Here is a 71,059-nt window from a genome sequence, read left to right as displayed (position 1 = left end):
TACAGCATGCAGTGCTATCATCTGCTGGGCTTTTTCCTGTTTTAAAACAAATGTCAGTCACTTGTGGTCCTTTTCCAGGCTCATGTGTGTGGATGCAAATATACAATAAACAAATATACACCTTCCTGGAGGTGTTCCACATCAGGTTAGATGAGGCCCTGAGCAACCTGATCTAGTGGGTGGCAGGGCAGGGGAGTTGGAGCTAGATGATCTTTAATGCCCCTTTCAACTGATGCTGTTCTATGATTCCATGATTTTGTGATCATTCAGGTTTCATGTGTGATGGGACACTTCTTACTACTTTGTAGACAATTTCTGGTTTCCTTGCTTTACTAACCACAGATCTTTTTTTATAGGGATTCCAAAACTCAATTCAAAGAACATTGAGAATTGTATCTACTCTAGGCCAAAATAATTTGGACACTGAGAAATTTTCGGAGAAAGCCAACTGTAAAGAAAGGAACCAAATAGTTAAATCCCTTAAACACTTCCAGGGATGGGGCATGCACAACTTCCCTGGGCAACCTGTTCCAGTGCCTCACCACCTCTGAGAGAAGAATTTCCTCTTAACCTCTAATTTAAACCTTCCCTCTTTTAGTTTAAGGCCATTACTCCCAGTCCCATTGCTACACGCTTTGATGAATAGTCCCTCCCCAGTTTTCCTCTTTCCTTTAAGTATTGGAAAGCCCCTATAAGGTTTCCCCTGGTCCCTCTTAAACTAGGCATAGTATAAATATAGAATAAAAATGGTGATTCCAAAATAAACAATCATTTTAAAACGTTCTTAGAAGGGATTCTTACTTACCTGACTTGTGGAAAATGGAGTCCACAATCAGTAAGATTGTAAAGTAGGTATATTTATTGAGTGCTGGGCAGCATAGGGGGTAGTCTCACCAATGTCGTGCACACCCAATGCGGCAATTTGCCATGGTTATATGCAGCAAAGTGTTACATATGAATGAAGTCTCACAGTGCACCTATACATATCCTGTCCCCACTTCATGTTAAAATTAGTTCCAAGGAGTCATTTCCATAAGCTCATCCCATCTGCGCTTCCGCAGTGTCTCCTGGGTCACCGAGGGTTATGGGGATGAAGGTTGGTGACTCTTCCTCATCACCGCTAGTAGACCTCTTGTCTTTGCGCAGACTCAGTTGCTCCTTGGCTCTTGTCCATCCGCAGTACCAGTTTCTGCCAGTTTCTTAAGACAGGTTCACACCCTTATCAAGAGACTAACCTTGGTAAGGGGCCAAGGCTTCTTTATTTAGTTTGCACAGTGCACAATAATTAGCAAAGACATTAAGCATCATCCATTAGTTTAATATTGTCAGTGCTCTATTTCTACTTGATAAGATTCTCCTAAGTGTCTCTTTTGTATCCACAGTAAAGTACAATAGACATTTGAACAGAATTCTGAATGAGGAAAGCTTGTAACCTGTGTTATTCTAGAAAGAGATATCTAGAGAGGGTTCAAACAGGATATACATCACTAAGAAGTGATACACAAACAGGCTGAACATTTTTGTGCTTAATTAGAAATGTCTGCAGAGCAAGTTCAGACATGTTTGTCTGATCAGAATGTGATACATGGAGTAATAATTCATGTCAAGAAGACGGTTGATATTAATAAAGAAGGGGGAGATGTGGGAGTGTGGCCATGGGGGTCGACAAGCCCCATGTTTGGTGATAACATCAGACTCTTAACGATGAGGCCATCAGGAATGGAAAGAGTTTAGAGGGAATAAAGAAGGGTGATTAAGGTGAAGCCTTGCCGTCTGGGGTTGCTTGTTTTCCTGCTGTTAAGGCATGGAAGTTGCAGCGGGGTTTGCTGGTTGGAACTGTTAAAATTTGTTGTTTAATCATATTTTTAGTGTGGTTTCAAGGGTTAATGAAACGCGGGAAAAGCAATCAGGTTTTGTTGCTTTCGGGAACCTTGTGGAGGGCAGAGCATGTGCAGAAGAAGAGGGAGGCAGTCGAAGCCGCCCCTGCAGTCTAGACAAGAGCCAGGAACAAAAGGTTGCTAGTGGTGATGGGGGGAAACATGAGCCTTCATCCCCACGACCCCCAGCGACTGCCACAAAGAGAATTATAATACAAAGTGGGGATAGGATATACATATGTATAGGCGTACTCGGGTTTCTTGTGAATATGTAAAAGCAGTGTTGTATAAATATTTGGGAAGTTCGATGGTTGGGTGTGCATGTTGGTAGAGTATAGACTCCCCATGCACTCAGTGCTGTTTACTTGCCTTTTATAAATATTACTAAATTCAGATTGAGTTGTATTGTCATTTGTAACAAATTGGTGACCCCGACGTGATCTTCTTGGACTTTGAATCTGCGACTGGTAAAGGGAGGCACCCCACCTAGTGGCCCTTGCTGATAGCGGCGCTAGAGTCCAACAAGATTTCGAACATAAGAGGCAAGTAAAGAACTGAGAGCTCTCCCTTTGTGACCCATAATTCTGCATGCGAAGACCTGAACTAAGAGGATTTGTGAGTATACCGTTCAGTTGGGTGGGATTCAGCTGTGTGACTGTGTGTAAGGGTGTGACTGAGATGGAACTTAGTTCTGAAGCGAGTGCGGAGGTCTTCTAACTGTGGTTCTGATCTCCCATGAGGGACTCGGCTGGTGAAGGACTGAAGCGATTGGTCTAGGAATTCATGGGTGGGTTAACCACTTGCAAGACACCTCCAGACACAGGCACAGCCAGGGACTCAGAATCTCTTTGAGGGTTCTAGGGATTCAGAACCTCTTTAAGGGTTCCAGGGATTTGGAACTTGTTTGAAGCTTCCAGGGATTTGGCCAGGGATTCAGAACCTCTTTGAGGGTTCTAGGGATTCAGAACCTCTTTGAGGGTGATTTAAAGATCAAAGCCAAAATTTCTTTAAGTGGTATATTCTTTATTGCAGCGCTGGATGCACGGGGGATCCTTCCGCCTATCGTGCATGTTCAAAGTGACAAAATATCTCATATTTATACAGCGAAACAATGAATATTCAATTAGCACGCATACATATTCATTACCTAACCCCGCCTACCCTCGCATCGTATGCTAATTAGCTTATCAGTCCTTGCGCTTGCGCAAAGCCTTCCAAGAATTTTGGGCCGGGGTCTCCAGGATGTGGGCAGTGGTCTTTGGGAGGAAGGCCGTAGGTCTTCCTCGTAATGCACTTTTCACCTTTGCTTAATCAGTTGTTTTCCAAGCTGTAAAAATGCTGAGTTGGCTTTCAGTTTAACTGAGGGTCGGCAGATAACAGGAAGTCTCAGTTAACAAGACAAGACAATTGACTCAAGTTATCTCAAGTCTCAGCCTGACTAACGGTTAACAGATACTGGGATGTTTTCAAATAACAAGATGCTTAAACATAACAAAAGGTCTACAGATAACAAGATGTCATTTACTTTGTCCTTGCTAACTTTTAACCACAAGTTTTATTCTATCCTAAAGTGAGTTTATACTATATCAAGGGTTCCAGGAATTCGGAACTTGTTTGAAGGTTCCATGATGGGTCAGGAGGAAAGTAGATTCTCAGACCTGAGAGGCTCAAAGAGCCCAGACATTCCACCAGAAAGCCCATTAGGGATAATGTTAAAATATTGAGATGACTGGGAATCAAGGAAAGGAAAAAATAAAGAGAAAATGGCTCAATTTTGTATGATAAAATGGTCAAAGGAACCTTTAAGGCCACATGTTTTTTGGCCAGTTTTCAAATCCTTTGAGGATTGGGTATGTCAGGCATTGAACCTCTATGTTAACTCTAAGGAGCCTTTTAACCAAGAAAAAGTGATTACATGGCTCTATGGATAGGAGCCTCAAACTCATTTCCCCCAAACCAAACATTCACTTTAAATATGAGAACTGACAGGGGAAAGGAAGAATGGGAGCCTCTGGATAATATCCCCCCTCCCTATTCATGGCAACCAAAACCACCACCTATTGAAAGTTGATTGCCCACGGCCCCTGTTCCCTCTCCCTCTCCTCCTGCATGAAGGACTAGAAATAAGATAAGAGCCACAGAAAGGGAGGAAAGTGAAACATGAGGTTGGACTGGCGATTCAGAAGGTCTTTACCCTTCGAGGGAGGTACCCCTTGGGGGGAACCAGGGGAATAGGGTTTGTAGCGGTTCCTTTGAACATGTCAGATGTAAGAAATTTTAAGAAGGAAATGGGAAGCCTTTTAGTAGATGACTCTTTAGGAGCTGCTGAAAGATTGGACCCGTTCTTAGGTCTGAACATGTATACCTCAGAAGAAATGTAGTCCATATTGGGGATCCTCTTCACTACAGAAGAAAGAGGAATGATCAGGCAAGCAGGAATGAGACTGTGGGAAAGACAAAATCAGGGAGGTCCTCCAGCGGATGTGAAATGGCCAAATATTAACCCTAACTCAGGCTTAATGATACAGGGGATAAAGGAATCAGTTCCAAGGGGACAAAATATAAAGAAAGCTTTTAACGAGTATCAGTGTAGAGACAAATCTCCAACTGAATGGTTAGAAAGGCTGAGAAAAAGCCTTCAGATGTACTCAGGGATAGATCCTGATTCCCCTACAGGTGGGGCACTGTTGAGAACCCAGTTTGTAGCAAAATCCTGGGAAGACATCCGAAAGAAATTGGAGAAACTTGATGATTGGCATGAAAAAGGATTAGAAGAATTATTGAGGGAAGTGCAAAAAGTCTATGTGAGGAGAGATGGGGAAAAACAGAAGGCAAAAGCAAAGATTTTTGTGGCAGCAATAAGGGAAAGTCAAAAACCAAGTGGACAGGAAAGCAGGAAAGGATCAGGGAGAAAACAGGGTGAAAGAGAACTGAAGGATAAATGGAAAGGACAACAAGATGAAATCCCTATCTGTTACTATTGTGGCAAAAAGGGGTATCTTCAGAGGAATTGTAGAAAAAAACAAAACAACACAACAGGATGAAGAAATGTTTAAGGAAGACTAGGGGTGTCAGGGGCTATATCTTTTGGGGACCTGAACATCAAATGAGCCCTTGATAAAATTATTAATAGGTCCTGAGGGAAGAGGTGTATTTTTTGGTAGATTCTGGGGAGGAGAAATCAACTAGAAAAGTACCAAAAGGGGTTAAGGAAGGAAAGAGGAATACCATGGTAGTAGAAGCACAAAGGGACCCTTATAGGAACCCTATAAGGTTCCTATATTGGAAAATACAGAAATAGAATCAGAAAAGAACCTATGTCTCAATGACCTATTGCTGGTGCCTGAGGCTGAGCACAATCTATTAGGAAGGGACTTAATAATAAGATTAGGGTTGGAAATCAAGAGCCAGATGGGAGAATTAAAAATTCAGCTATATACCCTAACCCAAGAAGATGAGGGAGAAATAGACGCTCAGGTATGGTTTCAAGAGGGAGATTCAGGAAAATTAGATATGGAACCCTTGGTAGTAGAAATAGTGGATCCACAACAGCCAATAAGGATTAGGCATATCCTATCCTGTTGGAGGGGAGAAGAGGACTCAAACCAGTTATAGACAGGTTGCTCCAAAAGGAGATGCTGGAACCGTGTATGTCCCCCCATAATACCCGCATTTTGCCAGTAAAAAAGGCTGATGGATCATGTAGGTTGGTTCAGGATCTTAGGGCTGTGAATCAACAAACCATAACCAAATTCCTAGTGGTGGCAAACCCATATACTTTATTAAACCACCTAACACCTCAGCATAAATGGTATAGTGTTATAGATTTGAAGGATGCTTTCCGGGCCTGCCCATTAAGTGAAGGGTCTCGAAATTACTTTGCCTTTGAATGGGAAGACCCCGAAACAGGAAGGCGACAACAGCTCAGATGGACCTGTCTTCCTCAGGGATTTACTGAATCCCCAAATTTATTTGGCCAAACCTTAGAAAAATTATTACAACTTTTTGAGGTAAAGGGGGAAATGAAATTGTTGCAATATGTAGACGACCTATTAATAGCTGGGGAGACTGAAAAATAGACACAGAGAACCACTATTGAATTACTTAATTTCTTAGGGAAAAAAGGGTTGAAGGTCTCAAAATCTAAATTACAATTTGTGGAAAAGGAAGTAAAGTACTTAGCACATTGGCTTAGCCAAGGAAAGAAAAAAATGGATCCTGACAGGGTATCTGGGATTTTAGCCCTATCATCACCCAAAATGAAGAAGGAAGTGAGGCAACTGCTCTGCCCCTTGGGATATTGTAGACCCTGGATTAAAGGGTTTAGTGAAAAGGCAAAGTTTTTATATGAAAAATTGACCAGAGAAAAGGTTAAGTGGAACAAGGAAGATGAGGAAAAGTTGAGGTTGATATAGAAAACATTAATAGAAGCTCCAGTGCTGAGCCTCTCAGATTTAGAAAGACCCTTTTATTTATTTGTAAATGTTTCTAATCAAACCGCATATGGAGTACTAACTCAGGAATGAGCAGGAATCAAGAAACCTGTGGGATATAGTTCCAAAGTATTAGACCCTGTGAGTAGAGGGTGGTCGGTGTGCTTACAGGCAATTGTGGCTACTGCCTTACTGATTGAGGAAGCTAGAGAAGTCACTTTTAGGGCACCTCTGAAGATATATACTCCACATAATGTTAGGGGAGTACTCCAGCAAAAAGCTGAAAAGTGGTTCACTGATAGTAGGACGCTGAAGTATGAGGCCATCCTGATCGACTCCCCTGATTTAGAACTAAAAGTAACTGCTGCACAGAACCCTGCACAATTTCTATATGGGGAACCCCTAACAGAACAACAACATAACTTTGTAGAAGTGATTGAATTGCAAACCAAAATCTGACCCGATCTCGAGGAGACAGAATTAGAGACGGGGTAAAATTATTTATTGATGGATCGTCCAGAGTAGTAGATGAAAAAAGAAGAGCAGGGTATGCCATCGTAAATGGGGGTATGGTCCTAATAGAATCAGGACCACTCGGTGCTGCTTGGTCCACTCAAGCATGTGAACTTTATGCATTATTATGAGCCCTAGACCTATTGAAAGGGAAAAGTGGCACTATTTATACAGACTCTAAATATGCTTATGGAATAGTCCACACATTTGGGAAAATTTGGGAAGAAAGGGGACTCATAGGGTTTGACTGTGTCCCTGGGCATTAAATGGGAATATCATACGCCATGGCATCCTCAAAGTTCTGGACGAATTGAGAGAATGAATCAGACAATTAAACACCAATTGGCCAAACTGATGATTGAGACTCAATTATTATGGGTAAAATGCTTACCATTGGCATTGCTAAACATAAGAACCAAGGCACATGGTGAGACTGGAGTATCACCTTATGAGATGCTTTACGGTATGCCGTATTCCCAAGGAATGCCCTTAGATCATTAGTTGATAGAAGACTATGAGACACGGAAATATGTGATAACTCTGGGAAAACAATTGAAAGAACTTTGGGAGAAGGGGGTGTTGGCTCAAAATGTGCCCTTGGGGTTCACAATTCATAAAATACAGCCCAGAGATAAAGTGATGACAAAAACTTGGAAAGAAGAATCGTTGTCTCCACATTGGGAAGGTCCTTGTCTTGCTTACTACAGAGACAGCTATAAGAACAGCGGAAAAGGGGTGGACACATGCATCGGGAATAAAGGAACCTGTAACAAGAACCTGGAAGGCTGAGTCTACTCCTGGAGATCTGAAAATTAAGCTGAAAAGAACTTAAAGTATATCAGGGCATAGCTACCCTTTGGATGCTAATTGTATGTATGTTAAAACTTGTATTGATTAGAATATTAGCTATCATTGGAAATTCATATAAAGGCCCTAATAGAAGGGTTTGGGGACCCCAAAACCCCACAGGGGGAGTGCCACCTCCGGTAGAGATACCCGCAACATCTTGAATTACTCTTGTCCTGAACATTTAAAAGAATAGGGGGGAAAATTTACCTAGAGGATTGGTTATCTGCTTTGAATCAAGCCTCCGCTAACTTGTGGAAAAGTTGAACGCAAATAGGAGAACCATCAGGTGTGTAAGCCTGGACCATTTCCTAAGAAGTATCAGGGAGAGGGCAAGACCGGAGAAAGGACGGGTACTGAGGTTCAAGAGGTTTACCAAGGGCTGCAACACCTTAGGGTAATAACTGTCAGATAACATGGCCTTTACCGGACTTCTGTTATATATGTAGTGGTAATTCATGTTGAGAAAATAGTTGATATTAATAAAGAAGGGGGAGATTTGGGAGTGTGGCCATGGGGGTCGGAAAGCCCCATGGTTGATGATAACATTAGACTCTTAACGATGAGGCCATCAGGAATGTAAAAGTGTTTAGAGGGAACAAAGAAGGGTGATTCTGGAGACTCCATGCCGTCTCCAGTTTCTTGTTCTCCAGCCGTTAAAGCAGGGAAGTTTCTGGTTGTTTGCTGTTGCTGTTATATGCAAAGTTGTTTGACCAATGAAAAGTTGTTTTGAAAAGAACTGCTGTGGGGTGAAGGGCATAAGAGGGGAGCCTGTCCTCAAGATAATAAAAAAGGGCAACACGATGATATTATGTCATCAATAAAGAAGCGGGAAAGAAGAATGAAAAAGAACAGGCTAGCAGAACGAAGACCAGGACGGGAAAAGGCACATTGATTGCCTCGTGGAGATAGGTTTGGCCAAACTCAGCAAACCGCTCAGAGAAGCTCATACAGAAAGTCGCTGAAAATGGGCACACCGGAGCTGGGAAGAAGCTCAAGCTCAGAGAAGCGAACCCGTGCGCACAACTGCCCCTCACTGGTAAGCAGTTGGGCATTATGGGGAATCATATGTCCTTAGGAACAACGACTGTCCTGGTAACCTTACAGCTTATTCTCCTTATTAACAATCAGACAGTTTATGAGCCTGAAACATGGGACCAAACTGAGGTCAAGGTGTGGGACTCTGCAACTAAAAACAACAAGGTTGCAGTGGGATTGCTCGGCACCTGGCGAGCAGTCTCTGAGGCCTTAAAGAGCTATGTGGGACCACAGTCAGAAACGTGTGGTTTGCCAGACAATGAGGGAGCTGCGGGCTCGTTTAGTGATCCGACTGCTACGCATGCCATGGGCCCCTCTGCTGCTACAGCCATCGAAGGATTTTGCTGTTACGCCCCCTGGTGACCTGGATGTTCCTTTTGACCCAGGCCTATTGGCCTTGGAAAGGAGATGGATATGCTTTTCTTCGATCCGGGAGGAACGGGATACATAAGGCCTGAAGGCTGAGTTGCTTGACAACTTAAAGCGAGTGCAATGATCTAATCCTAGTGCAATGATCGGGTGGATAACATAAACTGTGGCATTACGTATAGTAAGCATGAAGGCAGTAGCCATGTTAACAATGGGATCATAGGTAAAATTTATCAGAGACCACCAAGACTGTAACTTCTTCTCAGAATCATTGGCATTGTCCCAAACAGTCTTTCATACTTCAGCTGGAAAAATGCCTTCACTTCCTTATCTAATGATCAAGGCAGCTGTTGCCTGCAGCCATAACTGTGCTTGCATACAAGTAAGAGCTAAAGATACATTATCTTGAACCATACTAAGTGCATCTATTATTAGTTTGTGGTCTTAGTCTTCAGCATTTTCCCATCTCGGTAACGCCTTTGAAACTTGCCATTGGCTAGTTCCCAATGCTAATAAGGATGATTGTAAGGGTTGTTTTAGTTTTGTCACATCACTAGTTGCTGAGGCTAGCTTATTCATTAATATTTCTGAATCAATTCCATTGAAAACTCCTAACCCTGTTCCTAGCATTCCAGTTAAGTCTCTTTGTGTCCTGCCCCTGAGGTGTGCTTGCTTTTGTGACCATATTGTCCAGTCTTCAAATGATGTCTTTAGGAAAGGAGAGGAGGCTGGTTGAACTGCCGAGACGTTAATTTGTATTAGCAATTCAATGTGCTTGAGAGACCATTCTGGATTAAATAATAATTGTTGTTGGTCTGTGTTCCTTACTATGTATGGGCCTGTTTCATAAATTTTGGATTCCAGTTTGGTTGGGGGTGGGGCATAGGTAATATGAGGCCCTCACCCTCCTTGATTTTGAGCTTTTGGCCCTTATATATTTGGCCAAAAACAGCTGATTACTACATTCTGTGTTAATATAAAATTATACCAGCAATCTAATTTACCTGGGTGGATACAACTTTCTCGTTGGCCATTTCTGGAAATCGATTTCACTAAAATCCCTATTACTTTTTTTGTGGGTCGTTCCATTAATCATTCAGCATCCTATTTTAATTTTGTCCCCTATGGTTCTTTGGTGTGTCCACTCTTCCCCTAATTTTTGCCATTCTGATGGTGTATATAAATGGTTACCATTTGTTTGCCAGATGACCATAACGGCTAACTTTCCATTAATGCTCTTATCCTCTGTTGTTACGGCTTCGGTCCAAGGCCACTCACCATTCTCTGTTATCATAGAGGCACCTTCTTGAATCACAATTACAACTATAAGCCATAGAAACAAAACAATTCTATCAACAAAATTTCTGCCAACTATATTACTAAATACTCCCGACTGTAATGTCCTCATTTTGTTTGACTAAGTTTTAGTTTCAGTTCATTGTCACCTGGCATTACTTTCCAGGGGGCTTCTGGAGCTTTCTTCACTCAGGAATGGTGGATCCAAGCGGCTTGTTCTCTAATCTTGATAGCAGCATGAGTTGTCAGCAACACTTGATACGGTCCATTCCATTTTTCCTCTAGAGGTTGTCCTGAAAAAGTCTTTATATATACATAATCCCCTGGCTTAAAGGGGTGGATTGGTTGATCCAACCCTCTAGCCCTGGTCCCTTAAACAAATTTATGTACTTTATTTAATTGTTTCTGAAGTTCCGTTATATATCCTAACTGTGTTAGGTCCTCTCCACTAAATAGAAATTGATACGGCCTTCCATATAAGATTTAAAAGGGACTCAAATTCTCTTTTGTTGTAGGTTTAACTCTTATTCTAAATAATGCTAAAAGGAGGGATTGAGGACATGACAAATTAGCTTCTTGTCCAATTTTAGCTATTTGTTGTTTAATTAAATGGTTCATTTTTTCTACCTGTCCACTTGCCTGTGGTCTATAAGGAGTATGCAGTTGCCAATCTATCTTTAGAATCTTACTTATCTGTTGTACCACTTGCGCACAAAAATGTGAACCCTCTATCAGAAGACATTGCTACTGGAATCCCAAAGCACGGTATAATTTCATTTAACAAGTCTTTAACCACTTCTCATGCTTTGTTTGTTCGACAGGGAAAGGTTTCGGGCCATCCTGAAAACATGTCAGTCAGAACCAGTAAATAACGATACCCCCCTTTTCTAGGGAGTTCTGAAAAATCAACTTGCCACTGTTGCCCCGGGTAATTTCCTTTACCGATTATTCCAAATTTTATTCTATTCTTGGTATTGGGGTTATTGTGTAAACAAATGCTACATTGTTGAGTTACTTGTTTTATCGTTGTATATAAATTTCGTCCCACTGATGTCTGACTCAGGCTCTTATGCAGTGTGTCAGCTCCCCAATGTGTTTTATTGTGTTCTGTAAGAACTATGGTCCATGTCAAATTAAAGGGTATTATTAAGCAGTTATCTTTTAAATATATCCATCCATCTGGTTTCATTTTACCTTTCAAATCTTCAATTAATTGTAAGTCTTCTTTTGTATAATTGGGCTTTTAGTTCATGTATATAGCTTGGGTTTTACCGTCTGGTATCAAAGACAATGCCTTCACCTCAGTTATTTAAGCTGCCCGCTTAGTCTCCTGATCTGCAAATCGATTTCCAATTTCAAAATCGGCGTTCCCCCTTTGGTGTCCCCGACAATGCATGATAGCTACCTTTTCTGGTTGTTTTACAGCCTCTAACAATTTTAAAATTTCTTCAGCATGTTTTATCTGTTTTCCCCGAGCAGTCAGCAATCCATGTTCTTTCCAAATTGTTCCATGAGCATGTACCATGCCGAATGCATATTTAGAATCTGTCCAAATATTTATTTTCCTTCCTGCTGCTAGTTCCAGTGCTTGTGTAAGAGCAATTATCTCTGCCTTCTGGGCAGATGTTCCGGGGGGTAATGGTTTGGACTTGATTACCTGTTGAGTGGTTGTAACGGCATACCCTGCCTTACGTTGTCCTTGTTTCACAAAGCTGCTTCCATCAGTATACCAAGATTTGTCAGCATCTTCTAAAGGTTCTTCCTTAAGATCGGGTCGACTAGAATACACAGTCTCCATTGTTTCTATACAATCATGGGTTATGGGTTCATCCAGAGTTCTGCTAGGGAAAGAAGCTGGATTTACAATGTTAGTGACCACAATTTCCACATCATCTTGTCCTACTAATATTGCTTAATATTTTAAAAATCTCTGTGGTGAAAGCCAATGGTTTCCTTTTTGTTCCAAAACTGTTGAGACTGTATGGGAGACTAACACTGTCATTTTCTGTCCCATTGTAAACTTCCGAGCCTCTTGTATATTGATAACAACAGCTGCAACAGCCCAAAGGCATCCAGGCCATCCTTTACTTACTTCATCTAATTGTTTAGAGAAGTAAGCTACTGCTCAATTATAGGGACTCAATCTTAGTACTCTCATAGTACTCCCAAAGCTATCCCTTGTCTCTTATGAGAGAACAACCAAAAGGGTTTTGAGAGATCTGGTAATCCCAAAGCCAGAGCTTGCACCAGTTCTCATTTAAGTTGTTTAAAGGCTTTTCGTGCTTCTCCAGTCCAGACTAACTTTGATTGATTACTCTTTATCAATTCATATAGAGGCTTTACTGCTATTATATCCTTTCCCTTTTCTTGAGCTGCTGATCATTGTTATGATTCTGGGTTTTCTTGAGTTACAGCACTCTGATCTCTCATTTTGCATCCCAGGCTCCTCCTGCTTTTGTCTGTGAGTGCTGTGTCTTTTCAGTTCTGGAGGGGCCCGGAGCCACCCTTCTCTAGAAGAATGAATGCTCTAGGATTAGTAGTTTGAGGAAGGAGTCATGGAAAGAGCTTAAGGGCAAGCGTATAGTGGATACTGTTGTCCAGGAACGTGTGCTTAAAGGCTACCTGATGTAGAAGTTACATACTTCTGATGTTTGTTTAACAGCCTTTGGTGAATTTATTCTGTCTCTTCAGGTTTTAAACCAGCTGGTGGTTTTGGTCTCTCCAAAGCACTGTGGGTGCACAGAAGAATGGTGTTTAGATATGCAAAGTATTTTATTTTGTTTTAAGACTGTTACCTCTTGAGGTCCCCTACTTCTAGGACTGTGTGACATGGCAAATAATTGGTCGTGGGGTCAACCTCCAGTTGTTTTATCGATCTTTTCACTGCCTTCTTTAGCGTCTCCTTTCTAAATAGGATGGCGCTAGTACAGCCCATATCTCTCCAGGGGGAGCCCTTTCCCCAGCTCTGTACCCTGTGCTTCTGTGTCTTTTCACTTTTACGGTATTATTTCTAATATCCTACATGTCGCAACTTGCTTCAAGGGCTCAGAGCACAAACACCGTGCCTCTTTCTTGTCTGAGTCAGACTCAGATCCTCAAAAATCTTTTGGCAGGCAAGGTCGTTGCTGTGGAAGAACAGAAAGCAGAGCAGTGCTCCCCCACCTGCAGCAAAAGAGATGGGCCAGCACGACAGGACCCTTCGTCAGAGCAGACTTTGGCAGCTTCCCCGTATCTCTCGTTTGCCTAGGCATGTGTTTCACTGCTCCCACAGCAGATAAGGAGAGAACCTTTTGCCCATCACCATTTTGCCTAGTGTAGCAAAACTTTGGTATTTTCTGATGCTTTTAGATGCCTGATTTCAGACATCTGGAACCTTAGAACTCAGAACTCTGGCCATGACTTTAGGAAGAGTTGTAGTTAAGTGATCTCCTGAAAATCTGATGCTGAACAGATAGTTTTTTAACTCTTTTTTGATTGTTTGTTTTCCTGCTGTATTTCTTAAGCAGAAGTGACACCTAGCGTTGACTCGAGGACAGGTCCTTGTCTGTCATGTTTTTTGCTTGGACCAGGGCAATAAACTTTAGGAGCACAACCTGATGATAAAAGTTGTGGGAGGAACAAAATGCTGGATGCCTTTTCTGCATGCAAGCCTTTTGTGAACAGGAGAGTCTTTTTTTAGCCAAATGTGCTTTGTGGTTTGTTTCCTGATATTGAGCATCAGATTAGCCTAAGCCTTCATGTTTGTGGATTACAAGTTAGCAACCATGTTATGGAAACCCAGTTGAACGTTTAATAAATGCAGGGACAGAAAGCGATCTTGTTCTCTGCCGTTTTGAACTGAAGCAATTATTTATTGCATCTATTGCCTTTTTCTTTATCTGGGAAGGGAACATTCTGGGAAGGAAATAACTAGAAAAGCTCTTCCCTTTCCTTGCTGCCTTCTGTATCTTGTCAAGCAGGACTCATGAGGCTTTTGTCAGTCTGTATTTGCTTTGCCTCTTTGCAGTGCATCTTTTGTGGAGCTTACTCCCCATGCAGTGAGTGGATATATGCAGCACATGTTCAATAGGGTGCTATTGTCCCTCCTCCAGTCTTTGCTGTAAAAGTAGTGTTTTTCAGTCCACATTAGTGAGCACTGGCAAAGGGGGAATACAGCAAACACAGTAGCAAGAAAGAGGAAAAAAAAGAGGGGTCTGTGTAAGATACAAGGCAAAGAAAAAAAGGTATCTTTTTCCTCAAGAGCTTAGCAGCAAATGTAGATTTTTCTTCTGATGAGTGGGCTGGAGTTCTGTGTTTCGGTCATATTTTGCATTTTCAGGGATGTTTTTTTAATTTTATTTTTGAGGAGTCTGAGGCAAAAGTGTGAAGGAGACTTTTTGGTGAAGAACTACCTGATGGCTACTAACAAGTGCGAAAAAGAATAATTCATCAGGGGACCTCTCTTAATTATATTTCAATGATCTTGGGAATCTGGAGAGGTCCTAGTAGACTGGAAGCTGTCAAATGTTGTGCCAATTTTCAAGAAGGGTAAGAAAGAAGACCCTTGCAATTACAGGCCTGTCATTCTCACCTCAGTTCCTGGTAAAATTATGGAGAAGATGATCCTTGAAGTTATTGAAGCACACCTGGGGAACAATGCTATCATTGGTCCCGGCTAACATGGGATCATGAGGGGTAAGTCCTGCCTAACAAATTTGATTTCCCTTTATGACAAGATCAACCGTCTAATCAATCCAAGGAAACCAGCTGATGCGATCTTTTTGGACTTCAGCAAGGCTTTTGACATGGTTTCCCATAGGATCCTACTGGACAAAATGTCCAGCGTACAATATAACAAAAACATCATACGATTCTTGAGCAATTGGCTGACGGGCAGGGCTCAAAGGGCTGTGGTAAATGGGGCCACAACTGGCTGTCAGATGGTCACTAGTGGGGTCCCTCAAGGCTCCATGTAAGGGCCAGTCCTCTTCAATGTTTTTATAAATGATTTAGATGGAGGACTAGAAGGTGTTTTGAGCAAATTTGCTGACCACATGAAAAATTGGAGGAGCTGTGGACTCTGATGAAGGTCGAAAGGCCTTGCAGAGAGACTGGGACAGATTGGAGAGCTGGGCGATCACCACCCACGTGAAGTTTAACAAGAGCAAGTGCCGGGTCCTGCATCTAGGATGGGGTAACCCTGGCTATACGTACAGACTGGGTGACAAGACAGTGGAGAGCAGCCCCACAGAGAGGGATCTGGGGCTTGTGGTTGACAGCAAGTTGAACGTGAGCCAGCAGTGTGCAGCCAGGAGGGCCAACTGTATCCTGGGGTGCATCAAGCACGGCATTGCTAATCGGTCAAGGGAGGTGATTGTCCCGCTCTGCTCTGCGCTGGTGCGGCCTCACCGCAAGTACTGTGTGCAGTTCTGGGCACCACAATCCAAGAAGGACATGAAACAGTTGGAGAGTGGCCAGAGCAGGGCGACAAAGATGGTGAAGGGCCTGGAGGGGAAGACGTATGAGGAGTGGCTGAGGGCACTGGGCCTGTTCAGCCTGCAGAAGAGGAGGCTGAGGGGGGACCTCATAGCGGTCTACAACTTCCTTGCAAGGGGGAGTGGAGAGGCAGGTGACCTATTATCTGTAAACACCAGCGATAAGACCCACGGGAATGGTGTTAAGCTGAGTCAGGGGAAGATTAGGCTGGACATCAGGAAGAGGTTCCTCACTGAGAGAGTGGTTGCACACTGGAACAGGCTCCCCAGGGAAGTAGTCACTGCACCAAGCCTGTCTGAATTTAAAAAGCAATTGGAGTGTGCACTTAGTAACATGGTCTAAACTTTTGGATAGACCTGTGCGGTGCCAGGAGTTGGACTTGATGATCCTTAGGAGTCCCTTCCAACTCGGGGTATTCTCTGATACTATGATTTCTTATGACTTGATGTATACTGGGGTATTAGACAGTCTTTTTGCAGGCTCTGTGACTGAAATGAATTTACAATTAGACTTCTGTAAAAGAAAACCAGACAACCAGTGGACAGGCTGTGGAGACATACCCCTGAAAATGTGAACCAGCTATGCTCCAATGCTGGCAGTCTAATGGGAAGAATCATGTAATGAATATCTTAAAATCACTTGCTTTTCAGTGCAATACTGAAAGTTAAAAGGGTAGCATCTCAGCTACGATTATGTAGTGTTTGGTTGCTTGTTTTTAAAACAGTGTACGGGTTGGATGAAGTGGAAAAATACTGGGGTTGTTAATGGTCATGACTGGTGTTGTCTTTTGTCTATAGTAGTAAATCTAGATAATTGGGGCTGGCGGTTATGTCTGGACCACTTTCAAGCTGTATGTGTGAAATTCTCCAATGCTACTCTATTCATATGCCAAGATTATTGGCCCAGAAGCATTTTTCCTATTATGCAAAACGTTTTTAGTGAGGCAGATGTATCTGCCACTCAAAAATGCAATGATTACACGTTCCACAGGTAGCTGGTAAGGACTCCCTCTTCCTGGAAATGGCTTGCATGATGTTGCTCAGTTCAAGTTCAGCAAGTATCAGGCATTGGTCTGTCTTGTGTCTTCTGTTTATTTTTGATCATTGTATTTTTGTTTTTACTTTTTTTTTTTTTTTACTTTTTTTTTTTTTTTTAAATTTTAAGTTATTTTATTTTAACCAAGATCTCCCTGATCTGCCTATGGGCTTTTTTTTTTAGCAGGGTCTAGCAGGGCTGAGAAGGAAGAGCAGGTTTGAAGGTGGAAGAAGCTTAATTCAATTTTTCTACCATTTAATAAACAATCTCCAACTCTTAGCTTCCTTCATGGTATTCTGCTACGTTCAGTGACTTTTAAATTCCTTGTGCAATAAGCACAGTGTAAATGAGTTGACAGATTTGAAAATCCATTTTGTTTTTATCCTCATAACAATGGAGAATATGGTCATGGAAACAAGGACCTTCTTTATTTATGGGCTTGTGAGTGTGTACGCAGAGATCCTTTGCCAAGCTTTTCTGTCAGCACATTTCATATGTAACATGTTTTGATTTTCCTCATTGCCACAAGATTATCCACTGCCAGCTTTGGTGCCCTGCAAAGCGAATGTGGAGGACCTAGGAGCTCCCTGTTGCCTGCATCACTCAAAAAACAACATACTGGCATGCTAACAAGAAGATGTGTACTTTTTCTGACAGCATAAATTCATCCTAGTCTGAGCTATTTCAGTCCTTTTTGTTCTGAACTTTCCTCCCTTCTGAGTGCTCGTAGGTGTTCTGGGCAGTGGGGGAGTGGTGAGGGGAAACCTCAGGGGCAGAGTGGTCAACCTTGATGCTCTCAAGTAACCAGCACATGATTTCACAGAGGGTCTCTCCAACGTATACTCGTGTCAGGTGAGGTGGGAGACCTCATGGTGGCCTTTCATGTCTCCAGGTGAGTCTGGAGGAGCCAGTCCAACATAGACCCCTGGGAGAACATCTGGGAGCAATCTGTGGCTGTTGTGCTTCACTTGGCCTTGTCTGAGGGAGGAGTAAAAAGGCAGAGTGTTCTGGAAAGGAAAGGGAGGCTGCACATTTCCAGAGAAATGAGGCGTGGCTGTGTGTAGAGGAGTGATGAGGTGCAGTTAAGGATGACAGCAGGTCGGGTCCCGCAGCAGTGTGTTGCACAGGTCTAGCAAACTCTTGAGAACCTAGTTCAGGAGAAATGTGGAGCACAGAAATCATCAAAGGAATCGATGTGTGTACTTAGATCAATGCAATCATGCATGGAGAGCAGGATTGTCTTGTACCTTTGTCAAACACCTTGTTTGTGACAAGGTATATCTGAGGGAGAGGTGTCAGTAAACCCTGATTGTGTATATTCTTTTGAGGAATTTTCCACAATGCTTTCCATTACACTAATGCCAGAAATGCGAGATGCCTTAATCATCTCTTCAGCACAGGGTGGTGTTCTTTTGCAGTCCAGTAAGGGATTAAGGGATTCTGCTGGCTAGGCTGCAGGTCCAGCCCGATGGGAAGGAGTTCAGCTGCTGCTAAGAGGATAGACAGCAGGAACTGCTGAACAGGGAGCAGGAAAGAGAGGGATGGGGGCTGGAGATAAGTGCCCTGGACTGTCAGTTCCTCATGTCTCTTCTCAGAGGGATGAGGAGACCGAAAGGGGAGGACCTGAAGAAATAACAGATCATCAACAGAATAAGAAAAGCCATAGGTTGACAATGCTATTTGGGAAAACCTTGCTCTTCCTCAGACAGAACTGAGCTTCCAGGATGTTGATTTTAGGCTTGCAGAGCTCCAGGATTAGTTTTTTTACCTGGAGTTTCTAAATAAAGCTGGTTTGCTGCTGGAGGAGCTGACCTTCGCTTTCTCCAGCTGCTGAAGGTCAGATCCCAGTGCAGAGGAGTTCTCATCTTGGAGCGCACCAGTAAGATGTGATGCTGGCGTGCTTTTATGTTCAGACTCACTTAACAAGTGCAAATTAGCTGAAACCAACCCAGCCCCAGGGCCATGCTGGGTTGGTTTCAGCTAATTTCCCTTCTAGCTGAGAATGGAACAAGTGAAGTTGCTACACAGTAGCATAAAGCATATGACATGAAACTCAGTGCAAAGTGGCATAGGAGGGGAAGGTTGATTTAGTTTTAAAATGAAATGACTGTTTTTATGTGGTCCTATTGCTACAGCTGCAGAAGCACCAAGAGAAATTTGTCCCAGTTTTTGTGTGTGTGCTACTTGTGATGACATGGAGCATAAAAGTCGCTGGTTTCATGTCTCCAGGATTCTCCTTCAGTTAGTGCCCCTTAGTTTTGGATGCATCTTCTGTATGCTTTTGAAGCTGACAGTGATATTGTTTTTATTCTGTCCACCTCTGTCAGTCACTAGGATTTAACCTTTTTTGTCTCCTTTTGTAGCTGTTTTGTGCCTCCACCCCTGTTCTTTATCTTCCCACAATGGCTTGATGCTGTAGATCATCCTTTTATTTAGTCTTGATGGAGGCCATCCCTTTGTTTTAGGTTGTCCCTTGTTTGTTCTGTCTTCTAATCTGAATTTCCTGAGAAGCTTCATGTTGATGTGCTTGATGACATTGATCTAGGTGCTGCCAATACCTGCCACACTTACAGTAAAGCTCCTGCTATGCTTTTTTTTTGGTACTTCTACTCACAGACCAAGCCTTTCATTCTCCACTCAGGTCAATCTTAATGTTTCCATTACAAATGGAAATGTGAAAGGCAAACTGAAGAAGTGTAGCTTTCTTCAAATCCAATTCGTGGCATTTTGACTTCTCTTTCCAGTGAGCCCACGTCCTCCTCACAAAGTTAAAAACTCAAGCTTCCTTTCTGCTACTATGAATTACTGTACTTCAGTAATCTTAAGTACTGTCCCTTGTTACTGAATCCCGCACAGCATCTAAATTTTGTAAATGTGGACTCCATGAGTGGCCTTGATCACTTTTTGTTCCCACTCAAGCTGTAGTTGTATTAAAATTGGGAACTTGAGAGGGTGCTCGGACGATTTTTCTTGCTGTCTGAGCCTTTGAGTAGATTCTTCCGCGTATCTTGCTGAAAGCGTTGGCACATCTCAATTTGTATTTGCTGATGGTGGAGATTTTCCTGGTTCTGTGATAGTTTTCATATAAAATAGTTCTTGATTTCAAAGAGGAATAAGGCTAGCCAAATGTTCTTTTCCTGTTTGCAAGTAATTTTTGTGCAGTTGCATTCAGAATAGAAAATATAGAAGGTGACTTTTGTTTTTTAAATAGAAGATATCCCAGCAGGAAATACCACATCTCAACTGCTCTGAAATCCCCCGAACCATACAGTCATCCTGCCAGGGGTGATAAGGAGCCCCAGGTGGAGAGGAGAGGGGATGAAATCCTCTCATGAGTGTCATGCAGGCTGCGCTGAGCAGGATTGGCCAAAGACTGGCGAGTTGGGTCCTCCATGGGCCTGGTAACTTTCTGGAAGAGTAGAAAATTCCTTCCCACCTCTAGCCCCTGTTTTTTCATTGGGGATTGTTTTAATTTTAGTTTTTTAAATGAAGTGCTAGTGAGTTAAACTTCTGGAGAAGCCCAACAAATGCTCCAACCCCCCTGCTCTTTGGCATAAAATAAGGGTGTCAGGAGAGGAGTGAGAGGGTGTCTAGAGTGGAGTGGGAACTTCCACTTTCCATCAGGAACGAGTTCAGTAGGGAGAGATCATTGCTGCACAAGCAATGGTGAGATTTGGCAAAATTGCAGTAAAGCACAGTAAATCTGATTGCACTTCTAGTTGCTGTTAGAGTGAAGTGGGTAGGGAGATATAATTGCAGCAGAAGAAATTGTAACTTAATGGTGCAATTTGGCAATACAGTAAAGCTAATTGTGCAACTAGATGCTGTTAGAAACTGAGGTCTTGCTGCTTTCCTCCAAAGCCCAGAATGTATATTCGTATTGCTTTCCTCCAAAGCCCAGAATGTACATTCCTACTGCTCTGCTTCCAACCTCTGCAGAATAGCAAAGGAATGTACCATGTAGAAAACCAAACCAAAACAATGACACCAGGAACAACAACAAAACACACCAAAAGCCAACAAACAAATTGAAAAGAAACACAACAAAATCTACCAAGCAAATAAAATCCCACATTTTTGTGCTACCTTAGTTCTGTGAGTTTGGCACAGCTTTGGCTCAGACAAGCAGTAACAAAAGAGATGCAGCAGGAGGGTTTGGGTGAAGCTAGTGGCCGTCTTCTTTTGGTGGAGGTGAACTCTCTCCCTGCCTCAGCTCCCCATTTTCTCCAGCAATATCCTATCTGGTAGTAGGGATCACTTAAACATAATCCTAAATCTTTCAGTGAAGCTAAACACTTACTCATTTGCTTTTACCACTATTGCAGTTTTGTGATTTTTTTTTAAACTCTTGTATATATGTATAGATATATACATTATCACCATCATTGTAATTTATCAGTCGATTGCTAGATTTCAAAATTCTCAGACGGATTTTCTGGAGAAACAGTCTTTCGCAAAACAGTTTTTCAGTGCTGTAGATATTTGCAAGATCTGGATTGCTCTTGAACTAGCAACGATCTCGTGTTTCCTTCCACAATAGCATAGCTTGTCAGCACGCTAACCAATTAACATGTGAAAACATGTTTCAGAGTTAAACTGCAATTTAAAAAATACATACATTTTTTCCTACTGGAGCTCTGCCAGAGCCGCCTCTTTCCTTACTAGCTCTGCGTCCCTGTGACATCTCAAAAGGCTATGTAGAAGGGTAGGGGGAAAGTGAGTTTAAAGCAAGCTATTCAACTGCCACCTCTGCCACCTGAATATTGTCAGAGAATATAGGGACTCCAAGTGAGTAATAATGCAAGTCCAAGGTAGGACAGGTCAGAGAGAAGCTTTTTTTAAACTATGATTGTATTGAAAGCACATTCAGACAGCAACTCCCCCTATACCCTTGTTCTTTGCCAAGTGACTGCAGAGACCTGACTATGCTGTTTCAAAGAAAAGGAAGAGGTAAGGAGAAAAAATCATTCTAATGCAAACAAAGCTAGGTCTACATCCTTGGGATGGATGGACTCCAGAAGATAACTTACATGTTAACAAGGCATGTACCCATGCATGGGGGAGATGGCAGTTAACAAGGTACTTGAGGAGTTCACAATTGTGACAATATGGAGCTGGCTCTTGGTGGAGCCTGTAAGAGTGGCACATCCAGTATGATCTTAGCTGAGAAGTGGGGATTGGAAACCATCACAGACTGCTAGCTTTTAATCAAAAAAGGCTGTTTTAGTTATTGCAAACTTCTTAGCAAGACCTCTACTATCTTGAATAGTAATATTTTTGCTATCAAAATATGTCACATGGAAACCCTTTGGAAGACTACTGTATATTAGACTCACTACACAAGTAAACAAAAATGTACAATGCAGCAAGAAAAATTTCTACAGTCTTTCCATCACAAAATGTTTGATGTGCTTTTATTATTGTGATCCGGTTGACTTCTAGAGAGTAAAGAAAGACAAGAGTCATGAGACTAAATTTTATCAAGGTGGTTGCTGATCAATGGACTTTTGAACCAGAGCAGGAAGTAGAAATAGAAAAAGGAAAAAGCTCAAGAATTCTGATCCTTGAGGGTGATATCAATTACTTCTCACTTCTGATGGGGTGTTTCGCAAGACTTCTGTGCGAGCTATAAATCTGGGTGAGTTGCATCGTGTGACTGAAAGCAGCAGACTGGAGGAAGTGCCAACAACTCTCCACATCTGAGAAGCTGGCATTGAGGTGAGATGCACACTTTTTATGTGAAAGCTTTAAATATCTTTCTGGGTAGCTACAATGAAATGAAGTTGAAGAGGTTTTAGTTTGGGATGAGAGCTACAACATGTATGTGTGGATCTGATTTCTGGCATTTACAGAGGCTTGATGCACCCTTCAGGTAATGAGAAGAGCACTATAGGATAACCATACCTAGTAAAGCGAGGGCTTGGAAGGAGACATTACTACAGAAATTCCAAGGGGTGAAATAAAATACTTTACAAGAGAATCTTGGGACTAGAATCTGTATGTTGTCAGAAATTAACAACTTTATTTAATATTAATGTTATTATTACTAGCAGTAGTAGTACAGATAAGTCAATAAACACCATCAAAGTCATTGTAGTCATAAAATAGTGTTCTAGCAACCAATAAATTGCACTTTCATTTAGAAGTGAACTGAATGTTTCACTAGTTTTTTACATACTATATAGTGAGTTGTGAACTGCTGTCAAAGCAGCCCACACCTATTTCTAAAGTAATTCTCAAATGCAGTGTCTGTCATGAATTGAAAGACTCATTGTAAGAGACTAAGAAGCTAAAACAAAAGAATGTCTCAAAAACTCAACAGAAAAGGGTGATACGGTCAGAAAAGAGGATCCTGCTCTGGCTGGATAGTGCTTTTCTGAGGCCAACGTCCTTATCCTGGGTAACCTTCTGAGATACCTTCTGGTATCCGAGGTTCTGGCAGCTGTGGTCAGAAAGGTATTAGCAATCTCTCTCTCCGCCTTCCCCTCAAGAAGGCTCTGGGACACAGGATGCACATATTACCATATAAAGCAGGAACTGGAGGTGGGGACTAGCTGTAATTAGGATACAAAGTGAGAACTGGAATTGAGTCCGGCGTATAAATAGTGCGACTCAGAAGGGCTTTGTGTGCACCCACCACCATCGCAGACAGAACAGGAACTGGACCAGAGACATCGCTGGAACCCAGGGTGGTAATCTGGACCTTTCCTTTACCATCTTTCTCTGTCTCCCTCTCTTTCTCCTATGCTACGGCCCATTCAGCCCTCTGTGAAATAATGAGATGTAAATAGCTCCCATTATAGATAGGAAGGTTTGATCAATTTCTGCAAGAATAGCTCTTGTTATTTTATTAACTTTTGCTAAATGTTAATAACACCAAACAATAGTTTGAAAAGTTTTATATCACTTAAATTTACTCCAAGATAGTTACACAACTAAGACCTGATAGATTTGATGCATATCTCATTTTACTCTTAATTTTTCCTTCCAAATTCAAATTTATGCATCATGCCCTCAGTTTCGTCCAACAGCTGTTTTATTCATTCCTTGCTATAACTGTTCTAATTGTCCCATTCTTCTTTTTCCCTCTCCATTGCCTTGCGTCTTTTGTGGAAGGGCTTCTTACAAATATTGTTTGTTTTCTGTTTTCCTTTTCTACAGGTTGTCATCTGACATCTACAGCAACAACTCCAAATTACAGAAACACTGCTGAGATGGGGAAAATCATCATTTATGAGCACGCCAACTTCCAGGGGCGCTCCAAAGAACTCACCACAGATATTACCAATCTGAAAGATATAGATTGGAATGACTGTGTCTCCTCAGTGAAAGTAATTGGACAGCCTTGGGTGGCTTATGAGCACATTAACTATATAGGCCAGTTACTGGTATTTGAGGAGGGAGAGCATAGCGTTGTTGGTAAAGAGATGAATGACAAGATCTCTTCCCTGATGTTGATTACTGAAAATTTACACAATCCACAGATCACTATCTATGAACATAACCAATATCAAGGGAAGAGCAGGGTGATAACAGAAGCTACCAATTTGGATAGAGGTCATTACGATAACATGGTGTCTTCTCACAAAGTGCAGCGAGGTGCCTGGCTGTTGTGTGAACATAGCGATGGAAGTGGTTTTTGCTACATTGCACGAGAGCATGAACAACTTCCAAGTTACCAAGAAATCAATTTCAATGACAAGCTTTCATTTCTACGTCCCCTTCTCCCTGGAAGGTGTGGTTGCTGATGGATTGCAAATTCTGAAGTCCTAAGGGTAGATGTAGCCCTAGCAAGAAAGATGGGACCTAGATCTCTCTGCTTTTTTTTTTTTATTTCCCCTTTTGACATAGAAATACTGAAGGGGGGAGCTCTCTTTTATGCTATGCTGCAGATGCGTATTTCTCAATCCTGTCTGACACTGTTCTCCTTCCCCATGATCCCAATGAATGCAAGAACTATCATATTTAGTAGTACGAAAAAACCTCAATGCTAAGAGATGATCTTGTGGTGTGTAACCTATTAAACCTGTAACTAACATTCCAAAGTACTACACCATGTAACGTGAAAATGTTGCATGTTGCTTCTGTTGCTATATGCATAAGCACATATATAGTGTATAACCAGAACTGCTGACTTTATATTCTTCTTTACAATGCTCTTGCTTCACAATGACCTCTGCATTTTTTTTTTCTATTCCATTTTGCGTTGTTACCAATAAAGAAGATATTGCAGGCAACAATGGCTCTATTTTATGTCTTCTTTGTGGTTTGACAGAGAAATATTACCCTTATATTTTATGTGATTTCTGTGTGTTAAGAGAATGGTTCACACAGTCAGATCCATGAAAAAGATTTTGAAGTCTTCTGAAAGGTTTTATTTCCTTCCATTTTCATTTGTTGGTAACGTTAGTTTCAGGCATGACTCAGTGTGATGTCACTTAATGGTCATCTTGTTAAGTCACTGTCTTATTTATGATTAAGTTTGTTAGATCATTGCATTATATCAATAAATATATTGCTGCTTCCCTCCCATGAGGGAAGTGTGTAATTCCATTTGTGACATTCAACCAGTCTTAAAGTCTTGGTGAGCATGCTAATATTGCTATCAACATGGCCAAACACAAACTTGGAAACTTTACTGAATGATCACAATACTGATTGTGTCCTAAGGCACTGATCATACTTACAATTTATTGTCTTCTATGCTCTCAAATATATATTCAAACGGAAATTTCTGATAAATTGTAATTGATTGGTTGACCGCAATAGGAACTCCTGAGGATTTTTAAACCCTTTTTATCTTGATATGAGATGATGTATTATTTTGAAGTCACAGTGTTTTAATCAGAATGGAAAAACCCTTTCTTCCAAAGAAACCCTTTCTTCAAAGCCATTATAATAATACTGAGAAATTTTGAAATATTGAAATATGCAAGGTGTAATTAAAGATGTGGGATCACACATTTCAGAAACTGTTTTGTCATATACAGGTTTACCTGGAGAATGCAGAATTGCAGTTTTGAAATACCCCTGTTGAATGTCAGTTGCACTCTCTTTTTTGGCAGTTGTGCAGCTCTGTATTGCAAAGTTCATCTATCTGAGTGCTGAGCTCCTGTTTGCCACTCTGTTCTTGTAGTTAGAAGTAAAACTTACAGCATGCTGTGCTATCATCTGCTGGGCTTTGTCCTGTTTTAAAACAAACGTCAGTCACTTGTGGTCCTTTTCTAGGCTTGTGTGTGTGGATGCAAATGTACAATATACAAATATACACCTTTTTGGAGCTGTTCAAGACCAGGTTAGATGATGCTCTGAGCAACCTGATCGAGTGGGTCGTGTCCCTGCCTATGGCAGGGGAATTGGAGCTAGATGATCTTTAAGATCCCTTCCAACTGAAGCCATTCTATGAATCCATGATTCTATGATCGTTCAGGGTTCATGTGTGATGGGACACTTCTTACTACTTTGGAGACAATTTCTGGTTTCCTTGCTTTACTCACCACAGATCTTCTTTTATAGGGATTCCAAAACTCAATTCAAAGAACACTGAGAATTGTATCTACTCTAGGCCAAAATAATTTGGACACTGAGAAATTTTCTGAGAAAGCCAACTGTAAAGAAAGGAACCAAATAGTTAAATCCCTTAAACACTTCCAGGGATGGGGCGTGCACAACTGCCCTGGGCAACCTGTTCCAGTGCCTCACCACCTCTGAGAGAAGAATTTCCTCTTAACCTCTAATTTAAACCTTCCCTCTTTTAGTTTAAGGCCATTACTCCCAGTCCCATTGCTACACGCTTTGATGAATAGTCCCTCCCCAGTTTTCCTCTTTCCTTTAAGTATTGGAAAGCCCCTATAAGGTTTCCCCTGGTCCCTCTTAAACTAGGCATAATATAGAGTAAAAACAGTGATTCCAATATAAACAATCATTTGAAAACGGTCATAGAGGGCATTCTTACTTATCCACAGTGAAGTACAATAGACCTTTGAAGAGAATTCTGAATAAGGAAAGCTTATAACCTGTGTTATTCTAGAAAGAGATGTCTAGAGAAGGATCAAACAGGATGCACATCTCTAAGAATTGATACACAAACAGGCTGAACTTCTCTGTGCTTAATTAGAAATGTCTGCAGAGCAAGTTCAGACATGTTTGGCTAATCAGAACATAAAATTTAGGCTTAAGGTCAGGACTTCTCTGAACAGAAACAGCTTGATGATTAAGCATACCCACTTATTTTGTTTCAATGCAGTGTTATATTGCTGAAGAAATAACTGGATGAGGGTGGAAAGGCCTTGCAGAGAGAGCGGGACAGATTGGAGAGCTGGGCGATCACCACCCACGTGAAGTTTAACAAGAGCAAGTGCCGGGTCCTGCACCTGGGATGGGGCAACCCTGGCTATACGTACAGACTGGGTGACAAGACAGTGGAGAACAGCCCCACAGAGAGGGATCTGGGGCTTGCGGTTGACAGCAAGTTGAATGTGAGCCAGCAGTGTTCCCTGGCAGCCAGGAGGGCCAACTGTATCCTGGGGTGCATCAAGCACGGCATTGCTAATCGGTCAAGGGAGGTGATTGTCCCGCTCTGCTCTGCGCTGGTGCGGCCTCACCGCAAGTACTGTGTGCAGTTCTGGGCACCACAGTCCAAGAAGGACATGAAACAGTTGGAGAGTGGCCAGAGCAGGGCGACAAAGATGGTGAAGGGCCTGGAGGGGAAGACGTATGAGGAGTGGCTGAGGGCACTGGGCCTGTTCAGCCTGCAGAAGAGGAGGCTGAGGGGGGACCTCATAGCGGTCTACAACTTCCTTGCAAGGGGGGGTGGAGAGGCAGGTGACCTATTCTCTAAACACTAGCGATAGGACCCATGGGAATGGTGTTAAGCTGAGTCAGGGGAAGATTAGGCTGGACATCAGGAAGAGGTTCCTCACTGAGAGAGTGGTTGCACACTGGAACAGGCTCCCCAGGGAAGTAGTCACTGCACCAAGCCTGTCTGAATTTAAAAAGCAATTGGAGTGTGCACTTAGTAACATGGTCTAAACTTTTGGATAGACCTGTGCGGTGCCAGGAGTTGGACTTGATGATCCTTAGGAGTCCCTTCCAACTCGGGGTATTCTCTGATACTATGATTTCTTATGACTTGATGTATACTGGGGTATTAGACTGTCTTTTTGCAGGCTCTGTGACTGAAATGAATTTACAATTAGACTTCTGTAAAAGAAAACCAGACAACCAGTGGACAGGCTGTGGAGACATACCCCTGAAAATGTGAACCAGCTATGCTCCAATGCTGGCAGTCTAATGGGAAGAATCATGTAATGAATATCTTAAAATCACTTGCTTTTCGTGGGGAACTTCAACTTCCCTGACTTATCCTGGAAGCACAACACAGCCCAGAGAAAGCAGTCTAGGAGATTTCTGGAGAGCGTGGAAGATAGTTTCCTGACGCAGCTGGTTAGTGAACCTACCAGGGGTGGTACCCCGCTAGACCTTCTCTTCACAGAGAAGTACTGGTGGAGGATGTGATTGTCGGGAGCTGTCTTGGGCAGAGTGACCACAAAATGGTGGAGTTCACTATTTTTGGTGAGGCTAGGAAGGGGACCAGTAAAACCGCTGTATTGGACTTTCGGAGGGCTGACTTTGAGCTGCTCAGGACACTGGTTGGTAGAGTCCCTTGGGAGGTGGTTCTGAAGGGCAGAGGGGTCCAGGAAGGCTGGGCGCTCTTCAAGTGGGAAATCTTAATGGCGTAGGAGCGGTCTGTCCTCATGTGCCCAAAGACGAGCCGGCAGGGAAGAAGACCAGCCTGGCTCAACAGAGAATTGTGGCTTGAGCTTAGGAGAAAAAAGAGGGTTTATAATCTTTGGAAAAGTGGGCAGGCCACTAGGGAGGACTATAAGGATGTAGCGAGGCTGTGCAGGGACAAATTAGGAAGGCCAAAGCTCATCTGGAGCTCAATCTGGCTACTGCCGTTAAAGATAACAAAAAACGTTTTTATAAATACATCAACACAAAAAGGAGGACTAAGGAGAATCTCCATCCTTTGCTGGATGCGGGGGGAAACTTAGTTACAAGAGATGAGGAAACGGCGGAGGTGCTCAATGCCTTCTTTGCCTCAGTCTTTAGCAGCAATACTGGTTGTTCTCTGGATACCCAGTACCCCGAGCGGGTGGAAGGGGATGGGGAGCAGGATGTGGCCCTCACTATCCACGAAGAACTGGTTGGTGACCTGCTACAGCACTTGGATGTGCACAAATCAATGGGGCCAGATGGGATCCACCCAAGGGTACTGAGAGAACTGGTAGAGGAGCTGGCCAAGACCCTATCCATCATTTATCAGCAGTCCTGGCTATTGGGGGAGGTCCCAGTTGACTGGCGGCTAGCAAATGTGACGCCCATCTACAAGAAGGGCCAGAGGGCAGACCCGGGAAACTACAGGCCTGTCAGTTTGACCTCAGTACCAGGGAAGCTCATGGAGCAGATCCTCTTGAGAGTCATCACGCGGCACTTGCAGGGCAAGCAGGCGATCAGGCCCAGTCAGCATGGGTTTATGAAAGGCAGATCCTGCTTGACGAACCTGATCTCCTTCTATGACAAAGTGATGTGCTGGGTGGACGAGGGAAAGGCTGTGGATGTGGTCTACCTTGACTTCAGCAAGGCATTTGACACCGTCTCCCACAGCATTCTCCTCAAGAAACTGGCTGCTCTTGGCTTGGACTGGCGCACGCTTCGTTGGGTTAGAAACTGGCTGGATAGCCGGGCCCAAAGAGTCGTGGTAAATGGAGTCAAGTCCGGTTGGAGGCCAGTCACCAGTGGCGTCCCCCAGGGCTTGGTGCTGGGGTCGGTCCTCTTTAATATCTTCATCAATGATCTGGACGAGGGCATTGAGTGCACCCTCAGTAAGTTTGCAGATGACACCAAGTTAGGTGCGTGTGTCGATCTGCTCGAGGGTAGGAATGCTCTGCAGGAGGATCTGGATAGGCTGCACCAATGGGCTGAGGTCAACTGCATGAAGTTCAACAAGGCCAAGTGCCGGGTCCTCCACCTGGGGTGCCATAACCCCAAGCAGAGCTACCGGCTGGGAGATGAGTGGTTGGAGAGCTGCCAGGCAGAGAAGGACCTGGGAGTGATGGTGGACAGTCAGCTGAATATGAGCCAGCAGTGTGCTCAGGTGGCCAAGAAGGCCAACGGCATCCTGGCTTGTATCAGAAACAGTGTGACCAGCAGGGCTAGGGAGGTGATCGTCCCCCTGTACTCGGCTCTGGTGAGGCCGCACCTCGAGTACTGTGTTCAGTTTTGGGCCCCTCGCTACAAGAAGGACATCGAGGTGCTTGAGCGGGTCCAGAGAAGGGCGACGAAGCTGGTGAGGGGCCTGGAGAACAAGTCCTACGAGGAGCGGCTGAGGGAGCTGGGCTTGTTCAGCCTGGAGAAAAGGAGGCGCAGGGGCGACCTTATTGCTCTCTACAGATACCTTAAAGGAGGCTGTAGTGAGGTGGGGGTTGGCCTGTTCTCCCACGTGCCTGGTGACAGGATGAGGGAGAATGGGCTTAAGTTGCGCCAGGGGAGTTTTAGGTTGGATCTTAGGAAGAACTTCTTTACTGAAAGGGTTGTTAGACACTGGAACAGGCTTCCCAGGGAGGTGGTGGAGTCACCATCCCTGGAAGTCTTTAAAAGACGTTTAGATGTAGAGCTTAGGGATATGGTTTAGTGGGGTACTGTTAGCGTCAGGTCAGAGGTTGGACTCGATGATCTTGAGGTCTCTTCCAACCTAGAAAATTCTGATTCTGATTCTGGTGTTGTCTTTTGTCTATAGTAGTAAATCTGGATACTTGGGGCTGGCGGTTATGTCTGGACCACTTTCAAGCTGGATGTGTGAAATTCTCCCATTCTACTGTATTCATCAGCAGAGATGACTGGCCCAGAAGCATTTTTGCTGATATTCAAAACGTTTTTAGTGAGGCAGATGTATCTGCTACTCAAAAATGCAATGATTACATGTTCCACAGCTAGCTGGTAAGGACTCCCTCTTCTTGGAAATGGCTTGCATGATGTTGCTCAGTTCGAGTTCAGCAAGGATCAGTCATTGGTCAGTCTTGTGTCTTCTGTTTATTTTTGGTCATTATATTTTTGTTTTTACTTTTTTTTTTTTTTTTTTTAATTTAAGTTATTTTATTTTAACCAAGATCTCCCTGATCTGCCTGTGGGCTTTTGTTTAGCAGGGTCTAGTGGGACTGAGAAGGAAGAGCAGGTTTGAAGGTGGAAGAAGCTTAATTCAGTTTTTCTACCATTTTACCTTTTCCAACACTGTGAAGAGATTACACGAGTGCCATCCACAGTTTAGTGTTGAATTATTTTGTCACCCCTCAATGCAGCAGAAAATAGATTCCAATAGTGCAATGAAGATGAAGCCAACCAGAGGAAATAAAAGTAAGGAAATGCATGAGTCTTGATGTATTTGTAAATGACTCTCTGGGAGAAGAAAAATGCACTTGTAAAAAATAAACTCAGTATAAGGTCTATTAAAAATCAAATTTTATGAAAAATGTAAAAATCCTTTAGTCATTTTTGTTCCAAGTCAGAATAAGTCTTTATTTGTTCAAGTGGCTTTTGTATAATATAGTTCCGCACATTTTCAAAAACTTTACATGTTTGTGTTCATCTTGCTCATTCTTCTCTTTTGTCCATTGAAGGCATAGAGGAAGAGGTTTTTAATCTTTTTTCCTTTTTTCCTTTTATTCTCTTTCTATTTTTGTCACAATCTCTTGCCAAATTTGATAAATATATTAAGATCAAGTAAGATTAAGATCAACTCTGAGAGTAAAAAAGATAAAAGGTTTTACGCATTACTATTAATATTTACAAAAAACAACCAACCAAACAAAAAAGCCACACAAAAACACTGTAAATGTTTAACAATATTTAATAATATTTAATAAACAATATCCAACTCTTAGCTTCCTTCGTGGTATTCTGCTACGTTCAGTGACTTTTACTTCCTTGTGCAATAAGCACAGTGTAAATGAGTTGACAGATTTGAAAATCCATTTTGTTTTTATCCTCATAACAATGGAGAATATGGTCATGGAAACAAAGACCTTCTTTATTTATGGGCTTGTGAGTGTGTACGCAGAGATCCTTTGCCAAGCTTTTCTGTCAGCACATTTCATATGTAACATGTTTTGATTTTCCTCATTGCCACAAGATTATCCACTGCCAGCTTTGGTGCCCTGCAAAGCGAATGTGGAGGACCTAGGAGCTCCCTGTTGCCTGCATCACTCAAAAAACAACATACTGGCATGCTACCAAGAAGATGTGTACTTTTTCTGACAGCATAAATTCATCCTAGTCTGAGCTATTTCAGTCCTTTTTGTTCTGAACTTTCCTCCCTTCTGAGTGCTCATTCTCCCTTCTCTTACCGTATGGTGGGCACTGTGGCTTATGCTGCAAAACCGCTCTTTTTGCTTGCGACGTTTTCTACCAGATCAGCATCCTGAAAGTTGCTCATTGCATAAAGAAATGAGCATTACATTCTGCACAAGAAAAAGTAAAATGCCCTCTAAATAATTAGTAGTGACAGCAATACCTGAAACACAGCTGTTGATTTTGATGCTAGTAGCTGGGATGGAGGTTGCCTGCTAAAGGGTGAGTGATCTTTTTTTATAGATAAGTATAAAATACACCAATGATTTTTCAATGGATCTGAGTCCAGATGATTGAAAATATCTAGTGTTTTATTTTTTCTCTTGTACAAAGGTGTTGAAAAAGCAATCAGGAACTTGGTTGGCAAGTCACTTCCATTTCAGGTAACCCAATATCATGCAGCCACCCAGTTAGTGGAAATTTTATTTTGAATTTGTTGACTAAAATGGGAAGGAGTTCAGCTGCTGCTAAGAGGATAGACAGCAGGAACTGCTGAACAGGGAGCAGGAAAGAGAGGGATGGGGGCTGGAGATGAGTGCCCTGGACAATCAAGTTCCTCATGTCTCTTCTCAGAGGGATGAGGAGACCGAAAGAGGAGGACTTGAAGAAATAACAGATCATCAACAGAACAAGAAAAGCCATAGGTTGACAATGCTATTTGGGAAAACCTTGCTCTTCCTCAGACAGAACTGAGCTTCCAGGATGTTGATTTTAGGCTTGCAGAGCTCCAGGATTAGTTTTTTTACCTGGAGTTTCTAAATAAAGCTGGTTTGCTGCTGGAGGAGCTGACCTTCGCTTTCTCCAGCTGCTGAAGGTCAGATCCCAGTGCAGAGGAGTTCTCATCTTGGAGCGCACCAGTAAGATGTGATGCTGGCGTGCTTTTATGTTCAGACTCACTTAACAAGTGCAAATTAGCTGATTTCCCTTCTAGCTGAGAATGGAACAAGTGAAGTTGCTACACAGTAGCATAAAGCATATGACATAAAACTCAGTGCAAAGTGGCATAGGAGGGGAAGGTTGATTTAGTTTTAAAATGAAATGACTGTTTTTATGTGGTCCTATTGCTACAGCTGCAGAAGCACCAAGAGAAATTTGTCCCAGTTTTTGTGTGTGTGCTACTTGTGATGACATGGAGCATAAAAGTCGCTGGTTTCATGTCTCCAGGATTCTCCTTCAGTTAGTGCCCCTTAGTTTTGGATGCATCTTCTGTATGCTTTTGAAGCTGACAGTGATATTGTTTTTATTCTGTCCACCTCTGCCAGTCACTAGGATTTAACCTTTTTTTGTCTCCTTTTGTAGCTGTTTTGTGCCTCCACCCCTGTTCTTTATCTTCCCACAATGGCTTGATGCTGTAGATCATCCTTTTATTTAGTCTTGATGGAGGCCATCCCTTTGTTTTAGGTTGTCCCTTGTTTGTTCTGTCTTCTAATCTGAATTTCCTGAGAAGCTTCATGTTGATGTGCTTGATGACATTGATCTAGGTGCTGCCAATACCTGCCACACTTACAGTAAAGCTCCTGCTATGCATTTCTTTTGGTACTTCTACTCACAGACCAACCTTTTCATTCTCCACTCAGGTCAATCTTAATGTTTCCATTACAAATGGAAATGTGAAAGGCAAACTGAAGAAGTGTAGCTTTCTTCAAATCCAATTCGTGGCATTTTGACTTCTCTTTCCAGTGAGCCCACGTCCTCCTCACAAAGTTAAAAACTCAAGCTTCCTTTCTGCTACTGGGAATTACTGTACCTCAGTAATCTTAAGTACTGTCCCTTGTTACTGAATCCCGCACAGCATCTAAATTTTGTAAATGTGGACTCCATGAGTGGCCTTGATCACTTTTGGTTCCCACTCAAACTGTAGTTGTATTAAAATTGGGAACTTGAGAGCGTTCTCGGACGATTTTCTTGCTGTCTGAGCCTTTGAGTAGATTCTTCCGCGTATCTTGCTGAAAGCGTTGGCACATCTCAATTTGTATTTGCTGATGGTGGAGATTTTCCTGGTTCTGTGATAGTTTTCATATAAAATAGTTCTTGATTTCAAAGAGGAATAAGGCTAGCCAAATGTTCTTTTCCTGTTTGCAAGTAATTTTTGTGCAGTTGCATTCAGAATAGAAAATATAGAAGGTGACTTTTGTTTTTTAAATAGAAGATATCCCAGCAGGAAATACCACATCTCAACTGCTCTGAAATCCCCCGAACCATACAGTCATCCTGCCAGGGGTGATAAGGAGCCCTAGGTGGAGAGGAGAGGGGATGAAATCCTCTCATGAGTGTCATGCAGGCTGCGCTGAGCAGGATTGGCCAAAGACTGGCGAGTTGGGTCCTCCATGGGCCTGGTAACTTTCTGGAAGAGTAGAAAATTCCTTCCCACCTCTAGCCCCTGTTTTTTCATTGGGGATTGTTTTATTTTTATTTTTTTAAATGAAGTGCTAGTGAGTTAAACTTCTGGAGAAGCCCAACAAATGCTCCAACCCCCCTGCTCTTTGGCATGAAATAAGAGTGGCAAGAGAGGAGTGAGAGGGTGTCTAGAGTGGAGTGGGAATTTCCACTTTCCAGCAGCAATGAGTTCTGTAGGGGGAGATCATTGCAGCACAAGAAATGGTGCGATTTGGCAAAATTGCAGTAAAGCACAGTAAAGCTGGTTGCGCAGTTAGATGCTGTTAGAAACTGAGGTCTTGCTGCTTTCCTCCAAAGCCCAGAATGTACGTTTCCTTTGCTCTGCTTCCAACCTCTGCAGAATAGCAAAGGAATGAACCATGTAGAAAACTAAACCAAAACAACGATACCAGGAACAACAACAAAACACACCAAAAGCCAACAAACAAATTGAAAAGAAACACAACAAAATCTACCAAGCAAATAAAACCCCACATTTTTGTGCAACTTTAGTTCTGTGAGTTTGGCACAGCTTTGGCTCAGACAAGCAGTAACAGAAGAGATGCAGCAGGAGGGTTTGGGTGAAGCTAGTGGCCGTCTTCTTTTGGTGGAGGTGAACTCCCTCCCTGCCTAAGCTCCCCATTTTCTCCAGCAATATCCTATCTGGTAGTAGGGATCACTTAAACATCATCCTAAATCTTTCAGTGAAGCTAAACACTTACTCATTTGCTTTTACCACTATTACAGTTTTGTGATTTTTTTTTAAACTCTTGTATATATGTATAAATCTATACATTATCACCATCATTGTAATTTATCAGTCGATTGCTAGATTTCAAAATTCTCAGATGGATTTTCTGGAGAAACAGTCTTTTGCAAAACAATTTTTCAGTGCTGTAGATATTTGCAAGATCTGGATTGCTCTTGAACTAGCAACGATCTCGTGTTTCCTTCCACAATAGCACAGCTTGCCAGCATGCTATCAAATTAATGTATGTGAAAATATGTTAAAGAGTAAATCTGGAATTAAGAAAATAATTTTCTGCTTTACTAGCTCTGCATCCCTGTGACATCTCAAAAGGCTATGTAGAAGGGTAGGGGGAAAGTGAGTTTAAAGCAAGCTATTCAACTGCCACCTCTGCCACCTGAATATTGTCAGAGAATATAGGGACTCCAAGTGAGTAATAATGCAAGTCCAAGGTAGGACAGGTCAGAGAGAAGCTTTTTTTAAACTATGATTGTATTGAAAGCACATTCAGACAGCAACTCCCCCTATACCCTTGTTCTTTGCCAAGTGACTGCAGAGACCTGACTATGCTGTTTCAAAGAAAAGGAAGAGGTAAGGAGAAAAAATCATTCTAATGCAAACAAAGCTAGGTCTACATCCTTGGGATGGATGGACTCCAGAAGATAACTTACATGTTAACAAGGCATGTACCCATGCATGGGGGAGATGGCAGTTAACAAGGTACTTGAGGAGTTCACAATTGTGACAATATGGAGCTGGCTCTTGGTGGAGCCTGTAAGAGTGGCACATCCAGTATGATCTTAGCTGAGAAGTGGGGATTGGAAACCATCACAGACTGCTAGCTTTTAATCAAAAAAGGCTGTTTTAGTTATTGCAAACTTCTTAGCAAGACCTCTACTATCTTGAATAGTAATATTTTTGCTATCAAAATATGTCACATGGAAACCCTTTGGAAGACTACTGTATATTAGACTCACTACACAAGTAAACAAAAATGTACAATGCAGCAAGAAAAATTTCTACAGTCTTTCCATCACAAAATGTTTGATGTGCTTTTATTATTGTGATCCGGTTGACTTCTAGAGAGTAAAGAAAGACAAGAGTCATGAGACTAAATTTTATCAAGGTGGTTGCTGATCAATGGACTTTTGAACCAGAGCAGGAAGTAGAAATAGAAAAAGGAAAAAGCTCAAGAATTCTGATCCTTGAGGGTGATATCAATTACTTCTCACTTCTGATGGGGTGTTTCGCAAGACTTCTGTGCGAGCTATAAATCTGGGTGAGTTGCATCGTGTGACTGAAAGCAGCAGACTGGAGGAAGTGCCAACAACTCTCCACATCTGAGAAGCTGGCATTGAGGTGAGATGCACACTTTTTATGTGAAAGCTTTAAATATCTTTCTGGGTAGCTACAATGAAATGAAGTTGAAGAGGTTTTAGTTTGGGATGAGAGCTACAACATGTATGTGTGGATCTGATTTCTGGCATTTACAGAGGCTTGATGCACCCTTCAGGTAATGAGAAGAGCACTATAGGATAACCATACCTAGTAAAGCGAGGGCTTGGAAGGAGACATTACTACAGAAATTCCAAGGGGTGAAATAAAATACTTTACAAGAGAATCTTGGGACTAGAATCTGTATGTTGTCAGAAATTAACAACTTTATTTAATATTAATGTTATTATTACTAGCAGTAGTAGTACAGACAAGTCAATAAACATCATCAAAGTCATTGTAGTCATAAAATAGTGTTCTAGCAACCAATAAATTGCACTTTCATTTAGAAGTGAACTGAATGTTTCACTAGTTTTTTACATACTATATAGTGAGTTGTGAACTGCTGTCAAAGCAGCCCACACCTATTTCTAAAGTAATTCTCAAATGCAGTGTCTGTCATGAATTGAAAGACTCATTGTAAGAGACTAAGAAGCTAAAACAAAAGAATGTCTCAAAAACTCAACAGAAAAGGGTGATACGGTCAGAAAAGAGGATCCTGCTCTGGCTGGATAGTGCTTTTCTGAGGCCAACGTCCTTATCCTGGGTAACCTTCTGAGATACCTTCTGGTATCCGAGGTTCTGGCAGCTGTGGTCAGAAAGGTATTAGCAATCTCTCTCTCCGCCTTCCCCTCAAGAAGGCTCTGGGACACAGGATGCACATATTACCATATAAAGCAGGAACTGGAGGTGGGGACTAGCTGTAATTAGGATACAAAGTGAGAACTGGAATTGAGTCCGGCGTATAAATAGTGCGACTCAGAAGGGCTTTGTGTGCACCCACCACCATCGCAGACAGAACAGGAACTGGACCAGAGACATCGCTGGAACCCAGGGTGGTAATCTGGACCTTTCCTTTACCATCTTTCTCTGTCTCCCTCTCTTTCTCCTATGCTACGGCCCATTCAGCCCTCTGTGAAATAATGAGATGTAAATAGCTCCCATTATAGATAGGAAGGTTTGATCAATTTCTGCAAGAATAGCTCTTGTTATTTTATTAACTTTTGCTAAATGTTAATAACACCAAACAATAGTTTGAAAAGTTTTATATCACTTAAATTTACTCCAAGATAGTTACACAACTAAGACCTGGTAGATTTGATGCATATCTCATTTTACTCTTAATTTTTCCTTCCAAATTCAAATTTATGCATCATGCCCTCAGTTTCGTCCAACTGCTGTTTTATTCATTCCTTGCTATAACTGTTCTAATTGTCCCATTCTTCTTTTTCCCTCTCCATTGCCTTGCGTCTTTTGTGGAAGGGCTTCTTACAAGTATTGTTTGTTTTCTGTTTTCCTTTTCTGCAGGCTGTCATCTGACTTCTACAGCAACAACTCCAAATTACAGAAACACTGCTGAGATGGGGAAAATCATCATTTATGAGCACGCCAACTTCCAGGGGCACTCCAAAGAACTCACCAGAGACGTTGCCAATCTGACAGATGTAGATTGGAATGACTGTATCTCCTCAGTGAAAGTAATTGGACAGCCTTGGGTGGCTTATGAGCACATTAACTATACAGGCCGGTTACTGGTATTTGAGGAGGGAGAGCATAGCTTTGTTGGTAAAGAGATGAATGACAAGATCACTTCCCTGATGTTGATTACTGAAAATTTACACAATCCACAGATCACTATCTATGAACATAACCAATATCAAGGGAAGAACAGGGTGATAACAGAAGCTACCAATTTGGATAGGGGTAATGACAATGACATGGCATCTTCTCATAAAGTGCAGCAAGGTGCCTGGCTGTTGTGTGAACATAGTGATGGAAGTGGTTTTTGCTACATTGCACGAGAGCATGAACACCTTCCAAGTTACAGAGCAATCAATTTCAATGACAAGCTTTCATTTCTGCGTCCCCTTCTCCCTGGAAAGCATTGTCACTGATGGATTGCAAATTCTGAAGTCCTAAGGGTAGGTGTAGCCCTAGCAAGAAAGATGGGACCTAGATCTCTCTGCTTTTTTTTTTTTTTTTTTTTATTTCCCCTTTTGGCATAGAAATACTGAATGGGAGAGGTCTCCTTTATGCTATGCTGCTGCTGTGTATTTCTCAATCCTGTGTGGCACTGTTCTCCTTCCCCATGATCCCAATGAATGTAAGAACTATTGTGTTTAGTTACATGAAAAAAACCTCAATGATAAGAGATGATCTTGTGGTGCGTAACCTGTAACTAGCATTCCAAAGTACTACACCATGTAACGTGAAAATGTTGCATGTTGCTTCTGTTGCTATAGGCTAAGCACATATATAGTGTATAACCAGAACTGCTGACTTTATATTCTTCTTTACAATGCTCTTGCTTCACAATGACCTCTGCATTTTTTTTCTATTCCATTTTGCGTTGTTACCAATAAAGAAGATATTGCAGGCAACAATGGCTCTATTTTATGTCTTCTTTGTGGTTTGACAGAGAAATATTACCCTTATATATTATGTGATTTCTGTGCGTTAAGAGAATGGTTCACACAGTCAGATCCATGAAAAAGATTTTGAAGTCTTCTGAAAGGTTTTATTTCCTTCCATTTTCATTTGTCGGTAATGTTAGTTTCAGGCATGACTCAGTGTGATGTCACTTAATGGTCATCTTGTTAAGTCACTGTCTTATTTATGATTAAGTTTGTTAGATCATTGCATTATATCAATAAATATATTGCTGCTTCCCTCCCATGAGGGAAGTGTGTAATTCCATTTGTGACATTCAACCAGTCTTAAAGTCTTGGTGAGCATGCTAATATTGCTATCAACATGGCCAAACACAAACTTGGAAACTTTACTGAATGATCACAATACTGATTGTGTCCTAAGGCACTGATCATACTTACAATTTATTGTCTTCTATGCTCTCAAATATATATTCAAACGGAAATTTCTGATAAATTGTAATTGATTTTGTAATTGGCCATTTGCCGAGGCGATCGGCTCCGGGGCAGACGCGTTCTGCAGCGGAGCGGGGGATCGGGCCAGGCAGGGCTCTTTTTCCGGCATCGAGCCGACTTCAGGGAGCCGCCAGGAGCCGGCAGCCCTCGTGAGGGAGGCTGACGAGGCGAAGGCGGAGCCAGCAGCGCCCCCTGCCCGGCCGTTCAAAAGCAGCCCCTAGGGAGCGCGAGCGACCAGGAGCGCGGCGAACAGGGCGGGCAAACAGGGCGTGGCGCGTCAGAAGGGAGTGGCGCGGCAGTTAGCGCGGCAGTTCGCGCAGGCAGGGCGAACAGGAAGGGCGGAGAGCTACCCCCGCCCACACGAACACCTGTTAACGACAGTCGTTAGCTAGGTGAGAATGGTCTCCACCAGGCACGGAGCGCTCTGCAGGAGGTCGGTACACACCCAGACCGAGTACCCGCTAAAGAATGCAGCGGTTCAGGTCACGGGATGCAGGGAGTGTCAGAGCCTGTTCCTGCCATCGGCAGGAGGCAGAGACGCTGCGTGTGTTAGGTGTGAGCAAGTGGATGACCTGATCCGCATGGTAGCGGAGCTCAAGGAGGAGGTGGAGAGGCTGAGGGCCATCAGGGAGTGTGAGCGGGAGATAGACTTCTGGAGCAACTCCCTGCAGGGCCTCAAGGAGAGGTACCGGGGTGAGACACCCCAAATGGGGGTGGACACCCTGCCCAGTCACCGTCGGGCAGAGGGAGGGGATCTGGGAGTTGAGGAGGAATGGAAACAGGTCCCTGCTCGACATCGCAGGCGATGCCCTCCTCTTCTGACCCCACCTTCCCAGGTGCCCTTACAAAACAGGTTTGAGGCCCTGGAGAATGAGAGATCGACAGCAACTGAGGAAGAGGTAGAAAGTGTTCCCAGGAGGATTCCTAAGGTGAGGAGGTCAACTCCACGCATCAGGACTGCCTCCACCAAGAACGAAAGAAGGGTGATTGTTGTGGGTGACTCTGTCCTTAGGGGAACAGAGGGCCCTATTTGTCGGCCTGACCCTACCCGTAGGGAGGTCTGCTGCCTCCCTGGGGCCAGGGTCAGGGACATTGCCAAGAAGGTCAAGCGCCTGGTACGGCCCACTGACTACTACCCGCTATTGGTCTTTCAGGCTGGTAGCGATGAAGTAGCAAAGAGAAGTCCGAAGGCGATCAAAAGAGACTTTAGGGATTTGGGGCGACAACTTAGAGGTTCAGGCGCGCAGGTTGTGTTTGCCTCTGTCCTTCCGATAGGGGGGATGGAAGCAGAAAGGTGCGCTGTTCGCATAAACTCGTGGCTTCGTGACTGGTGTGACCGGCACAACTTTGGGTTCTTTGATCACGGGAAGGTCTATGCTACACCGGGCCTGATGGCACCGGATGGGATGGGCCTCTCTCGGAGAGGGGTAAGGATCTTGGGTCAGGAGTTGGCAGGGCTGATAGATAGGGCTTTAAACTAGAGTCGAAGGGGGAAGGGGCTAAAACCAGGCACGCCGGTGAAGACCTAAGGGATGGTACGCTAGAATCAGAGGGGCTGTGTGCCAGTGAGGTCCTTCGGTTCGATCCACAAGGTGCTGAGTGTAAGGAGACGCACCTGAAATGCTTCTACACAAACGCACGCAGTATGAGGAATAAAATGGATGAGCTAGAAGTCCTGGCCCAGTCCCGCAACTACGACATCATCGGCATAAGCGAAACCTGGTGGGATGAGTCCTGTGACTGGGGTGTTGCGATAGACGGTTACAGGCTCTTCAGGAGGGACAGGCAGGGTAGGCGAGGTGGTGGGGTGGCGATGTATGTGAAGCAGGGGCTGGACTGTGTGGAACTTCAGGTCGGCGATGGCAAAGTTGAGAGCCTCTGGGTAAGGATCAAGGGACGAACGAATAAAGGGGATGTCGTTGTGGGAGTCTATTACAGACCGCCCGGCCAGGACGATAGCGCCGATAACTTATTCTTTACAGAACTAAGAGAGGCCTCGAGATTAACTCCCCTTGTCCTTATGGGGGACTTCAACTTGCCAGACGTTAACTGGGAGTGCCACACGGCTGACACGAGCAAGTCCAGGAGGTTCATGAAGCACCTAGATGATAACTTCTTGGTGCAGGTGCTGACGGAGCCAACTAGGAAAGGTGCCCTCCTAGACCTGTTGCTAGAAAACAGAGAGGGTCTGGTGGGAGATGTGGTGATTGGTGGCCGCCTCGGTCATAGCGACCATGAAGTGGTTGAGTTCAAAATTTACGGTGACAGAAGGAAAAGTGCCACCAAGACCTCATCCCTAGATATGGGGAAGGCGGACTTCAGGCTGCTCGGGGAACTAGTCAGCAAGGTCCCCTGGGAAGCTGCTCTTGAAGGCCTTGATGTCCACCAGTGCTGGTCACTCTTTAAACGATGCCTCCTAGAAGCACAAGAACAGGCAATTCCTAAATACCGCAAGTCAGGCAGGCGCGGCAGGAGGCCGGCGTGGCTGAACAGGAACATTCTTACGGAGATCAGGCGGAAACAGAGAGTGTTTCGCTACTGGAAGGAGGGCTGGGTGACATGGAAAGAATACAGGGATGCTGCTCGTGTCTGTAGGAAGAAAATTCGTGTGGCTAAAGCACACCTAGAGTTGAAGCTGGCTGTGTCTGTGAGAGAAAATAAAAAGGGTTTTTTTAGATATGTGAATGGAAAAAGGAGAACTAAAGAATATATAGGGCCGCTCCTTGACAGGGAAGGTCTTCTCACAGACGATGACATAGGCAAAGCAGAGACGCTTAACGCCTTCTTTGCCTCTGTCTTCAATGCCGATGATGGGCTTCGGGACCCAGAGTGCCCCGAGCTGGAGGACCGGGACAGTGGGGATGACAAACTCCCAACTGACCCTGAACGTGTGCGGGATCTGCTACTCCACCTGGATCCCTACAAGTCCATGGGTCCGGATGGGATTCATCCCCGGGTGCTGAAGGAGCTGGCGGACGTCATCGCGGAACCTCTCTCAATTATTTTTCAACGATCCTGGGAGTCTGGAGAGGTCCCGGTAGACTGGAAGCTGGCAAATGTTGTGCCGATTTTCAAGAAGGGTCAGAAAGAAGACCCTAGCAATTACAGGCCTGTCAGTCTCACGTCAGTGCCTGGTAAAATCATGGAGAAGATGGTTCTCGAACGTATTGAGGCGCACCTGGGGGACAAAGCAGTCATTGGTCCCAGCCAGCATGGGTTTGTGAAGGGTAGGTCCTGCCTAACTAACCTGATTTCCTTTTATGATAAGATCACCCGTATGGTAGACCAGGGGAAACCAGCTGATGTGATTTTTTTGGACTTCAGCAAGGCTTTTGACACGGTTTCCCATAGGATCCTACTGGACAAAATGTCCAGCATACAGCTAAATAAAAACATCATACGATGGGTGAGCAATTGGCTAACGGGCAGGGCCCAAAGGGTTATGGTGAATGGGGCTGCGTCAGGCTGGCGGGCGGTCACCAGTGGGGTCCCTCAAGGCTCCATTTTAGGGCCGGTACTTTTCAATATTTTTATAAACGATCTGGATGTAGGAATAGAAGGCATTTTGAGCAAGTTTGCTGATGACACCAAACTTGGAGGAGTTGTGGACTCGAATGAGGGTGGAAAGGCCTTGCAGAGGGATCTGGATAGGTTGGAGAGCTGGGCAATCGCCAACCGCATGAAGTTCAATAAGAGCAAGTGCCGGGTCCTGCACCTGGGACGGGGAAACCCTGGCTGCACGTACAGACTGGGCGATGAGACGCTGGAGAGCAGCCTAGAAGAGAGGGATCTGGGGGTCATGGTAGACAGCAAGTTGAATATGAGCCGGCAGTGTGCCCTGGCAGCCAGGAGGGCCAACCGTGTCCTGGGGTGCATCAAGCACGGCATCGCTAGTAGGTCAAGGGAGGTGATTGTCCCGCTCTACTCTGCGCTGGTGCGGCCTCACCTCGAGTACTGTGTGCAGTTCTGGGCACCACAGTATAAAAAGGACATGAAACTGTTGGAGAGTGTCCAGAGGAGGGCTACGAAGATGGTGAAAGGCCTGGAGGGGAAGACGTACGAGGAACGGCTGAGGGCACTGGGCCTGTTCAGCCTGGAGAAGAGGAGGCTGAGGGGAGACCTCATCGCAGTCTACAACTTCCTCGTAAGGGGGTGTCGAGAGGCAGGAGACCTTTTCTCCATTAACACCAGCGACAGGACCCGCGGGAATGGAGTTAAGCTGAGGCAGGGGAAGTTTAGGCTGGACATCAGGAAGGGGTTCTTCACAGAGAGAGTGGTTGCACACTGGAACAGGCTCCCCAGGGAAGTGGTCACTGCACCGAGCCTGACTGAATTTAAGAAGAGATTGGACTGTGCACTTAGTCACATGGTCTGAACTTGGGTAGACCTGTGCGCTGTCAAGAGTTGGACTTGATGATCCTTAAGGGTCCCTTCCAACTCAGGATATTCTATGATTCTATGATTCTATGATTCTATGATTGGTTGACCGCAATAGGAACTCCTGAGGATTTTTAAACCCTTTTTATCTTGATATGAGATGATGTATTATTTTGAAGTCACAGTGTTTTAATCAGAATGGAAAAACCCTTTCTTCCAAAGAAACCCTTTCTTCAAAGCCATTATAATAATACTGAGAAATTTTGAAATATTGAAATATGCAAGGTGTAATTAAAGATGTGGGATCACACATTTCAGAAACTGTTTTGTCATATACAGGTTTACCTGGAGAATGCAGAATTGCAGTTTTGAAATACCCCTGTTGAATGTCAGTTGCACTCTCTTTTTTGGCAGTTGTGCAGCTCTGTATTGCAAAGTTCATCTATCTGAGTGCTGAGCTCCTGTTTGCCACTCTGTTCTTGTAGTTAGAAGTAAAACTTACAGCATGCTGTGCTATCATCTGCTGGGCTTTGTCCTGTTTTAAAACAAACGTCAGTCACTTGTGGTCCTTTTCTAGGCTTGTGTGTGTGGATGCAAATGTACAATATACAAATATACACCTTCTTGGAGCTGTTCAAGACCAGGTTAGATGATGCTCTGAGCAACCTGATCGAGTGGGTCGTGTCCCTGCCTATGGCAGGGGAATTGGAGCTAGATGATCTTTAAGATCCCTTCCAACTGAAGCCATTCTATGAATCCATGATTCTATGATCGTTCAGGGTTCATGTGTGATGGGACACTTCTTACTACTTTGGAGACAATTTCTGGTTTCCTTGCTTTACTCACCACAGATCTTCTTTTATAGGGATTCCAAAACTCAATTCAAAGAACACTGAGAATTGTATCTACTCTAGGCCAAAATAATTTGGACACTGAGAAATTTTCTGAGAAAGCCAACTGTAAAGAAAGGAACCAAATAGTTAAATCCCTTAAACACTTCCAGGGATGGGGCGTGCACAACTGCCCTGGGCAACCTGTTCCAGTGCCTCACCACCTCTGAGAGAAGAATTTCCTCTTAACCTCTAATTTAAACCTTCCCTCTTTTAGTTTAAGGCCATTACTCCCAGTCCCATTGCTACACGCTTTGATGAATAGTCCCTCCCCAGTTTTCCTCTTTCCTTTAAGTATTGGAAAGCCCCTATAAGGTTTCCCCTGGTCCCTCTTAAACTAGGCATAATATAGAGTAAAAACAGTGATTCCAATATAAACAATCATTTGAAAACGGTCATAGAGGGCATTCTTACTTATCCACAGTGAAGTACAATAGACCTTTGAAGAGAATTCTGAATAAGGAAAGCTTATAACCTGTGTTATTCTAGAAAGAGATGTCTAGAGAAGGATCAAACAGGATGCACATCTCTAAGAATTGATACACAAACAGGCTGAACTTCTCTGTGCTTAATTAGAAATGTCTGCAGAGCAAGTTCAGACATGTTTGGCTAATCAGAACATAAAATTTAGGCTTAAGGTCAGGACTTCTCTGAACAGAAACAGCTTGATGATTAAGCATACCCACTTATTTTGTTTCAATGCAGTGTTATATTGCTGAAGAAATAACTGGATGAGGGTGGAAAGGCCTTGCAGAGAGAGCGGGACAGATTGGAGAGCTGGGCGATCACCACCCACGTGAAGTTTAACAAGAGCAAGTGCCGGGTCCTGCACCTGGGATGGGGCAACCCTGGCTATACGTACAGACTGGGTGACAAGACAGTGGAGAACAGCCCCACAGAGAGGGATCTGGGGCTTGCGGTTGACAGCAAGTTGAATGTGAGCCAGCAGTGTTCCCTGGCAGCCAGGAGGGCCAACTGTATCCTGGGGTGCATCAAGCACGGCATTGCTAATCGGTCAAGGGAGGTGATTGTCCCGCTCTGCTCTGCGCTGGTGCGGCCTCACCGCAAGTACTGTGTGCAGTTCTGGGCACCACAGTCCAAGAAGGACATGAAACAGTTGGAGAGTTCCATAGGAGGGCGACAAAGATGGTGAAGGGCCTGGAGGGGAAGACGTATGAGGAGTGGCTGAGGGCACTGGGCCTGTTCAGCCTGCAGAAGAGGAGGCTGAGGGGGGACCTCATCGCAGTCTACAACTTCCTTGCAAGGGGGAGTGGAGAGGCAGGTGACCTATTCTCTAAACACCAGCGATAGGACCCACGGGAATGGTGTTAAGCTGAGTCAGGGGAAGATTAGGCTGGACATCAGGAAGAGGTACTCCACTGAGAGAGTGGTTGCACACTGGAACAGGCTCCCCAGGGAAGTAGTCACTGCACCAAGCCTGTCTGAATTTAAAAAGCAATTGGAGTGTGCACTTAGTAACATGGTCTAAACTTTTGGATAGACCTGTGCGGTGCCAGGAGTTGGACTTGATGATCCTTAGGAGTCCCTTCCAACTCGGGGTATTCTCTGATACTATGATTTCTTATGACTTGATGTATACTGGGGTATTAGACTGTCTTTTTGCAGGCTCTGTGGCTGAAATGAATTTACAATTAGACTTCTGTAAAAGAAAACCAGACAACCAGTGGACAGGCTGTGGAGACATACCTGAAAATATGAACCAGCTAGTCTCCAATGCTGGCAGTCTAATGGGAAGAATCATGTAATGAATATCTTAAAATCACTTGCTTTTCAGTGCAATACTGAAAGTTAAAAGGGTAGCATCTCAGCTACGATTATGTAGTGTTTGGTTGCTTGTTTTTAAAACAGTGTACGGGTTGGATGAAGTGGAAAAATACTGGGGTTGTTAATGGTCATGACTGGTGTTGTCTTTTGTCTATAGTAGTAAATCTAGATAATTGGGGCTGGCGGTTATGTCTGGACCACTTTCAAGCTGTATGTGTGAAATTCTCCCATTCTACTGTATTCATCAGCAGAGATGACTGGCCCAGAAGCATTTTTGCTAATATGCAAAACGGTTTTAGTGAGGCAGATGTATCTGCTACTCAAAAATGCAATGATTACATGTTCCACAGCTAGCTGGTAAGGACTCCCTCTTCTTGGAAATGGCTTTCATGATGTTGCTCAGTTCGAGTTCAGCAAGGATCAGTCATTGGTCAGTCTTGTGTCTTCTGTTTATTTTTGGTCATTATATTTTTGTTTTTACTTTTTTTTTTTTTTTTTTTTTTTTTTTTTTAATTTAAGTTATTTTATTTTAACCAAGATCTCCCTGATCTGCCTGTGGGCTTTTGTTTAGCAGGGTCTAGTGGGACTGAGAAGGAAGAGCAGGTTTGAAGGTGGAAGAAGCTTAATTCAGTTTTTCTACCATTTTACCTTTTCCAACACTGTGAAGAGATTACATGAGTGCCATCCACAGCTTAGTGTTGAATTATTTTATCACCCCTCAATGCAGCAGAAAATAGATTCCAATAGTGCAATGAAGATGAAGCCAACCAGAGGAAATAAAAGTAAGGAAATGCATGAGTCTTGATGTATTTGTAAATGACTCTCTGGGAGAAGAAAAATGCACTTGTAAAAAATAAACTCAGTACAAGGTCTATTAAAAATCAAATTTTATGAAAAATGTAAAAATCCTTTAGTCATTTTTGTTCCAAGTCAGAATAAGTCTTTATTTGTTCAAGTGGCTTTTGCATAATATAGTTCCGCACATTTTCAAAAACTTTACATGTTTGTGTTCATCTTGCTCATTCTTCTCTTTTGTCCATTGAAGACATAGAGGAAGAGGTTTTTAATCTTTTTTCCTTTTATTTTCTTTCTATTTTTGTCACAATCTCTCGCTAGATTTGATAAATATAATAAGATCAAATAAGATTAAGATCAACTCTGAGAGTAAAAAAGATAAAAGGTTTTACACATTACTATTAATATTTACAAAAAACAACCAACCAAACAAAAAAGCCACACAAATACACTGTAAATGTTTAACAATATTTAATAATATTTAATAAACAATCTCCAACTCTTAGCTTCCTTCGTGGTATTCTGCTACGTTCAGTGACTTTTACTTCCTTGTGCAATAAGCACAGTGTAAATGAGTTGACAGATTTGAAAATCCATTTTGTTTTTATCCTCATAACAATGGAGAATATGGTCATGGAAACAAGGACCTTCTTTATTTATGGGCTTGTGAGTGTGTACGCAGAGATCCTTTGCCAAGCTTTTCTGTCAGCACATTTCATATGTAACATGTTTTGATTTTCCTCATTGCCACAAGATTATCCACTTCCAGCTTTGGTGCCCTGCAAAGCGAATGTGGAGGACCTAGGAGCTCCCTGTTGCCTGCATCACTCAAAAAACAACATACTGGCATGCTACCAAGAAGAGGTGTACTTTTTCTGACAGCATAAATTCATCCTAGTCTGAGCCATTTCAGTCCTTTTTGTTCTGAACTTTCCTCCCTTCTGAGTGCTCATTCTCCCTTCTCTTACCGTATGGTGGGCACTGTGGCTTATGCTGCAAAACCGCTCTTTTTGCTTGCGACGTTTTCTACCAGATCAGCATCCTGAAAGTTGCTCATTGCATAAAGAAATGAGCATTACATTCTGCACAAGAAAAAGTAAAATGCCCTCTAAATAATTAGTAGTGACAGCAATACCTGAAACACAGCTGTTGATTTTGATGCTAGTAGCTGGGATGGAGGTTGCCTGCTAAAGGGTGAGTGATCTTTTTTTATAGATAAGTATAAAATACACCAATGATTTTTCAATGGATCTGAGTCCAGATGATTGAAAATATCTAGTGTTTTATTTTTTCTCTTGTACAAAGGTGTTGAAAAAGCAATCAGGAACTTGGTTGGCAAGTCACTTCCATTTCAGGTAACCCAATATCATGCAGCCACCCAGTTAGTGGAAATTTTATATTGAATTTGTTGACTAAAATGGGAAGGAGTTCAGCTGCTGCTAAGAGGATAGACAGCAGGAACTGCTGAACAGGGAGCAGGAAAGAGAGGGATGGGGGCTGGAGATGAGTGCCCTGGACAATCAAGTTCCTCATGTCTCTTCTCAGAGGGATGAGGAGACCGAAAGAGGAGGACTTGAAGAAATAACAGATCATCAACAGAACAAGAAAAGCCATAGGTTGACAATGCTATTTGGGAAAACCTTGCTCTTCCTCAGACAGAACTGAGCTTCCAGGATGTTGATTTTAGGCTTGCAGAGCTCCAGGATTAGTTTTTTTACCTGGAGTTTCTAAATAAAGCTGGTTTGCTGCTGGAGGAGCTGACCTTCGCTTTCTCCAGCTGCTGAAGGTCAGATCCCAGTGCAGAGGAGTTCTCATCTTGGAGCGCACCAGTAAGATGTGATGCTGGCGTGCTTTTATGTTCAGACTCACTTAACAAGTGCAAATTAGCTGATTTCCCTTCTAGCTGAGAATGGAACAAGTGAAGTTGCTACACAGTAGCATAAAGCATATGACATAAAACTCAGTGCAAAGTGGCATAGGAGGGGAAGGTTGATTTAGTTTTAAAATGAAATGACTGTTTTTATGTGGTCCTATTGCTACAGCTGCAGAAGCACCAAGAGAAATTTGTCCCAGTTTTTGTGTGTGTGCTACTTGTGATGACATGGAGCATAAAAGTCGCTGGTTTCATGTCTCCAGGATTCTCCTTCAGTTAGTGCCCCTTAGTTTTGGATGCATCTTCTGTATGCTTTTGAAGCTGACAGTGATATTGTTTTTATTCTGTCCACCTCTGCCAGTCACTAGGATTTAACCTTTTTTTGTCTCCTTTTGTAGCTGTTTTGTGCCTCCACCCCTGTTCTTTATCTTCCCACAATGGCTTGATGCTGTAGATCATCCTTTTATTTAGTCTTGATGGAGGCCATCCCTTTGTTTTAGGTTGTCCCTTGTTTGTTCTGTCTTCTAATCTGAATTTCCTGAGAAGCTTCATGTTGATGTGCTTGATGACATTGATCTAGGTGCTGCCAATACCTGCCACACTTACAGTAAAGCTCCTGCTATGCATTTCTTTTGGTACTTCTACTCACAGACCAACCTTTTCATTCTCCACTCAGGTCAATCTTAATGTTTCCATTACAAATGGAAATGTGAAAGGCAAACTGAAGAAGTGTAGCTTTCTTCAAATCCAATTCGTGGCATTTTGACTTCTCTTTCCAGTGAGCCCACGTCCTCCTCACAAAGTTAAAAACTCAAGCTTCCTTTCTGCTACTGGGAATTACTGTACCTCAGTAATCTTAAGTACTGTCCCTTGTTACTGAATCCCGCACAGCATCTAAATTTTGTAAATGTGGACTCCATGAGTGGCCTTGATCACTTTTGGTTCCCACTCAAACTGTAGTTGTATTAAAATTGGGAACTTGAGAGCGTTCTCGGACGATTTTCTTGCTGTCTGAGCCTTTGAGTAGATTCTTCCGCGTATCTTGCTGAAAGCGTTGGCACATCTCAATTTGTATTTGCTGATGGTGGAGATTTTCCTGGTTCTGTGATAGTTTTCATATAAAATAGTTCTTGATTTCAAAGAGGAATAAGGCTAGCCAAATGTTCTTTTCCTGTTTGCAAGTAATTTTTGTGCAGTTGCATTCAGAATAGAAAATATAGAAGGTGACTTTTGTTTTTTAAATAGAAGATATCCCAGCAGGAAATACCACATCTCAACTGCTCTGAAATCCCCCGAACCATACAGTCATCCTGCCAGGGGTGATAAGGAGCCCCAGGTGGAGGGGAGAGGGGATGAAATCCTCTCATGAGTGTCATGCAGGCTGCGCTGAGCAGGATTGGCCAAAGACTGGCGAGTTGGGTCCTCCATGGGCCTGGTAACTTTCTGGAAGAGTAGAAAATTCCTTCCCACCTCTAGCCCCTGTTTTTTGTTTGGGGATTGTTTTATTTTTATTTTTTTTAAATGAAGTGCTAGTGAGTTAAACTTCTGGAGAAGCCCAACAAATGCCCCAACCTCCCTGCTCTTTGGCATGAAATAAGAGTGGCAAGAGAGGAGTGAGAGGGTGTCTAGAGTGGAGTGGGAATTTCCACTTTCCATCAGGAACGAGTTCAGTAGGGGGAGATCATTGCAGCAGAAGAAATGGTGCGATTTGGCAAAATTGCAGTAAAGCACAGTAAAGCTGGTTGCGCAGTTAGATGCTGTTAGAAACTGAGGTCTTGCTGCTTTCCTCCAAAGCCCAGAATGTACGTTTCCTTTGCTCTGCTTCCAACCTCTGCAGAATAGCAAAGGAATGAACCATGTAGAAAACTAAACCAAAACAATGATACCAGGAACAACAACAAAACACACCAAAAGCCAACAAACAAATTGAAAAGAAACACAACAAAATCTACCAAGCAAATAAAACCCCACATTTTTGTGCAACTTTAGTTCTGTGAGTTTGGCACAGCTTTGGCTCAGACAAGCAGTAACAGAAGAGATGCAGCAGGAGGGTTTGGGTGAAGCTAGTGGCCGTCTTCTTTTGGTGGAGGTGAACTCCCTCCCTGCCTAAGCTCCCCATTTTCTCCAGCAATATCCTATCTGGTAGTAGGGATCACTTAAACATCATCCTAAATCTTTCAGTGAAGCTAAACACTTACTCATTTGCTTTTACCACTATTGCAGTTTTGTGATTTTTTTTTTAAACTCTTGTATATATGTATAAATCTATACATTATCACCATCATTGTAATTTATCAGTCGATTGCTAGATTTCAAAATTCTCAGATGGATTTTCTGGAGAAACAGTCTTTCGCAAAACAATTTTTCAGTGCTGTAGATATTTGCAAGATCTGGATTGCTCTTGAACTAGCAACGATCTCGTGTTTCCTTCCACAATAGCACAGCTTGCCAGCATGCTATCAAATTAATGTATGTGAAAATATGTTAAAGAGTAAAACTGGAATTAAGAAAATAATTTTCTGCTTTACTAGCTCTGCGTCCCTGTGACATCTCAAAAGGCTATGTAGAAGGGTAGGGGGAAAGTGAGTTTAAAGCAAGCTATTCAACTGCCACCTCTGCCACCTGAATATTGTCAGAGAATATAGGGACTCCAAGTGAGTAATAATGCAAGTCCAAGGTAGGACAGGTCAGAGAGAAGCTTTTTTTAAACTATGATTGTATTGAAAGCACATTCAGACAGCAACTCCCCCTATACCCCTGTTCTTTGCCAAGTGACTGCAGAGACCTGACTATGCTGTTTCAAAGAAAAGGAAGAGGTAAGGAGAAAAAATCATTCTAATGCAAACAAAGCTAGGTCTACATCCTTGGGATGGATGGACTCCAGAAGATAACTTACATGTTAACAAGGCATGTACCCATGCATGGGGGAGATGGCAGTTAACAAGGTACTTGAGGAGTTCACAATTGTGACAATATGGAGCTGGCTCTTGGTGGAGCCTGTAAGAGTGGCACATCCAGTATGATCTTAGCTGAGAAGTGGGGATTGGAAACCATCACAGACTGCTAGCTTTTAATCAAAAAAGGCTGTTTTAGTTATTGCAAACTTCTTAGCAAGACCTCTACTATCTTGAATAGTAATATTTTTGCTATCAAAATATGTCACATGGAAACCCTTTGGAAGACTACTGTATATTAGACTCACTACACAAGTAAACAAAAATGTACAATGCAGCAAGAAAAATTTCTACAGTCTTTCCATCACAAAATGTTTGATGTGCTTTTATTATTGTGATCCGGTTGACTTCTAGAGAGTAAAGAAAGACAAGAGTCATGAGACTAAATTTTATCAAGGTGGTTGCTGATCAATGGACTTTTGAACCAGAGCAGGAAGTAGAAATAGAAAAAGGAAAAAGCTCAAGAATTCTGATCCTTGAGGGTGATATCAATTACTTCTCACTTCTGATGGGGTGTTTCGCAAGACTTCTGTGCGAGCTATAAATCTGGGTGAGTTGCATCGTGTGACTGAAAGCAGCAGACTGGAGGAAGTGCCAACAACTCTCCACATCTGAGAAGCTGGCATTGAGGTGAGATGCACACTTTTTATGTGAAAGCTTTAAATATCTTTCTGGGTAGCTACTATGAAATGAAGTTGAAGAGGTTTTAGTTTGGGATGAGAGCTACAACATGTATGTGTGGATCTGATTTCTGGCATTTACAGAGGCTTGATGCACCCTTCAGGTAATGAGAAGAGCACTATAGGATAACCATACCTAGTAAAGCGAGGGCTTGGAAGGAGACATTACTACAGAAATTCCAAGGGGTGAAATAAAATACTTTACAAGAGAATCTTGGGACTAGAATCTGTATGTTGTCAGAAATTAACAACTTTATTTAATATTAATGTTATTATTACTAGCAGTAGTAGTACAGACAAGTCAATAAACATCATCAAAGTCATTGTAGTCATAAAATAGTGTTCTAGCAACCAATAAATTGCACTTTCATTTAGAAGTTAACTGAATGTTTCACTAGTTTTTTACATACTATATAGTGAGTTGTGAACTGCTGTCAAAGCAGCCCACACCTATTTCTAAAGTAATTCTCAAATGCAGTGTCAGTCATGAATTGAAAGACTCATTGTAAGAGACTAAGAAGCTAAAACAAAAGAATGTCCCAAAAACTCAACAGAAAAGCGTGATATGGTCAGAAAAGAGGATCCTGCTAGGGCTGGATAGTGCTTTTCTGAGGCCAACGTCCTTATCCTGGGTAACCTTCTGAGATACCTTCTGGTATCTGAGGTTCTGGCAGCTGTGGTCAGAAAGGTATTAGCAATCTCTCTCTCCGCCTTCCCCTCAAGAAGGCTCTGGGACACAGGATGCACATATTACCATATAAAGCAGGAACTGGAGGTGGGGACTAGCTGTAATTAGGATACAAAGTGAGAACTGGAATTGAGTCCGGCGTATAAATAGTGTGACTCAGAAGGGCTTTGTGTGCACCCACCACCATCGCAGACAGAACAGGAACTGGACCAGAGACATCGCTGGAACCCAGGGTGGTAATCTGGACCTTTCCTTTACCATCTTTCTCTGTCTCCCTCTCTTTCTCCTATGCTACGGCCCATTCAGCCCTCTGTGAAATAATGAGATGTAAATAGCTCCCATTATAGATAGGAAGGTTTGATCAATTTCTGCAAGAATAGCTCTTGTTATTTTATTAACTTTTGCTAAATGTTAATAACACCAAACAATAGTTTGAAAAGTTTTATATCACTTAAATTTACTCCAAGATAGTTACACAACTAAGACCTGATAGATTTGATGCATATCTCATTTTACTCTTAATTTTTCCTTCCAAATTCAAATTTATGCATCATGCCCTCAGTTTCGTCCAACAGCTGTTTTATTCATTCCTTGCTATAACTGTTCTAATTGTCCCATTCTTCTTTTTCCCTCTCCATTGCCTTGCGTCTTTTGTGGAAGGGCTTCTTACAAGTATTGTTTGTTTTCTGTTTTCCTTTTCTGCAGGCTGTCATCTGACATCTACAGCAACAACTCCAAATTACAGAAACACTGCTGAGATGGGGAAAATCATCATTTATGAGCACGCCAACTTCCAGGGGCACTCCAAAGAACTCACCAGAGACGTTGCCAATCTGACAGATGTAGATTGGAATGACTGTATCTCCTCAGTGAAAGTAATTGGACAGCCTTGGGTGGCTTATGAGCACATTAACTATACAGGCCGGTTACTGGTATTTGAGGAGGGAGAGCATAGCTTTGTTGGTAAAGAGATGAATGACAAGATCACTTCCCTGATGTTGATTACTGAAAATTTACACAATCCACAGATCACTATCTATGAACATAACCAATATCAAGGGAAGAACAGGGTGATAACAGAAGCTACCAATTTGGATAGGGGTAATGACAATGACATGGCATCTTCTCATAAAGTGCAGCAAGGTGCCTGGCTGTTGTGTGAACATAGTGATGGAAGTGGTTTTTGCTACATTGCACGAGAGCATGAACACCTTCCAAGTTACAGAGCAATCAATTTCAATGACAAGCTTTCATTTCTGCGTCCCCTTCTCCCTGGAAAGCATTGTCACTGATGGATTGCAAATTCTGAAGTCCTAAGGGTAGGTGTAGCCCTAGCAAGAAAGATGGGACCTAGATCTCTCTGCTTTTTTTTTTTTTTTTTTTTATTTCCCCTTTTGGCATAGAAATACTGAATGGGAGAGGTCTCCTTTATGCTATGCTGCTGCTGTGTATTTCTCAATCCTGTGTGGCACTGTTCTCCTTCCCCATGATCCCAATGAATGTAAGAACTATTGTGTTTAGTTACATGAAAAAAACCTCAATGATAAGAGATGATCTTGTGGTGCGTAACCTGTAACTAGCATTCCAAAGTACTACACCATGTAACGTGAAAATGTTGCATGTTGCTTCTGTTGCTATATGCTAAGCACATATATAGTGTATAACCAGAACTGCTGACTTTATATTCTTCTTTACAATGCTCTTGCTTCACAATGACCTCTGCATTTTTTTTCTATTCCATTTTGCGTTGTTACCAATAAAGAAGATATTGCAGGCAACAATGGCTCTATTTTATGTCTTCTTTGTGGTTTGACAGAGAAATATTACCCTTATATATTATGTGATTTCTGTGCGTTAAGAGAATGGTTCACACAGTCAGATCCATGAAAAAGATTTTGAAGTCTTCTGAAAGGTTTTATTTCCTTCCATTTTCATTTGTCGGTAATGTTAGTTTCAGGCATGACTCAGTGTGATGTCACTTAATGGTCATCTTGTTAAGTCACTGTCTTATTTATGATTAAGTTTGTTAGATCATTGCATTATATCAATAAATATATTGCTGCTTCCCTCCCATGAGGGAAGTGTGTAATTCCATTTGTGACATTCAACCAGTCTTAAAGTCTTGGTGAGCATGCTAATATTGCTATCAACATGGCCAAACACAAACTTGGAAACTTTACTGAATGATCACAATACTGATTGTGTCCTAAGGCACTGATCATACTTACAATTTATTGTCTTCTATGCTCTCAAATATATATTCAAACGGAAATTTCTGATAAATTGTAATTGATTGGTTGACCGCAATAGGAACTCCTGAGGATTTTTAAACCCTTTTTATCTTGATATGAGATGATGTATTATTTTGAAGTCACAGTGTTTTAATCAGAATGGAAAAACCCTTTCTTCCAAAGAAACCCTTTCTTCAAAGCCATTATAATAATACTGAGAAATTTTGAAATATTGAAATATGCAAGGTGTAATTAAAGATGTGGGATCACACATTTCAGAAACTGTTTTGTCATATACAGGTTTACCTGGAGAATGCAGAATTGCAGTTTTGAAATACCCCTGTTGAATGTCAGTTGCACTCTCTTTTTTGGCAGTTGTGCAGCTCTGTATTGCAAAGTTCATCTATCTGAGTGCTGAGCTCCTGTTTGCCACTCTGTTCTTGTAGTTAGAAGTAAAACTTACAGCATGCTGTGCTATCATCTGCTGGGCTTTGTCCTGTTTTAAAACAAACGTCAGTCACTTGTGGTCCTTTTCTAGGCTTGTGTGTGTGGATGCAAATGTACAATATACAAATATACACCTTCTTGGAGCTGTTCAAGACCAGGTTAGATGATGCTCTGAGCAACCTGATCGAGTGGGTCGTGTCCCTGCCTATGGCAGGGGAATTGGAGCTAGATGATCTTTAAGATCCCTTCCAACTGAAGCCATTCTATGAATCCATGATTCTATGATCGTTCAGGGTTCATGTGTGATGGGACACTTCTTACTACTTTGGAGACAATTTCTGGTTTCCTTGCTTTACTCACCACAGATCTTCTTTTATAGGGATTCCAAAACTCAATTCAAAGAACACTGAGAATTGTATCTACTCTAGGCCAAAATAATTTGGACACTGAGAAATTTTCGGAGAAAGCCAACTGTAAAGAAAGGAACCAAATAGTTAAATCCCTTAAACACTTCCAGGGATGGGGCATGCACAACTGCCCTGGGCAACCTGTTCCAGTGCCTCACCACCTCTGAGAGAAGAATTTCCTCTTAACTTCTAATTTAAACCTCCCCTCTTTTAGTTTAAAACCATTACTCCCAGTCCCATTGCTACACGCTTTGATGAATAGTCCCTCCCCAGTTTTCCTCTTTCCTTTAAGTATTGGAAAGCCCCTATAAGGTTTCCCCTGGTCCCTCTTAAACTAGGCATAATATAGAGTAAAAACAGTGATTCCAATATAAACAATCATTTGAAAACGGTCATAGAGGGCATTCTTACTTATCCACAGTGAAGTACAATAGACCTTTGAAGAGAATTCTGAATAAGGAAAGCTTATAACCTGTGTTATTCTAGAAAGAGATGTCTAGAGAAGGATCAAACAGGATGCACATCTCTAAGAATTGATACACAAACAGGCTGAACTTCTCTGTGCTTAATTAGAAATGTCTGCAGAGCAAGTTCAGACATGTTTGGCTAATCAGAACATAAAATTTAGGCTTAAGGTCAGGACTTCTCTGAACAGAAACAGCTTGATGATTAAGCATACCCACTTATTTTGTTTCAATGCAGTGTTATATTGCTGAAGAAATAACTGGATGAGGGTGGAAAGGCCTTGCAGAGAGAGCGGGACAGATTGGAGAGCTGGGCGATCACCACCCACGTGAAGTTTAACAAGAGCAAGTGCCGGGTCCTGCACCTGGGATGGGGCAACCCTGGCTATACGTACAGACTGGGTGACAAGACGCTGGAGAGCAGCCCCACAGAGAGGGATCTGGGGGTTGTGGTTGACAGCAAGTTGAATGTGAGCCAGCAGTGTGCAGCCAGGAGGGCCAACTGTATCCTGGGGTGCATCAAGCACGGCATCACTACTTGGTTGAGGGAGGTGATTGTCCCGCTCTGCTCTGCGCTGGTGTGGCCTCACCCCGAGTACTGTGTGCAGTTCTGGGCACCACAGTCCAAGAAGGACATGAAACAGTTGGAGAGTTCCATAGGAGGGCGACAAAGATGGTGAAGGGCCTGGAGGGGAAGACGTATGAGGAGTGGCTGAGGGCACTGGGCCTGTTCAGCCTGCAGAAGAGGAGGCTGAGGGGGGACCTCATCGCAGTCTACAACTTCCTTGCAAGGGGGAGTGGAGAGGCAGGTGACCTATTCTCTAAACACCAGCGATAGGACCCACGGGAATGGTGTTAAGCTGAGTCAGGGGAAGATTAGGCTGGACATCAGGAAGAGGTACTCCACTGAGAGAGTGGTTGCACACTGGAACAGGCTCCCCAGGGAAGTAGTCACTGCACCAAGCCTGTCTGAATTTAAAAAGCAATTGGAGTGTGCACTTAGTAACATGGTCTAAACTTTTGGATAGACCTGTGCGGTGCCAGGAGTTGGACTTGATGATCCTTAGGAGTCCCTTCCAACTCGGGGTATTCTCTGATACTATGATTTCTTATGACTTGATGTATACTGGGGTATTAGACAGTCTTTTTGCAGGCTCTGTGACTGAAATGAATTTACAATTAGACTTCTGTAAAAGAAAACCAGACAACCAGTGGACAGGCTGTGGAGACATACCTGAAAATATGAACCAGCTAGTCTCCAATGCTGGCAGTCTAATGGGAAGAATCATGTAATGAATATCTTAAAATCACTTGCTTTTCAGTGCAATACTGAAAGTTAAAAGGGTAGCATCTCAGCTACGATTATGTAGTGTTTGGTTGCTTGTTTTTAAAACAGTGTACGGGTTGGATGAAGTGGAAAAATACTGGGGTTGTTAATGGTCATGACTGGTGTTGTCTTTTGTCTATAGTAGTAAATCTAGATAATTGGGGCTGGCGGTTATGTCTGGACCACTTTCAAGCTGTATGTGTGAAATTCTCCCATTCTACTGTATTCATCAGCAGAGATGACTGGCCCAGAAGCATTTTTGCTAATATGCAAAACGGTTTTAGTGAGGCAGATGTGTCTGCTACTCAAAAATGCAATGATTACATGTTCCACAGCTAGCTGGTAAGGACTCCCTCTTCTTGGAAATGGCTTTCATGATGTTGCTCAGTTCGAGTTCAGCAAGGATCAGTCATTGGTCAGTCTTGTGTCTTCTGTTTATTTTTGGTCATTATATTTTTGTTTTTACTTTTTTTTTTTTTTTTTTTAATTTAAGTTATTTTATTTTAACCAAGATCTCCCTGATCTGCCTGTGGGCTTTTCTTTGCAAGGTCTAGCAGTACTGAGAAGGAAGAGCAGGTCTGGAGGTGGATGAAGCTTAATTCAGTTTTTCTACCATTTTACCTTTTCCAACACTGTGAAGAGATTACATGAGTGCCATCCACAGCTTAGTGTTGAATTATTTTATCACCCCTCAATGCAGCAGAAAATAGATTCCAATAGTGCAATGAAGATGAAGCCAACCAGAGGAAATAAAAGTAAGGAAATGCATGAGTCTTGATGTATTTGTAAATGACTCTCTGGGAGAAGAAAAATGCACTTGTAAAAAATAAACTCAGTATAAGGTCTATTAAAAATCAAATTTTATGAAAAATGTAAAAATCCTTTAGTCATTTTTGTTCCAAGTCAGAATAAGTCTTTATTTGTTCAAGTGGCTTTTGCATAATATAGTTCCGCACATTTTCAAAAACTTTACATGTTTGTGTTCATCTTGCTCATTCTTCTCTTTTGTCCATTGAAGACATAGAGGAAGAGGTTTTTTATCTTTTTTCCTTTTATTTTCTTTCTATTTTTGTCACAATCTCTCGCTAGATTTGATAAATATAATAAGATCAAATAAGATTAAGATCAACTCTGAGAGTAAAAAAGATAAAAGGTTTTACGCATTACTATTAATATTTACAAAAAACAACCAACCAAACAAAAAAGCCACACAAATACACTGTAAATGTTTAACAATATTTAATAATATGGAATAAACAATCTCCAACTCTTAGCTTCCTTCGTGGTATTCTGCTACGTTCAGTGACTTTCACTTCCTTGTGCAATAAGCACAGTGTAAATGAGTTGACAGATTTGAAAATCCATTTTGTTTTTATCCTCATAACAATGGAGAATATGGTCATGGAAACAAGGACCTTCTTTATTTATGGGCTTGTGAGTGTGTACGCAGAGATCCTTTGCCAAGCTTTTCTGTCAGCACATTTCATATGTAACATGTTTTGATTTTCCTCATTGCCACAAGATTATCCACTGCCGGCTTTGGTGCCCTGCAAAGCGAATGTGGAGGACCTAGGAGCTCCCTGTTGCCTGCATCACTCAAAAAACAACATACTGGCATGCTAACAAGAAGATGTGTACTTTTTCTGACAGCATAAATTCATCCTAGTCTGAGCCATTTCAGTCCTGTTTGTTCTGAACTTTCCTCCCTTCTGAGTGCTCATTCTCCCTTCTCTTACCGTATGGTGGGCACTGTGGCTTATGCTGCAAAACCGCTCTTTTTGCTTGCGACGTTTTCTACCAGATCAGCATCCTGAAAGTTGCTCATTGCATAAAGAAATGAGCATTACATTCTGCACAAGAAAAAGTAAAATGCCCTCTAAATAATTAGTAGTGACAGCAATACCTGAAACACAGCTGTTGATTTTGATGCTAGTAGCTGGGATGGAGGTTGCCTGCTAAAGGGTGAGTGATCTTTTTTTATAGATAAGTATAAAATACACCAATGATTTTTCAATGGATCTGAGTCCAGATGATTGAAAATATCTAGTGTTTTATTTTTTCTCTTGTACAAAGGTGTTGAAAAAGCAATCAGGAACTTGGTTGGCAAGTCACTTCCATTTCAGGTAACCCAATATCATGCAGCCACCCAGTTAGTGGAAATTTTATATTGAATTTGTTGACTAAAATGGGAAGGAGTTCAGCTGCTGCTAAGAGGATAGACAGCAGGAACTGCTGAACAGGGAGCAGGAAAGAGAGGGATGGGGGCTGGAGATGAGTTCCCTGGACAATCAAGTTCCTCATGTCTCTTCTCAGAGGGATGAGGAGACCGAAAGAGGAGGACTTGAAGAAATAACAGATCATCAACAGAACAAGAAAAGCCATAGGTTGACAATGCTATTTGGGAAAACCTTGCTCTTCCTCAGACAGAACTGAGCTTCCAGGATGTTGATTTTAGGCTTGCAGAGCTCCAGGATTAGTTTTTTTACCTGGAGTTTCTAAATAAAGCTGGTTTGCTGCTGGAGGAGCTGACCTTCGCTTTCTCCAGCTGCTGAAGGTCAGATCCCAGTGCAGAGGAGTTCTCATCTTGGAGCGCACCAGTAAGATGTGATGCTGGCGTGCTTTTATGTTCAGACTCACTTAACAAGTGCAAATTAGCTGATTTCCCTTCTAGCTGAGAATGGAACAAGTGAAGTTGCTACACAGTAGCATAAAGCATATGACATAAAACTCAGTGCAAAGTGGCATAGGAGGGGAAGGTTGATTTAGTTTTAAAATGAAATGACTGTTTTTATGTGGTCCTATTGCTACAGCTGCAGAAGCACCAAGAGAAATTTGTCCCAGTTTTTGTGTGTGTGCTACTTGTGATGACATGGAGCATAAAAGTCGCTGGTTTCATGTCTCCAGGATTCTCCTTCAGTTAGTGCCCCTTAGTTTTGGATGCATCTTCTGTATGCTTTTGAAGCTGACAGTGATATTGTTTTTATTCTGTCCACCTCTGCCAGTCACTAGGATTTAACCTTTTTTTGTCTCCTTTTGTAGCTATTTTGTGCCTCCACCCCTGTTCTTTATCTTCCCACAATGGCTTGATGCTGTAGATCATCCTTTTATTTAGTCTTGATGGAGGCCATCCCTTTGTTTTAGGTTGTCCCTTGTTTGTTCTGTCTTCTAACCTGAATTTCCTGAGAAGCTTCATGTTGATGTGCTTGATGACATTGATCTAGGTGCTGCCAATACCTGCCACACTTACAGTAAAGCTCCTGCTATGCATTTCTTTTGGTACTTCTACTCACAGACCAAGCCTTTCATTCTCCACTCAGGTCAATCTTAATGTTTCCATTACAAATGGAAATGTGAAAGGCAAACGGAAGAAATGTAGCTTTCTTCAAATCCAATTCCTGGCATTTTGACTTCTCTTTCCAGTGAGCCCACGTCCTCCTCACAAAGTTAAAAACTCAAGCTTCCTTTCTGCTACTATGAATTACTGTACCTCAGTAATCTTAAGTACTGTCCTTTGTTACTTAATCCCCCCCAGCATCTAAATTTTGTAAATGTGGACTCCATGAGTGGCCTTGATCACTTTTGGTTCCCACTCAAACTGTAGTTGTATTAAAATTGGGAACTTGAGAGCGTTCTCGGACGATTTTCTTGCTGTCTGAGCCTTTGAGTAGATTCTTCCGCGTATCTTGCTGAAAGCGTTGGCACATCTCAATTTGTATTTGCTGATGGTGGAGATTTTCCTGGTTCTGTGATAGTTTTCATATAAAATAGTTCTTGATTTCAAAGAGGAATAAGGCTAGCCAAATGTTCTTTTCCTGTTTGCAAGTAATTTTTGTGCAGTTGCATTCAGAATAGAAAATATAGAAGGTGACTTTTGTTTTTTAAATAGAAGATATCCCAGCAGGAAATACCACATCTCAACTGCTCTGAAATCCCCTGAACCTTACAGTCATCCTGCCAGGGGTGATAAGGAGCCCCAGGTGAAGAGGAGAGGGGGTGAAATCCTCTCATGAGTGTCATGCAGGCTGCGCTGAGCAGGATTGGCCAAAGACTGGCGAGTTGGGTCCTCCATGGGCCTGGTAACTTTCTGGAAGAGTAGAAAATTCCTTCCCACCTCTAGCCCCTGTTTTTTGTTTGGGGATTGTTTTATTTTATTTTATTTTATTTTATTTTATTTTATTTTATTTTATTTTATTTTATTTTATTTTATTTTATTTTATTTTATTTTATTTTATTTTATTTTATTTTATTTTATTTTTTTTAATGAAGTGCTAGTTAAACATATGGAGAAGCCCAACAAATGCCCAAATCCCCCTGCTCTTTGGCATGAAATAAGATTGGCAGGAGAGGAGTGAGAAGGTGTCTAGAGTAGAGTGGGAACTTCCACTTTCCATCAGGAACGAGTTCAGCAGGGAGAGATCATTGCAGCACAAGAAATGGTGCGATTTGGCAAAATTGCAGTAAAGCACAGTAAAGCTGATTGCGCAGCTAGATGCTGTGAGAAACTGAGGTTTTGCTGCTTTCCTCCAAAATCCAGAATGTACATTCCTATTGCTCTGCTTCCAACCTCTGCAGAATAGCAAAGGAATGAACCATGTAGAAAACCAAACCAAAGGAAAAAACAAACAAACAAACAAACAAAGAAAACAACCAAATCTACCAAGCAATTAAATCCCCATATTTTAATGCTACCTTACTTCTGTGAGTTTGACACACCATTGGCTCAGACAAGCAGTAACAAAAGAGATGCAGCAGGAGGGTTTGGGTGAAGCTAGTGGCCGTCTTCTTTTGGTGGAGGTGAACTGTCTCCCTGCCTCAGCTCCCCATTTTCTCCAGCAATATGCTACCTGGTAGTAGGGGTCGCTTAAACATCATCCTAAATCTTTCAGTGAAGCTAAACACTTACTCATTTGCTTTTACCACTATTGCAGTTTTGTGATTTTTTTAAAAACTCTTGTATATATGTATAAATCTATACATTATCACCATCATTGTAATTTATCAGTCGATTGCTAGATTTCAAAATTCTCAGATGGATTTTCTGGAGAAACAGTCTTTCGCAAAACAATTTTTCAGTGCTGTAGATATTTGCAAGATCTGGATTGCTCTTGAACTAGCAACGATCTCGTGTTTCCTTCCACAATAGCATAGCTTGCCAACATGCTATCAAATTAATGTATGTGAAAATATGTTAAAGAGTAAAACTGGAATTAAGAAAATAATTTTCTGCTTTACTAGCTCTGCGTCCCTGTGACATCTCAAAAGGCTACATAGAAGGGTAGGGGGAAAGTGAGTTTAAAGCAAGCTATTCAACTGCCACCTCTGCCACCTGAATATTGTCAGAGAATATAGGGACTCCAAGTGAGTAATAATGCAAGTCCGAGGTAGGACAGGTCAGAGAGAAGCTTTTTTTAAACTATGATTGTATTGAAAGCACATTCAGACAGCAACTCCCCCTATACCCCTGTTCTTTGCCAAGTGACTGCAGAGACCTGACTATGCTGTTTCAAAGAAAAGGAAGAGGTAAGGAGAAAAAATCATTCTAATGCAAACAAAGCTAGGTCTACATCCTTGGGATGGATGGACTCCAGAAGATAACTTACATGTTAACAAGGCATGTACCCATGCATGGGGGAGATGGCAGTTAACAAGGTACTTGAGGAGTTCACAATTGTGACAATATGGAGCTGGCTCTTGGTGGAGCCTGTAAGAGTGGCACATCCAGTATGATCTTAGCTGAGAAGTGGGGATTGGAAACCATCACAGACTGCTAGCTTTTAATCAAAAAAGGCTGTTTTAGTTATTGCAAACTTCTTAGCAAGACCTCTACTATCTTGAATAGTAATATTTTTGCTATCAAAATATGTCACATGGAAACCCTTTGGAAGACTACTGTATATTAGACTCACTACACAAGTAAACAAAAATGTACAATGCAGCAAGAAAAATTTCTACAGTCTTTCCATCACAAAATGTTTGATGTGCTTTTATTATTGTGATCCGGTTGACTTCTAGAGAGTAAAGAAAGACAAGAGTCATGAGACTAAATTTTATCAAGGTGGTTGCTGATCAATGGACTTTTGAACCAGAGCAGGAAGTAGAAATAGAAAAAGGAAAAAGCTCAAGAATTCTGATCCTTGAGGGTGATATCAATTACTTCTCACTTCTGATGGGGCGTTTCGCAAGACTTCTGTGCGAGCTATAAATCTGGGTGAGTTGCATCGTGTGACTGAAAGCAGCAGACTGGAGGAAGTGCCAACAACTCTCCACATCTGAGAAGCTGGCATTGAGGTGAGATGCACACTTTTTATGTGAAAGCTTTAAATATCTTTCTGGGTAGCTACTATGAAATGAAGTTGAAGAGGTTTTAGTTTGGGATGAGAGCTACAACATGTATGTGTGGATCTGATGTCTGTCATTTACAGAGGCTTGATGCACCCTTCAGGTAATGAGAAGAGCACTATAGGATAACCATACCTAGTAAAGCGAGGGCTTGGAAGGAGACATTACTACAGAAATTCCAAGGGGTGAAATAAAATACTTTACAAGAGAATCTTGGGACTAGAATCTGTATGTTGTCAGAAATTAACAACTTTATTTAATATTAATGTTATTATTACTAGCAGTAGTAGTACAGATAAGTCAATAAACACCATCAAAGTCATTGTAGTCATAAAATAGTGTTCTAGCAACCAATAAATTGCACTTTCATTTAGAAGTTAATTGAATGTTTCACTAGTTTTTTACATACTATATAGTGAGTTGTGAACTGCTGTCAAAGCAGCCCACACCTATTTCTAAAGTAATTCTCAAATGCAGTGTCAGTCATGAATTGAAAGACTCATTGTAAGAGACTAAGAAGCTAAAACAAAAGAATGTCCCAAAAACTCAGCAGAGAATGGTGATACGGTCAGAAAAGAGGATCCTGCTAGGGCTGGATAGTGCTTTTCTGAGGCCAACGTCCTTATCCTGGGTAACCTTCTGAGATACCTTCTGGTATCCGAGGTTCTGGCAGCTGTGGTCAGAAAGGTATTAGCAATCTCTCTCTCCGCCTTCCCCTCAAGAAGGCTCTGGGACACAGGATGCACATATTACCATATAAAGCAGGAACTGGAGGTGGGGACTAGCTGTAATTAGGATACAAAGTGAGAACTGGAATTGAGTCCGGCGTATAAATAGTGCGACTCAGAAGGGCTTTGTGTGCACCCACCACCATCGCAGACAGAACAGGAACTGGACCAGAGACATCGCTGGAACCCAGGGTGGTAATCTGGACCTTTCCTTTACCATCTTTCTCTGTCTCCCTCTCTTTCTCCTATGCTACGGCCCATTCAGCCCTCTGTGAAATAATGAGATGTAAATAGCTCCCATTATAGATAGGAAGGTTTGATCAATTTCTGCAAGAATAGCTCTTGTTATTTTATTAACTTTTGCTAAATGTTAATAACACCAAACAATAGTTTGAAAAGTTTTATATCACTTAAATTTACTCCAAGATAGTTACACAACTAAGACCTGATAGATTTGATGCATATCTCATTTTACTCTTAATTTTTCCTTCCAAATTCAAATTTATGCATCATGCCCTCAGTTTCGTCCAACAGCTGTTTTATTCATTCCTTGCTATAACTGTTCTAATTGTCCCATTCTTCTTTTTCCCTCTCCATTGCCTTGCGTCTTTTGTGGAAGGGCTTCTTACAAGTATTGTTTGTTTTCTGTTTTCCTTTTCTGCAGGCTGTCATCTGACATCTACAGCAACAACTCCAAATTACAGAAACACTGCTGAGATGGGGAAAATCATCATTTATGAGCACGCCAACTTCCAGGGGCACTCCAAAGAACTCACCAGAGACGTTGCCAATCTGACAGATGTAGATTGGAATGACTGTATCTCCTCAGTGAAAGTAATTGGACAGCCTTGGGTGGCTTATGAGCACATTAACTATACAGGCCGGTTACTGGTATTTGAGGAGGGAGAGCATAGCTTTGTTGGTAAAGAGATGAATGACAAGATCACTTCCCTGATGTTGATTACTGAAAATTTACACAATCCACAGATCACTATCTATGAACATAACCAATATCAAGGGAAGAGCAGGGTGATAACAGAAGCTACCAATTTGGATAGGGGTAATGACAATGACATGGCATCTTCTCATAAAGTGCAGCAAGGTGCCTGGCTGTTGTGTGAACATAGCGATGGAAGTGGTTTTTGCTACATTGCACGAGAGCATGAACACCTTCCAAGTTACAGAGCAATCAATTTCAATGACAAGCTTTCATTTCTGCGTCCCCTTCTCCCTGGAAAGCATTGTCACTGATGGATTGCAAATTCTGAAGTCCTAAGGGTAGGTGTAGCCCTAGCAAGAAAGATGGGACCTAGATCTCTCTGCTTTTTTTTTTTTTTTTTTTTATTTCCCCTTTTGGCATAGAAATACTGAATGGGAGAGGTCTCCTTTATGCTATGCTGCTGCTGTGTATTTCTCAATCCTGTGTGGCACTGTTCTCCTTCCCCATGATCCCAATGAATGTAAGAACTATTGTGTTTAGTTACATGAAAAAAACCTCAATGATAAGAGATGATCTTGTGGTGCGTAACCTGTAACTAGCATTCCAAAGTACTACACCATGTAACGTGAAAATGTTGCATGTTGCTTCTGTTGCTATAGGCTAAGCACATATATAGTGTATAACCAGAACTGCTGACTTTATATTCTTCTTTACAATGCTCTTGCTTCACAATGACCTCTGCATTTTTTTTCTATTCCATTTTGCGTTGTTACCAATAAAGAAGATATTGCAGGCAACAATGGCTCTATTTTATGTCTTCTTTGTGGTTTGACAGAGAAATATTACCCTTATATATTATGTGATTTCTGTGCGTTAAGAGAATGGTTCACACAGTCAGATCCATGAAAAAGATTTTGAAGTCTTCTGAAAGGTTTTATTTCCTTCCATTTTCATTTGTCGGTAATGTTAGTTTCAGGCATGACTCAGTGTGATGTCACTTAATGGTCATCTTGTTAAGTCACTGTCTTATTTATGATTAAGTTTGTTAGATCATTGCATTATATCAATAAATATATTGCTGCTTCCCTCCCATGAGGGAAGTGTGTAATTCCATTTGTGACATTCAACCAGTCTTAAAGTCTTGGTGAGCATGCTAATATTGCTATCAACATGGCCAAACACAAACTTGGAAACTTTACTGAATGATCACAATACTGATTGTGTCCTAAGGCACTGATCATACTTACAATTTATTGTCTTCTATGCTCTCAAATATATATTCAAACGGAAATTTCTGATAAATTGTAATTGATTGGTTGACCGCAATAGGAACTCCTGAGGATTTTTAAACCCTTTTTATCTTGATATGAGATGATGTATTATTTTGAAGTCACAGTGTTTTAATCAGAATGGAAAAACCCTTTCTTCCAAAGAAACCCTTTCTTCAAAGCCATTATAATAATACTGAGAAATTTTGAAATATTGAAATATGCAAGGTGTAATTAAAGATGTGGGATCACACATTTCAGAAACTGTTTTGTCATATACAGGTTTACCTGGAGAATGCAGAATTGCAGTTTTGAAATACCCCTGTTGAATGTCAGTTGCACTCTCTTTTTTGGCAGTTGTGCAGCTCTGTATTGCAAAGTTCATCTATCTGAGTGCTGAGCTCCTGTTTGCCACTCTGTTCTTGTAGTTAGAAGTAAAACTTACAGCATGCTGTGCTATCATCTGCTGGGCTTTGTCCTGTTTTAAAACAAACGTCAGTCACTTGTGGTCCTTTTCTAGGCTTGTGTGTGTGGATGCAAATGTACAATATACAAATATACACCTTCTTGGAGCTGTTCAAGACCAGGTTAGATGATGCTCTGAGCAACCTGATCGAGTGGGTCGTGTCCCTGCCTATGGCAGGGGAATTGGAGCTAGATGATCTTTAAGATCCCTTCCAACTGAAGCCATTCTATGAATCCATGATTCTATGATCGTTCAGGGTTCATGTGTGATGGGACACTTCTTACTACTTTGGAGACAATTTCTGGTTTCCTTGCTTTACTCACCACAGATCTTCTTTTATAGGGATTCCAAAACTCAATTCAAAGAACACTGAGAATTGTATCTACTCTAGGCCAAAATAATTTGGACACTGAGAAATTTTCGGAGAAAGCCAACTGTAAAGAAAGGAACCAAATAGTTAAATCCCTTAAACACTTCCAGGGATGGGGCGTGCACAACTGCCCTGGGCAACCTGTTCCAGTGCCTCACCACCTCTGAGAGAAGAATTTCCTCTTAACTTCTAATTTAAACCTCCCCTCTTTTAGTTTAAAACCATTACTCCCAGTCCCATTGCTACACGCTTTGATGAATAGTCCCTCCCCAGTTTTCCTCTTTCCTTTAAGTATTGGAAAGCCCCTATAAGGTTTCCCCTGGTCCCTCTTAAACTAGGCATAATATAGAGTAAAAACAGTGATTCCAATATAAACAATCATTTGAAAACGGTCATAGAGGGCATTCTTACTTATCCACAGTGAAGTACAATAGACCTTTGAAGAGAATTCTGAATAAGGAAAGCTTATAACCTGTGTTATTCTAGAAAGAGATGTCTAGAGAAGGATCAAACAGGATGCACATCTCTAAGAATTGATACACAAACAGGCTGAACTTCTCTGTGCTTAATTAGAAATGTCTGCAGAGCAAGTTCAGACATGTTTGGCTAATCAGAACATAAAATTTAGGCTTAAGGTCAGGACTTCTCTGAACAGAAACAGCTTGATGATTAAGCATACCCACTTATTTTGTTTCAATGCAGTGTTATATTGCTGAAGAAATAACTGGATGAGGGTGGAAAGGCCTTGCAGAGAGAGCGGGACAGAATGGAGAGCTGGGCGATCACCACCCACGTGAAGTTTAACAAGAGCAAGTGCCGGGTCCTGCACCTGGGATGGGGCAACCCTGGCTATACGTACAGACTGGGTGACAAGACGCTGGAGAGCAGCCCCACAGAGAGGGATCTGGGGGTTGTGGTTGACAGCAAGTTGAATGTGAGCCAGCAGTGTGCAGCCAGGAGGGCCAACCTTATCCTGGGGTGCATCAAGCACGGCATCACTACTTGGTTGAGGGAGGTGATTGTCCCGCTCTGCTCTGCGCTGGTGTGGCCTCACCCCGAGTACTGTGTGCAGTTCTGGGCACCACAGTCCAAGAAGGACATGAAACAGTTGGAGAGTTCCATAGGAGGGCGACAAAGATGGTGAAGGGCCTGGAGGGGAAGACGTATGAGGAGTGGCTGAGGGCACTGGGCCTGTTCAGCCTGCAGAAGAGGAGGCTGAGGGGGGACCTCATCGCAGTCTACAACTTCCTTGCAAGGGGGAGTGGAGAGGCAGGTGACCTATTATCTGTAAACACCAGCGATAGGACCTGTGGGAATGGTGTTAAGCTGAGTCAGGGGAAGATTAGGCTGGACATCAGGAAGAGGTTCCTCACTGAGAGAGTGGTTGCACACTGGAACAGGCTCCCCAGGGAAGTAGTCACTGCACCAAGCCTGTCTGAATTTAAAAAGCAATTGGAGTGTGCACTTAGTAACATGGTCTAAACTTTTGGATAGACCTGTGCGGTGCCAGGAGTTGGACTTGATGATCCTTAGGAGTCCCTTCCAACTCGGGGTATTCTCTGATACTATGATTTCTTATGACTTGATGTATACTGGGGTATTAGACTGTCTTTTTGCAGGCTCTGTGACTGAAATGAATTTACAATTAGACTTCTGTAAAAGAAAACCAGACAACCAGTGGACAGGCTGTGGAGACATACCCCTGAAAATGTGAACCAGCTATGCTCCAATGCTGGCAGTCTAATGGGAAGAATCATGTAATGAATATCTTAAAATCACTTGCTTTTCAGTGCAATACTGAAAGTTAAAAGGGTAGCATCTCAGCTACGATTATGTAGTGTTTGGTTGCTTGTTTTTAAAACAGTGTACGGGTTGGATGAAGTGGAAAAATACTGGGGTTGTTAATGGTCATGACTGGTGTTGTCTTTTGTCTATAGTAGTAAATCTAGATAATTGGGGCTGGCGGTTATGTCTGGACCACTTTCAAGCTGTATGTGTGAAATTCTCCCATTCTACTGTATTCATCAGCAGAGATGACTGGCCCAGAAGCATTTTTGCTAATATGCAAAACGGTTTTAGTGAGGCAGATGTATCTGCTGCTCAAAAATGCAATGATTACATGTTCCACAGCTAGCTGGTAAGGACTCCCTCTTCTCGGAAATGGCTTTCATGATGTTGCTCAGTTCAAGTTCAGCAAGGATCAGTCATTGGTCAGTCTTGTGTCTTCTGTTTATTTT

At 42.3% G+C, this 71,059-nt stretch overlaps 4 protein-coding genes across 7 annotated transcripts; all 4 read left to right on the top strand.

Annotated features, from left to right (window-relative positions):
- The first annotated feature begins 24,096 nt into the window (after window positions 1–24,096).
- LOC140001315 (epidermal differentiation-specific protein-like) lies at window positions 24,097–26,688 on the top strand. Its single transcript, XM_072032564.1, has 2 exons — window positions 24,097–24,471; window positions 26,641–26,688. Exons 1-2 carry the CDS (start codon window positions 24,097–24,099, stop codon window positions 26,686–26,688), a joined length of 423 nt encoding a protein of 140 aa, XP_071888665.1.
- Window positions 26,689–35,659: 8,971 nt separating this feature from the next.
- On the top strand, window positions 35,660–39,292 carry LOC140001438 (epidermal differentiation-specific protein-like). Of its 2 annotated transcripts, none has more exons than XM_072033056.1 (2): window positions 35,660–36,773; window positions 38,217–39,292. In XM_072033056.1, exon 2 carries the CDS (start codon window positions 38,270–38,272, stop codon window positions 38,801–38,803), a length of 534 nt encoding a protein of 177 aa, XP_071889157.1. In that variant the 5' UTR covers window positions 35,660–36,773; window positions 38,217–38,269; the 3' UTR covers window positions 38,804–39,292. The 2 variants fall into 2 exon arrangements, with proteins under 2 accessions (XP_071889157.1, XP_071889156.1); XM_072033055.1 differs by lacking the exon at window positions 35,660–36,773 and adding an exon at window positions 36,801–37,747.
- A 12,767-nt stretch (window positions 39,293–52,059) lies between these two features.
- LOC119717431 (epidermal differentiation-specific protein-like) lies at window positions 52,060–55,594 on the top strand. Of its 2 annotated transcripts, none has more exons than XM_038181891.2 (2): window positions 52,060–53,097; window positions 54,541–55,594. In XM_038181891.2, the coding sequence occupies exon 2, from the start codon at window positions 54,594–54,596 to the stop codon at window positions 55,125–55,127; it is 534 nt and encodes a 177-aa protein (XP_038037819.1). In that variant the 5' UTR covers window positions 52,060–53,097; window positions 54,541–54,593; the 3' UTR covers window positions 55,128–55,594. The 2 variants fall into 2 exon arrangements, with proteins under 2 accessions (XP_038037819.1, XP_038037782.1); XM_038181854.2 differs by lacking the exon at window positions 52,060–53,097 and adding an exon at window positions 53,685–54,071.
- A 9,356-nt stretch (window positions 55,595–64,950) lies between these two features.
- Window positions 64,951–67,518, top strand: LOC119715300 (epidermal differentiation-specific protein-like). 2 transcript variants are annotated; one of them, XM_038172915.2, is made up of 2 exons: window positions 64,951–64,999; window positions 66,443–67,518. In XM_038172915.2, exon 2 carries the CDS (start codon window positions 66,496–66,498, stop codon window positions 67,027–67,029), a length of 534 nt encoding a protein of 177 aa, XP_038028843.1. In that variant the 5' UTR covers window positions 64,951–64,999; window positions 66,443–66,495; the 3' UTR covers window positions 67,030–67,518. The 2 variants fall into 2 exon arrangements, with proteins under 2 accessions (XP_038028843.1, XP_038028778.1); XM_038172850.2 differs by lacking the exon at window positions 64,951–64,999 and adding an exon at window positions 65,625–65,973.
- Window positions 67,519–71,059: the final 3,541 nt, after the last annotated feature.

The sequence above is a fragment of the Anas platyrhynchos genome, chromosome 1, assembly GCF_047663525.1.
Source record: "Anas platyrhynchos isolate ZD024472 breed Pekin duck chromosome 1, IASCAAS_PekinDuck_T2T, whole genome shotgun sequence".
Lineage (NCBI taxonomy): Eukaryota > Metazoa > Chordata > Aves > Anseriformes > Anatidae > Anas > Anas platyrhynchos.
Note: the sequence above shows the minus strand (reverse complement) of the source record. Positions and strands in the feature narration are given on the sequence as shown.

What these genes read in the sequence shown, in the direction of transcription:
- LOC140001315 (XM_072032564.1), top strand. Translation starts at nt 24,097, where the DNA reads ATGGGGAAAATCATCATTTATGAGCACGCCAACTTCCAGGGGCGCTCC. An exon ending in ACATGGTGTCTTCTCACAAA is followed by an intron (nt 24,472 to 26,640) that starts GTGCAGCGAGGT and finishes TCCCTCTTTTAG; the next exon opens with TTTAAGGCCATTACTCCCAG.
- LOC140001438 (XM_072033056.1), top strand. Translation starts at nt 38,270, where the DNA reads ATGGGGAAAATCATCATTTATGAGCACGCCAACTTCCAGGGGCACTCC.
- LOC119717431 (XM_038181891.2), top strand. Translation starts at nt 54,594, where the DNA reads ATGGGGAAAATCATCATTTATGAGCACGCCAACTTCCAGGGGCACTCC.
- LOC119715300 (XM_038172915.2), top strand. Translation starts at nt 66,496, where the DNA reads ATGGGGAAAATCATCATTTATGAGCACGCCAACTTCCAGGGGCACTCC.